At 36.0% G+C, this 72,089-nt stretch overlaps 2 protein-coding genes and 1 long non-coding RNA gene across 4 annotated transcripts; 1 reads left to right on the forward strand and 2 right to left on the reverse strand.

Annotated features, from left to right (window-relative positions):
• The first annotated feature begins 975 nt into the window (after positions 1-975).
• On the forward strand, positions 976-2,738 carry LOC141664059 (uncharacterized). Of its 2 annotated transcripts, none has more exons than XR_012551804.1 (5): positions 976-1,087; positions 1,192-1,380; positions 1,803-1,852; positions 1,973-2,044; positions 2,650-2,738. It is a non-coding gene; the product is annotated as an uncharacterized LOC141664059 (long non-coding RNA). The 2 variants fall into 2 exon arrangements; XR_012551805.1 differs by having other exon boundaries at positions 1,016-1,119.
• A 37,096-nt stretch (positions 2,739-39,834) lies between these two features.
• On the reverse strand, positions 39,835-43,271 carry LOC141663756 (glycosyl hydrolase 5 family protein-like). Its single transcript, XM_074469567.1, has 4 exons — positions 43,021-43,271; positions 41,669-42,367; positions 40,560-41,157; positions 39,835-40,374 (listed from the first exon to the last, which is right to left on the reverse strand). Exons 2-4 carry the CDS (start codon positions 42,206-42,208, stop codon positions 39,941-39,943), a joined length of 1,572 nt encoding a protein of 523 aa, XP_074325668.1. The 5' UTR covers positions 42,209-42,367; positions 43,021-43,271; the 3' UTR covers positions 39,835-39,940.
• A 6,887-nt stretch (positions 43,272-50,158) lies between these two features.
• LOC141664814 (uncharacterized) lies at positions 50,159-51,346 on the reverse strand. Its single transcript, XM_074470768.1, has 2 exons — positions 50,984-51,346; positions 50,159-50,908 (listed from the first exon to the last, which is right to left on the reverse strand). Exons 1-2 carry the CDS (start codon positions 51,344-51,346, stop codon positions 50,159-50,161), a joined length of 1,113 nt encoding a protein of 370 aa, XP_074326869.1.
• Between the last annotated feature and the right edge of the window lie 20,743 nt (positions 51,347-72,089).

Genomic DNA, 72,089 nt, shown 5'->3' on the forward strand with positions numbered 1-72,089 from the left:
TTTAAAATAATTTTTTCAAATTTATCAAATTTATCAAATTTAGTCATATGAAAAAAATATAAAAATAATAAAAATATTTTGACACTAATCATTATAAAAATAAATAAATAATTTGAAATTGAAACTAATTTTGATTTTATTCTTAATCATTTCCCCCCTTCACAAAATTTTGTTTCCCCCCTTTACTTCTAAATCTGATAAAATATCTCCCCCTTTTACTTTCAATCTCAGACCTCATCTTACTTATATCTTCATCTCTCCGATTAGGTCTCCAGCTTGAGTCTCCAGCTTTATTCTTGATTGATAATTTTTCATTCCGTCTTGGTTAATTCTTTCTCTCTCTCCCTCTCCCTCTTCTCTCTCTTCAATTGAAACAAAGTGGTTTAGGGATGCCTCTTACTTGATTATTCGCCGGGTTTAGTTCCATTTTTTTGGATTCACAATCCAATGTATAGATGAGATGCTCCGTATTTTGTAGGGCTTGACAACTCAATCTGTTCGCTCTAACTCTAAACCATGTCTCAACATTTCCCCCAAATTTAATAAACAAAACCCTAGCTGCTTCTTCTACTCCCTTTTTCAATTCCTCTGCTCTCCGTAAATCATTTACATCTCTCTCTGTTTCTTCTCGCTCCTCTCGTAGCTTAATCGTCAAGGCTGTAAGTTTTTCTTATTTTTATATATTTATTACATTTGTGATTGTTGTAGTTTATAGTTGACCATACAAGTGTTGGTGTTAATTAATTGGGCAGATTTATGTTTAATTTTTTTTCTGATTTGTGTGTTGTTTAGAGTGAGCTTCCTCTGGTTGGAAATGTAGCTCCGGATTTCGGAGATGAAGCTGTTTTCAATCAGGAATTCGTCAATGTAAGTAACTAGATATAAGAGTTTTTGTACCATTTACAAATTTTCGGTGAAGTCAGGTCAGGTTTGTAGAGAAGGATTTTGTTTATGTGAAGTCAGGTCAGGTTTGACTAATTTTGGATTGAACTCTTGGTTGTTAGGTATGAGTGATTTTTGATTGAACTCTTGGTGGTGGCAGACATTATCACCCTTATTTATGTGTTTGTTTTGATGCACACAGACGGTACAGCTCTATATATTTAATCCCTTCTTCAGGTTTGTTTTGTACCATTTTGTTATCTTCTAATTTAATACTCACCTCACTGGCTTATATTGGTTTTTTTGCAGAAGTACACACAGCTCTATCAGCAGCATTATACTCGGATAAGAATGCTCCCCTTCTTGTCAGAACCAATTTAATATTGCAACTCTTCCTTATCTTCATTATACAGAGAACTCTGTCATATTAGAGAAAAAGCATTAGCCTCCAAGTCAAATTAGCTCTCTGCAACAATATTTTACCACACTTTCTTAAAGGTTTCATGTTCTTTCTTGTTTTTTTTACTTCTATCTCCTAATTGTTTATCTTCTCTGCCCTCATTTTTTCATTCACCCTGTTGCAATTATGTTAGTCACACATGTTTTCCTGCTTATTACATAAATGACAACAAACAACTTAGGTAGTACAAATGCTCCAACCCAGTTGTAAATTATTGCAACTTATATGTTATTTTGAAAAAAGATGTTAGCTGGTAATATACATTTGGGGCTGAAAATAAATGCAGTATTAAAAAATATTATATCATTTCCATGGATGAAACAAATACATATGCTGGTGGTAGCTGTTTATTCCGAAATTGAAATATGAAATTTGTCTAACTTTACATTTCTTTCCTAAGTTTCACAATAGTCTAACTTTATTGTTTATGTAATATATCATTTTTCAATTTTAATTTTAGGTGATAAGGACATGGGGTGTTTAAAACAAAATGCATAAGATGTTCGTGAAGTAAGTTCATTTTCTGGCATTAAACAGGAATTTTTCAAATTTCTTTTTATTGTTTGTCCTATAGTTGGTACTAAATGCTCAGATTCGTGCGATAGCTAACTTCTTTTTGCTCATTTGCAGGCTCGTGACTATTTATCTAAGTTGGGTGATCTGAGCCAGACTCAAATATTTGCAAGAATTGAGAACATAAAAGTGAGTTAAAAATATTGATGCCAGTTCTATACAATTATCTAGTATATTGATTATTGATTTTTTTCCTCCTGTAGTTTTGCTAAATAGGGATCTCTACATTATTTTCTTTCTGATTTAGGGTTTGACTCATTTTGATGAAATCCTGCAAGAGGCATATAGTGTTATCCTTTCCCGTGGAAATCTCAGTATAGACCTTCCATCTGAGAAGGTCACTTCTCAGAGTAATAATTTATATGATACTAAAATTAAATTTAGATTAGCTTCATTCAGGGTGAAGACACATGTACCGATAATTGCCCACATCACACACACAGTATACAAGCCAATGGAGGTAATCCTTTATCAAAACTTCTTATTGTTGGACTTATAGAAGCTGAGGGTGATAGATGGGTTAAACAGAGGAAAATCCTCAGTCTTGCCTTTCATATGGAGAAGTTAAAGGTCATTCCTCATACTAATTGTCATGTTCATCTTCATATTACATAGATGTACTTAGTTTTAGCCTTGTTGGTATAAGACCATAAAGATTATTTAGTATTGTAAGTCTGTAAAAACTATGCATGTACCGAAATTGTCGGGTATTAATTTTTTATGTTTGGAAACAGAATCTGTTGCCAGCCTTTTACATGGAGTTCTTTTGAGATCATGCACATATGAGAAGATATGGTTTCTGTACAGGAGCAATGTGAGCTGGAGCTGGATGTATGACCTAATTTACAAACTTTAACAAGTGATTGCAAGCTGCACCATCAGTGTGCATACCTGGCATGAGGTCATTTACTCATGTTATCCTGCCTTGATCAAAATTGATAAAGAATTCTCTTAATCTTTGGAGAAAGCAAGGGAAGATTTTTTATACTAAATAGTTTTGTATCCCGATTAATATTGGTATAATTTTTTAGTTATAGTTGTAACTTTTGTTGATGACTTTTGTATATTTAATATTAGTTTCAATTGTAAAATAACTATTGTATTACGACAAATACAATTTTATTTATAAATTATTGGTTTCTTTTATTTTTTATAATGTGCTTAATCTTGTAAACAATTAGGTAAAAGTCACTCAAAAATGATTAAAACCGTTGTATGTCTCATTGCACAAAAAGATTTTTGCAAATAAACAGTTGTATGTGATAATATGGGATAATTGTTTTTGAGTAAACATATGGTTGAATAATTAACTGGACAATACTTTAAGAAGGAAACCATTGTTTGAGGAAGACTATAACAAATCTTTGATAAATATAGAAACTGTTATCTAACAAACTTGCTAGTAAATGGTTGTCTGTAACAAAGTAGAATAAAGGTTTTATTTATAAAATTGTTGTTGTTAAGTTTTCAAAAAACTGTTTATATTATATTAACCGTTGTCCCTTCTATTTTTTAAGTAGTGCAAACTATTGTTGAACAATTATCCAGACAATATTTCAATAGAGAAACCGTTGTTTGAAGAGGACTGTGACAAGGGTTTAAAAAATTAAAAACTGTTGTTTGACAAGCCTGCTAGAAAACCATTGTGTATATTATACTAGAATAAAGGTTTTATTCATAAAACTGTTGTTGTTAAGTTTTTAGACAATGGTCATGTTAAACCACCCGTTGTCTCTTTTGTATTATAACATGTGTTATAAAACTGTTATGAAGTCTTCTTCTAACAAGTGTATAAACAACTGTTGTCTGGTATTCGATCACACGAGTGTTGGATAGACAACGGAAACTCTACGTGTCACACAACGGCAAAAAACAGTTGTATGATTGCAAATATGTTGTAGTGATTGCTGCTGGTAGTTGTTGTGCACAGATACTATGGATGAGGAATCAACTATTTGACTATGGACTAACTGTTGGCAAAATTCCTATATTTTGTGACAACACAAGTGCCATTGCCATTACTGAAAATCCAGTGCATCACTCAAGAACCAAGCACATTGACATCAAGTACCACTTCATTAGGGAACATGTGATGAAAGGTACAGTGGAACTTCATTTTATTCCAAATGAAATGCAGATTGCAGACATATTTACCAAGCCACTTGATGAATCAACATTCACAAGATTAGTAAGTGAGCTAGGTATGCTTAATTATTCATAAATTTATGTCCTCTTTATAATCTGCCTTGAAGCCTGAAATGAATTTGCTGCAAGAACAAAGTTGGCTTCAAGTAAAAATTATTCTATCAGTGGATATTCCCTATCCGTTGAAAGCCAAAATTGTTCTATCAACGGATGTTCATTATCCGTTGAAAAACAAATATATTTCTGGTAATTTTATCCCTCAACGGATAAAATAGTGTTGATCATCAACGGATAACTATTTACCTTATCCGTTGAAGTGTCACATCAGTTACTTTAAGTGAGTCACAACCGTTGATTCTTTTACTTAACCGATTGATACATATATACACTGTTGTATGTATTTGTATTAAAGGCAGTTTTCAGAATTTCTATAGTTTTCTTTATTCTCAAACGACTGTAATTTATTTAAAAGTATCATTTAATCATTTTATTTACGTTTTAATTCAAGAAAGTATAAAAGCCCATTGAATTCTTATTTTCACTTTACGCTTTCTTGCAATTTTTATTCTCTTTCTCTCCCAAAACTCTCAAGTTTTTCTTTGCAACCTCTACTCACAACAATGGCACCAGTAGTCAAAATTATGTCTCAGTCTGGATTTGTTTATGAAAAGAACAATTTCGTAGATGATGGACTTCATCAAAAACTGCAAACTAAGCTATGCAATGCTGGAAGCCCCAACCATCTACTGTGAGGTAATTGAGGAGATTTGGACAACTGCAGAGTTCAACTCCACATATATGATTATTCCCTTCTCTCTCAAAGGTAAGGATTATTGCATTAACTGTGATGATATACAGTCTGGCTTTAAGTTGCCTGAGAATAATGCCATGACACCACATACTGACAAAGATGTATCTGCTATGTTAGATTCCATAGGCTATGCTTTTGATTCTTCTAGTTTAGGTAGTATTAGAAGGAAGGGCCTTAGGAAATAATGGAGTTTTCTTGGAGATGCCTTTATCAAGGTTTTCTCTGGGAAGATTAGCAATTTTGATGCCATAACTTCATCTCTTGTTAATATGCTCTATATGCTAGTTTCTGATAGGTACTTTAATTTTAGCAACTATGTCATGCTAGAATTAGGTTCCAGGTTAGGTAACAAAGCTAATAGACCCCATACCATCTACTATGCTAGATTCTTTATGTTATTGGCTAACCATGTTGCTGAAGGGTTGGTTATATCTAATGAGAACAATAAACTCAAATGTTGGGCTCAAAAGAAAAGGGTCCTTGCAGACCTTGTGAGAATCAACCTCAACAGCCAGGTGCCATTGGTATATTTGCCAATAATGAATGCACCACAGGTAAGTGAGGTAAACACTTCTATAACTCCTACTGTTTCCAACCCCATTGTTTCTTTGCCTTCTAGTGTGGCAATGAAATCTTTGTCTTTGTCCCAACAGGTTCCTACCAAAGCCACCAAAACTAAAATTTCAAAACACAAGTCAAAGAAAACCACCTCTGTTGTTTCTCAAAAGACAACAGTTGTAACAACTACCATAAACCCTGAAGGGAGTGAACAGGGTGTGAGTGGTGAGGGGAGGGGTGAACATCAAGAAACCCCCCAGGATAAGGTGGGAGAGGTGAGTGGTGCCCCAGCCAGCCAAGCCACAGTCTCTGAAAAGACTGTGGTGGTCCAAAAGGAGTCAAACACATCCCTAGTTGCATCCTCCCAAAAGGATGCATCTATTGAAAATAGTCCCCAGCCAGGGACACAGAACAAAAGAGGGAGGGACACTGAAGCCACACATTCACCAATCAAATCCTTTTCAAGGAAAAAGAAGGGTAAAACCCTAGTTTCCACACAGGGGCACACACAGCACAGATACATCCACCTGTATCTTTGCCTTCTCAAATTCAGCTTGATGTGACTCCAGCAAATGTGGAGTCACAACCCCATTCTCTCATAATAGAAACACATCAATCATCAAACTCTCCATCACCCTCTCTGGATGTGGATATGATATTCACATCAATTCCTGATTCTCCCTCCTTAAAACTAAGGGAGGAGCCCCACTCAAATCCTGATGATCATCATCTATTAGATGATTTGTTGGATCATCAACCAATTCTTTCAGATATAGTTGAAGAATCTGTGTCACCTCACTTAAAATCAATTCACACAGATTCAACAATTATGTCACTTTCAATATCTACATCTTTTCCTTGTTCAACGGATATCTCTCATCCATTGACAAGTGGTTGTTCTTCGACGGATAAGCTTAATAGCAGTTATCCGTTGATACCATCAGTTTCCACTTCAACGGATACTCTCTATCCATTGATGGTCTCTACACATATAACAAAAACAATTCCAACTGTAGAAGACATGGATACTGTTCAATCACTTTTAGGTTTGAGGGAAGGGAGTGATAATTTGAGTGAGAGGCTGGGTTGCTCCCAGGCAAAAGGAGAGGTTGAGAGTCAACATATGCATGCTATTTCTTCCAGCATGGCAAAAGTAAGTGAGGGGAGTGCCACCTTAGAAGGTGAGGGTGGGGGTGTGAGGGTGTGTGTGAGCCAGGGGAGCCCCTGATGCAAGAAAATAGAGAAAATGAGAGAAAGGCAGGTACAGGAGCTATAAGGGTGGATCCAGCCATTGCTAGTGAGTCAATGATTGTGGATGATGCAGAAAAGGAAAGACAATTTCAGTAACATTAAAAAGCTGTAATTGATAACATTTCCTTGGATGCTGACACTTTTACTCACCCTGTTTCAGCCTATCAATTGTTGGCTGCTCAGGGCAATGTGGAGGCAGAACAGAGTTTAAACATTGTACACACTTCAGAATCTCTTCTCTGAGACAAAGCTGCTGTTAATAGGATGCCTTCTCAAGCTGGTGAGCCATCTGAAGAATTTGGAGCAAATTCTAATGATGATGACTCTAATTCTCTGGATAAGAGCATGAACTTAGGGGGAGCAGCAGGCCCAAAATCTGTTCCAAATCTACCTGACTGGGCATGGGCAAAGGAATCTATACCAGGACAGTTTGGTGTAGCTTTGGTCAAGCAAGTAATAACTATACAGAAGGCCCTTCAGGAGACTACAGATGCTGGTACAAAGGCAATTTTTCAAGCTCATCTAGACTCTCTGCATCTCTTGCAGTTGCAGCATATCAGACAGAATCTAAGTATGGATGAACTCAAGAAGGATATTGCTGATCTGAAATTCTACAATGCTGAGAAGTTGGATTCTGTCATGCCTTATGGTACTATGCAAGATTTGTTAGTGAGATTGAGGAGAGAATCTGATGCTGACAAGAGGCTAGCCAGGTTGGAAAACAGAGTTCAGATCATTGAAGACTCTATGGTCACCATTCTTCAGAATCAACAAACTCAGACAAATCTACTAATGCAGCTGGCAAAAGCACAAGGCTTGACCCCTACCCTTGATGATAATAAAAAGGGGGAGAATAAAAGGAAAGGGGAAGGAGAGCCATCAACAACAGTTCAAATATCTAAAGTGCTAATTCCTGCCATCACCACTTCTCCAACTATTCAAATCAAAGGAAAGCTTGATGGAATTGATCTAATCCAGATAGTAGCAGCTGAATTGCAAGTCAAAGAGCAAAGGAGGAAAATTGATGAAAAGGTGCAACAAATTTTTGGTTCTACAGCTTCTAAATCATAATCTGTGAAGCATAACACAAAGGTGGAATCAATCATTATGGAGTTCAAGCCAGTAAGGAGGAATAAGGTTGGAGAAACTTCTTCCAAGAATATGAAACCTATGGTTCTCAAGCCCAACAACAAATCCAATAAGGACTCTACAAAGAATCCTATAAGCTTTGCTCAGATGAAAGAAGTGGATTTTTCTCTTCCAAAGCCTGATGAAGATAAGGTTTTGGGTGGAAGTATCATAAAGCACAAAGAGACCAAGGATGTGGTTGAAAGGATGAACATGGCTATTATCTTTAGAGAGGGAAAGAGCATCTGTGTGATGCAAGGACATCCCAAATTCTCAATAGCCAAGAGGGAAGAAGCCAGAAGGTTGAAGGAAGAATCCAAAAAGCTAAAGGCTGACAAAAGAGCACAAGCTAAGCTTGAAAAACAGCTAAAGTCAAGTCAAGCTGAAGAAAAGAAAGAAATTGAAGACAAGAGTGAAGATGTAGGTATGGGGGACATGTTTAGTGATGATGTGGGGGAAAGAAGTAAGGAAAGAGAGGAATGGCAGAAAGTGAACAGAAAGAAGGCCAATGCAAAAAGAAAGATGGTAGATGAGACTGAAGAAAACCAATCAAAATTTAAACCACTACTATCTATTCCTGAACCCATTGTGCCTGACCCATTCATAAACATCCATGGTGAAACAATCACTCCTAAGGAGGAACCAATTGATTGGGACACCATCAAATTTCCCACCTTCTTAACCACCTCTCCACCTTCAAAGAAACAGAAAAGGAAAATTAAATCAACACCTCCTCTAACCTCAATCAAATTAACTCAGAAGCCTAAGCCTAAGCCACAAGCCTCTAAGGATGATTTTGTTCACATTTGTGACATAAAGGAATTTTCAGACATTGAACTCTATCTGGATGAGCTGGAGGAAGTAAGGGGAATAGATGCCTACAGACAGCTACCAGAAAGACTAGTGTTCAAATATAAAGGAAGTGGGAAAAGAACTTGGCCTCTCTACAGGATTCTGAATGAAGGCTACTCTACCTTGGTTAGAGTCTACTCAGTCATAAAAAGGGATTCTGACTTTACCAGGACTGCCAAGACTGAGATTCTCAACAAGATTGCCAACATAAGGAAGACTTGGTGGGAGCCCAATGCCTTCCCTAGAACATTACTCATTCAAGAAAGAGGAATTACAGTTCACAAATCACCTCATTGGTTGATGGAGTTTAGAGACAACAAAGGAGTCAGAAGATTTTTCAGACTTGAAGATCAGCTCAAGATTGCCAGTAATGAAACTCTCAAGGATATGCAATCTAAGTTGGACATCAATGAAGAAGATGAAGCTGAGTTCTACAGACAACTTCAACTTCAAATGGAGGAGAATGACAGGAGGCTAGGAAAGAAAATAAGGGATCAAAGGAAAAGAAATTAATCTGCTCAGGCTAAAGGAGCACCCTTGGAAACAATGTAATTCTTCAATTCCATCTCAGCATACACATTTTTGCAGCACTTTTGAATTTCTGCTTTAGTACAGTTAATATGTTCGTCAAGTGTTTTGTTATCATCAAGCTAAACCCAAATTTATGCCTACAGTTCTAGTAGACATAAATAGGGGGAGATTGTTAGGAATATGTGTATTAGTTTGATGATAAGTTAAACAAAACACTTAAGTAGAAATCTAGTGTTTGTAGCCTCAACGGATAAGACCATCTTGGCTATCCGTTGAAGGAGTAGCTTTACTTAGAAATAAGTTTAGTATTGTAGCACATTTCATTCTCTGGATTCAAGTTGTAATTCTTAGATGTTGTGGGAAATTATCAGTCATGTTGACTACTAGTGGATAAGCAAATAGGAGGGCTAATTGTAAATGTTTCATGCCTTGTAATTTTGTATAAGTGAAGAAGTATCAACTGATATTGAAGACCTTCAACGGATAAGAAACAAAGCTTCAACGGATGTCTCTAAAGCTTCAACGGATAATATCCATTAACGGATATGTGCTTCAACGGATAAGACTTCAACTGCTAATGCATCAACGGATAAAGCTTCAACGGATAAAGCCTCAACAGATAAGGCATCAACGGATGAAAGCTTCAACGGATGCTTAGTTCAATAGCAGTTGATAGTGACAATTCATAAGCTGACAGAGGCATATGGGTTGACAGAGACAAACTGGAATGTGGCAGCCTCTAGGAGGAATCAAGAAAATGCAGCATTTTCATTATGGTACAAACAAGGGAGTATTCAAAGATTAACAGCTAAACCTAAATTGCATTGGATAGAGAAATGAAAAAGAAACATGTGAAGAGCCTTTTAATTGTATTTTACAGTTTTGTCTTCACTTGTAAACTTGGTGATATATAAACCAAGTAGCAGCTAGTAATCAGAGATGTTTAGAAAAATCCAGAGAGAAAATCATCTAGTTTGTACTAGGAAGCAGCTGTGATTTAATTCTTTGAATCACAGATTTTCTGAAATAGCACATCTCTGGTGGAACAACAAATCCACCAGAAAAGTTTTTAAGTTCTTTGTGTTCCTTACACTTGTGTTTTAATATATATCTATTTGTATTAGCTTCAAGCAATTCACACACATTTGCTCACTAAAACACTTAGCCTTAGAAACTGCTCAAAACTTGAAAAAGTTTTGAGATTTACATTCAACCCCCCTTCTGTAAATCTCATTGTTAGTTCACTGGGAATAATAATTTCAGAACAGAAAGATGTTTGATCACTCACAGGAAAGATGAGAAGCTTGCTTTATAGGGAGTAAGGAAAGGTAATCTGTACGTAGCTGACTTAAAGTCTACCTGTGATGGAGTTAGCATATGTTTCTACAGCAAAGCTTCATCAGAACTAAGTTGGTTATGGCACAAGAAGCTCTCACACTTGAACTTCAAGATAATGAACTCTCTGATCAAGAAAGAACTAGTGAGAGGACTACCACAGATGGAATTCTGTCAAGAAGGACTCTGTGAAGCATGTGAAAAAGGGAAATCAAAGAAAGCATCACACAGAAGCAAGAAAATGACAAGTATAACTGAACCTCTTCAGTTGATTCACATGGATTTATATGGTCCAGTGAACGTATTGTCTCTATCAAGGAAAAGATATGCTTTAGTGATGGTCGATGACTTCTCCAAGTACACATGGGTGTTGTTTTTACAATCCAAGGATGAAGCACCTCAGCTGATAGTGGATCATATAAAGAAGATTGAGTTAGAAGCGAAATTACCTATTAGAAAGATCATGTTAGATATATTTGTGATGTCATGTCTAATCTTTTGTGTTTAGTTTCGGAACTTAATATTAGGACTTACTGGAAATCAGAACTTATATCAGAACTTAAGGCCGTCAGGATTTATATTAGGACTTAAGTGCGGGTACTTCAGATAAGGAATACAGCTGATTTACAGGAGAGGATCTGGACTAAAATAAAAGAAGATATGCATGAAATGTTGGATAGCTAGAAGACTTGTAGAAGATAATATCTGATGATATATTTTAGGAGATATAATTATATTCCATATCAATTTGAAGATATCTTGTAACTGTGTACTATATAAATACAGCTTAGGGTTTACACTATAAGTGTTATCATTCACGAGAACATTATTCATTGTAACCTGGCAGCTCTTAGTGATATTGTTCATCACTGAGAGAGTAGTTTAACCTACTTTGTAACAGAGCTTATTATATTGAATAAACTTGATTACTATTTCATACTTGTGTTCTAAATCGATTTGATTGTATAAACACTATATTCAACCCCCTTCTATAGTGTTGTGTGACCTTAGAAGTGATATCAGAGCCTCTCTGTTGATATACAAACAGTGAGATCCAGTTTACAATCATGTCTGATGAAACACAAACTCCAACTAAGCCCACCAAAACTCAAGATACTCAAAATAATCAAAACCACAGTCGATATGAGAGTATTAGGGTTCCCATACCGATAGCATCTAAGTATCCTATATGGAAGGTAAAGATGGCTATATTTCTGGAAGCCACAGATCCTGAAATACCTTGATAGAATTAATGATGGACCATATAAGCCTACCAAGCTCTCTGTTGCAGTTGCTGATCAACCAGCAAAGATGATACCAAAGGAGAAAGGTGATTACACACCTGAAGACATCTCATCTATTGCCAATGATGCAAGGGTAAGGCATTTGCTTCATAGTGCAATTGACAATGTCATGTCAAACATGGTAATTGGATGCAAGACTGCAAAGGAAATATGGGATGCTTTGGAGACAAGATGCCAGGGAACTAAAGCCATTAAAAAGAACAGGAAGACTATACTCACACAAGAGTATGAGCACTTTGACTCAAAAGCTGATGAGTCATTAACTGATTTATATGACAGGTTTGCCAAACTCTTTAATGATCTGTCACTGGTGGACAAGGAATATGATCTTGAATATTCAAATCTAAAATTCCTTTTAGCTCTTCCTGAAAATTGGGATTTGAAGTCTACTACCATAAGAGACAACTATGACCTTGGTGAAACTACTCTTCATGAAATTTATGGTATGCTCAAGACTCATGAACTTGAGATGAATCAAAGGAGCAAAAGGCATGGAAGAAAGTCAAAGACAGTTGCTCTTAAAGCTGAGGAGGAATCTCCTAAAGTGGTTGTCTTAAAGAGGGGCAAAGGAAAGGCTCTCATCATACAGTCCGATTCAAAGTCATCATATTTTGATGATGATGATTCAGAATTTGAAAATTTATCTAAAGTGGATGTTGATGCAGAGATGATGCAACTGTGTGCTCTTATGGTGAAGGGTATCACAAAGATAGCCTACAAGAAATTCAGAAAGGGCAAGAAGTTTTCCAGGAAAGGTGGAAGTTCTGAAAAGAAAGGGTTCAAAAAGTCTGAAGGCAAAGGAGGAAAGTCTGACAGAGGAGACAACTCAAATGTTAAATGCTACAATTGTGGTGAAAGAGGCCACATCTCTCCTGACTGCAAGAAAGGAAAAGGTGATAAAGGCCAGGCACTTATCATAAAGAAGAAAAACTGGGCAGACACTTCAGATTCTGAAGAAGAGGTGAACTATGCTTTGATGGCAAATGCTGATAGCAGTTCTGAAACTGCTGAATTGAAGGTACCTCATTCAACTCTTAATTTTCATACTGATGATATTTCTGAGCTAAGATTATATCTGAAAACCATGTTCATTAGTTTTAGAGATCAGACTTTAGAAAATGAAAGATTAAAATCTGAAAGTCTTGCTCTAAGAAACAGAAATGACTACTTAGAAAAAGAGTTAGTTATATTTCATCAAACTCAGAAAGAAAGAGATGAGGCTTTTTATGTTAAAGATGAACTGCTAAAATTAAATAAATCTCTTAAATCTGAACTGGAAAAGGAAAAGGAGATAATCAAAACTTGGACTAACTCTGGAAGGACAACTCAGAAAATCTTAGAAAATGGAAATTGGAAAGAAGGACTAGGTTATCTAGATGATAAAGAAGAAAAGGAAACTATGTCATCTAAACCAAACTTTACCAAGAAAGCTGAAAAGCCAAAGGTAAATCCTGTCAAGTTTGTGTCAAATTCTGATAAGTCAAAATCTGAAAAGATGATAGACTCTAAAACAGAAGTCAAAGAAAAGTCAACTTCTGACAAATTGAAACAGGATAAACCAGCTGTAGTAAATGTTGGCTTAATGACAAAGAAGCAGCTTAAGCATAAGTTGAAAGAGATTAAAAATGTGAACAAGGTAAAGGAAGCTAGGAAAAATAGGAATGGAAAGGAAGGTGTGAATAAAAGCAATAATTATATGCATATTCCTAATGCTCCTAGAAAGAAATGCTATAATTATGGAAACTCTAACCATCTTGCTTCTTTTTACAGGAAAAATAAAGATATAAACTTTTTACCTCCTAGATCAGAAATTAAGGGTCAGTCTGTTAGGTTTAAACCACAAAATCCTTGTTTTCATTGTGATAGTTTATGGTATTCTATTTATACTTGTAAGGAATATCATAGTTTGTACTATGATTATTATCAAATAAAACCTTCTTTAAAGAAAGTTAGTGTAGTTCCTTCTAGTGTAAGTTCTGATGCAAAGTCTGATAAAAAGCATGTTAGCATAAACTCTGAAACTAAATCCGCTGCAAATGCTAACAAACTTAAAAAGGTCAAAGGATCCAAACAAATTTGGGTCCTTAAAACTAACCAAAAACTAACCAATAGTGGTCTTTGTGATTGCAGGGCAACAGGAAAAATATCTTGGTTCTGGACAATGGATGTTCAGGACATATGACTGGAAATAAAGCCCTGCTATCAGACTTTGTGGAGAAAACTGGCCCAAGAGTTTCTTATGGAGATGGCAACATGGGAAAGACTCTGGGATATGGCAATATTAATCTTGGGAATGTCATAATTAAATCAGTAGCTCTTGTCCCAGGACTTAAACACAATCTGCTAAGTGTGAGTCAAATCTGTGACAAAGGTTATCATGTAGATTTCTTTGAAGAACACTGTGAAGTTGTAAGTAATTCTACATGCAAAGTGGTTCTGAAAGGTTACAGACATGGTAACATATATAAAGCCAGACTTTCAACAAATTATGATGGTTATGCAATATGTCTGTTAAGCAGAGCATTAATTGAAGGAAGCTGGAATTGGCACAAGAGACTCTCTCATTTAAATTTCAACAACATAAATGAGCTAGTAAAGAAAGATCTTGTGAGAGGACTGCCAAAATCAGTATTTGCTCCTGATGGTCTTTGTGACTCATGTCAAAAGTAAAAACAAAGAAAATCTTCATTCAAGAGCAAAACTGAATCCTCAATTCTTGAGCCTTATCACTTACTGCATGTTGATCTATTTGGTACATTCAATGTCATGTCCATTGTAAAGAAGAAATGTGCTATGGTTATAGTGGATGAATTCACAAGATACACTTGGGTGTATTTCTTGCACAAGAAGAATGAAACTGCATCTACTCTAACTGATCATGTCTGACGGCTGGATAAGTTAGTCAAAGAATCTGTTAAAATAATAAGAAGTGATAATGGCACTGAGTTCAAGAATTCAATTATGGAAGAGTTCTGCAAAGAGCATGGAATAAAGCAGGAATTTTCTGCACCTGGAACTCCACAGCAGAATGGAGTTGTAGAAAGAAAGAACATGACTCTTATTGAAGCTGCACGAACTATGATTGATGAAGCAAAGCTACCAACCTATTTTTGGGATGAATCTGTGCAGACTGCTTGTTTTACACAGAATGCTACACTCATAAACAAGCATGGAAAAACACCATATGAGATGGTGAAGAAAAAGAAGCCAAATCTGAAATACTTTGATGTATTTGGATGCAAGTGTTTTATTCTTAAGACTCATCCTGAACAGTTGTCAAAATTTGATCTAAAAGTTGATGAAGGAATTTTTGTTGGATATCCACTTTCCACAAAAGCCTTCAGAGTCTATAATTTAAGAACAAGGGTTGTCATGGAATCTATCAATGTATCTTTTGATGATAAAATGATTATTGAACTTGAAGATTTCAATGATCATGATCAGCTGAGATTTGAAAATGAAGATGTAAATTCTGATTTTGTAAATTCTGATAACCTAAATCCCGATCCTGTAAGTTCTGACGGGTTAAGCTATGATGTCATTGAAACTGTGGTAACTGCTCCACAGGGAAATGCACATGTTTAGGGGGAGCAAGCTAATGATCCTACCACATCTCAAGACTCTCAAGAAGCATCAGAACCAGTCACTGGCTCTTCAAGTTCTGATTTATCAAGTTCTGATGAGCCAAATTCTGATAATTCTGTAAACTTTGATTCTTCAATTCCTGAAGGATCCAACTCAAATTATGGAATTTCAGAGAGCATAACTTCAGGGGGAGCATCAGAAAATGCTGATGGAGACATCATGGATTATGGGGGAGGATCCAGTTCTAGAGATCAACTTCCATCTGCAAGGAAGTGGACTAAATCACATACACCTGACTTAATAATTGGAGATCCTGAAGCAGGTGTCAGAACTAGAACAACAACATCAAATGAATGTCTCTATCATTCCTTTCTATCTCAGACTAAACCAAAGAAAATGGAAGAAGCTCTTCCAGATGCTGATTGGGTACAAGCAATGCAGGAAGAGTTAAAAGAATTTGAAAGAAATAAAGTCTGGACCCTAGTGCCAAGACCAAAGAACAGATCAATTATTGGCACAAAATGGGTGTTCAGAAACAAAACTGACAGTGATGGCATTATTACAAAAAACAAAGCAAAGCTGGTTGTTAAAGGTTACTTTCAACAAGAGGGTATTGACTATGATGAAACATTTGCTCCAGTTGCTAGATTGGAAGCCATAAGAATCTTTTTGGCTTATACTGCTCACAAGAAGTTCAAAGTCTTTCAAATGGATGTGAAAAGTGCTTTTTTCAATGGAGAATTGGAGGAAGAGGTATATGTTGAACAACCTCCAGGCTTTGTAGATCCAAAATTTCCAAATCATGTCTACAGGCTTGAAAAAACACTTTATGGCCTAAAGCAAGCCCCTAAAGCATGGTATGAGACTCCGACACAATTTCTTCTGGAAAGTGGATTTCACAGAGGCACAATTGACAAGACTTTATTCTATCTCAATCATGGAAAAGACTTACTTTTGGTACAGATACATGTTGATGATATCATCTTTGGCTCTACAAATACAAAACTTAGTGAAAGATTTTCCAAGTTAATGCAGTGAAGATATCAAATGAGTATGATGGGAGAGTTGAGCTATTTTCTGGGACTTCAAGTCAAGCAAACTGAATAAGGTACTTTCATAAATCAATCCACGTACACAAGAAATTTACTCAAGAAATTTGGAATGCAAGAGAGTTCTACTGTATTAACTCCCATGGCCACTGCAACCAAGTTAGATAAAGATACTGGAGCATCAGTAGATATTACTAACTACAGAGGTATGATTGGCTCTTTACTCTATTTAACTGCAAGTAGACCTGATATCATGTATGCTACCTGTCTTTGTGCAAGATTTCAGGTTGATCCAAGAGAACCTCATCTAATAGCTGTGAAAAAAAATTTTAATTACCTCAAGGGTACAACTGATCTAGGATTGTGATATCCTAGGGAATCAGATTTTAATCTAATAGTTTACTCAAACACAGATTTTGTAGGATACAAAATAAACAGGAAAAGCACTAGTGGAAGCTGCCAATTTCTTGGAGGCAGATTGGTTTCTTGGTTTAGCAAGAAACATAAATCAATTTCCACATCAACTACAGAAGCAGAATATATTGCTGCAGGAAGCTGTTGTGCACAGATTCTTTGGATAAAGAATCAGTTACTGGACTATGGGTTAGAATTTTTTAAAATACCCATTTACTGTGATAATCAAAGTGCCATTACTATAACAGGAAATCTAGTTCAACACTCAATGACATAGCACATCAGCATTAGGTACCATTTCATAAGGGAACATGTGATGGAAGGTACAGTGGAATTGCATTTTGTCCCATTAGATCAACAACTAGCAGATATCATCACAAAACCACTATGTGAAGCTACTTTTACAAGACTGGTAAATGAACTTGGAATGGTTTCAGGTTCTTTCTCAAAATCTGTTTAGTTTTTGTTCTCATACATCAGACTTTATGATCAATGTTTATAGGTTGTCTTATCTCTATGTAATATATGCTTAAAATGTATCATATTAAATACTGATTGTTATCTGATGTGATTCTATATATTCTTATAGTGTTTTGAATGTTCTGTGACTATTCAATCCAATGAGGATTACTTTGCTAGATGCTGACTTAGTAGTCTTTAACAAACTATGTATCCCATGTTTGAATAGTTGTTTATGTGGAAATCCATAACAGAAGTAAACTCTTCTTTTGATCTTAGTCAAATTTACTTCTTGTATCTTATTACTAAGTCACAAACTAGATTATTGTTTCTTATATGTCAAATTCCGATGTCAATAAATCTTAAGGATGAACTACATGCTTGATAAGCCTCACTTATCTGTAGAAAATAAAAGAAAAGAAAAAAATTAAAATCAGGTACTCCTTTGAGATCTAGAGTAAATATGTGAAAGAGAAGACCCATATGCATTGCTGGTATTAAGTTATATGCATTAGAAAAGCAAATAAATTTTTCTTGGTGACTTTTCACATTCTCTGATTATTGGAGAAATATTCTGATAACAGCATAAATTCTGATAGCAGTTGTGACTCATTTACACTGAGAAGTCACTGAAAAAGAATGTCAAAAGATGCATAAAATGAGCACAAACAGTTGAGGTGGACTCTTGCATAAATTTATCCTATAGTAGACTTCAAAATTAAAGACAGATTTTAAGCATTTTTCTTAGTTATGCCTTATTTCTTATATATCTGAAGTTTATCAGACTTTAATCTTTATCTGATCATTTGCAAATGCACACACTCTCACTCCATATGAATGATGAAAATTACTGTGGTGATTAAGTTGTTTCTGACAAACAGTTAAGTATTATTTGCATAAATTCTGAGGACAAGTTCTGATTATGTTCTGATGATTAAATTCTGAAGAAAGCAGTCAGTATTTGTGTAAAGAAACACAGAAACAGACATTCACTTTTTGAGTACAGAAGCCATGTTCTGATGACCATTAAATTCTGATAATAGTCAAGTTCTGAAGCAAATCCTGATAGAAACTCTGATGCTTACGTGGCATTATTTAATTACTTGACTTATTTTTGGTATTTACTGTAGCGGTCATTTTTATCAAAAAATGATTAAGTGAGATAAAAATAGTGATAATTATTTGGTTAATGGGTTGCGTCTTTGTTTTGGTAACAGCATGTGAGCAATAATTACTGCACGTTTACCGTGCCCACTCATTACTGTTTTGACTGTTTCCATGTTGTCAGGTGTAAAAAGTCTGTTCTGCTTCACAAAAAATAGCTGTTGTCACGTGGAGTGTATAAATAAGAGAGTTAAAAGATTTTAAAATATTTTACCTACTATTCTTATTTTCTAATCTCTCTTATTCTCTCTCACTCTCTAATATTCTCTGAAGCTATTTCTTACAGGCATTTTATCAAATACCTTTCGTACACACAACTTTTCACTTAATTTCTTACAGAAATGGCACCCAATGACATCATCTTTAATGGAGCCAAGTTCGTCCCCAATAACTACATGGCTATTCTCAGCAAGGATGATGTTCCATCAGATCTTCACTTCATCCAAGACTTTCTTACTCTCAGTGAGATTGGGTATGCTTTGACCCAACCACAATTACTCTCAGGAACACAGATACTGGAGTTTTGGAGGAGTGGAGTTTATGATGATGGTGTTGAAGCTGGGTCCCCAAGTATTATTTTCACAACAGGGGAAGATGAGCATATGGTTACTTTGTCTACTGTTCGACAAGCTCTACATCTGCCAGAAAATTGTAATTTCAATGCTCAGATTGAAGATCCACTACTACAGAGTATGATGGCCAATCTTGGCTATGAGAAAAGTTTGTTCAAGCTGGGACAACTGAAGAGACCCTACATAAGAAGGGAGTGGATTTTTTTCTTTGACTGCATCACCAGAGCTTTTGCCAATAAATGCTCAAATTTTGATGCCATTCCAATTTTGAGTCAGCAAATAGGGTATGCACTTCTTAATCAAACTCACTTTGATTATGCTACTGCTATTTTGGGTTTTATTGGGGATAGGATGAAGGAGGACCCAAATAATGATTATTTTGCTAGGTTTTGTCAGCTTATATACAGTTTTTGTTGTCCTGATAAGCCTCAAACCTTTAGTGAGACTATTGAACCCTTTAAACTTCACAAAAGGGCTTTCACAGACTTATTATCTGCTGATAATAAGAAGAATGTACTAAGACCCCTCCAAATTCCTCTATCTGTAAAACAGTTCTTAGTAAATTCTGATCCTCATACATACACACCCATATATCCTGATGTTGCACCTACACAACCTACCACTTCTCAACCTCCACCAACCCAGCCTGCCAATACTCAACCACGTCCTACCATCAGAACCTATTTTCAACCAGCACAATCATCAGAACCTCACCTCTCAAATCAAAACAAACCTCTGGTACTTCTCAAAAGGTGCCAGTTGTAAAATCTGACACATCCTCAAGGCCCAAAACTAAAAGGACCAAATCTGTTCCTCAATCTCCACCAAGGAGAAAGAGAAGGATGATTCCGAGAGATGAATCGGATAAGGATGAACAGGTCCAGGTTCCAGCATCAGAACCTGTGACAATAGAAGCTGAAAAGGAAATTTTTCAGAAAGAGGTAACTCCTCAGAAACAGACTGAAGCTGAGGGTTCTGGAATTTTAAAAAGGAAAAGAACTTCAAGTTCTGATGCTGCTCAAGCAACTCCTCCATCATCCAGAAGATCAAAGAAGAAGAGAGCAGATGTGAAAATTACACAAACTCAATATGAAGAAGCTGAGAAAGGGGATCAGGAATCTCTGATCTCATCAGAACCAATAGTGATAGAAGCTTTGCCACCTCCACCTCAAGCTGAAGACATTGTTCAAGATATAATGATCACACCTCCTGTCTCTCCAATCAAAGATACTGTTATAGTTGAAGATTCAGGATTAAGTCCTGAAATTGATATTCACAGGCTGAACATACCAATTGTCTTGTATCTGGAAGCACCGGAAAATGAGACAACTCCACTTGTTTCTCCACTAAATGCTAAAGTTCCTACCACACCAATTCTGAATGTGGAAATAGATGAAGTTGTACCAGAATCAGCTTCAGTGACACACACTTTAGTACTGTCAGAAGATGATGAGATTCACTCAAGTTCTGGAGATAGTGCTCCAGTAAATGCTCCAATTCTTGGAAAGGAGGCATTGTTAAAATTTGTTGAAGAAGATGCTCCTGTTTCTTGGGAAGAAACTCACAAAGGAGTTGAGTGGACCAAGAAGTGGAATGAGCCTGACTTTATTCCAAGCTCAAAAGTTCTGACAGATCATATTGCAAAAGCTGATGAGTTGTTGACAAATTCTGACTTCAAAGCTCAACTTAAAGTCACTTTTCTCAGTACTAAAAGTCTTCAAGGTCAACACTCCATTACTCATGCCAAGGTTGATAAACTTCGGGAAAATGCTGATAAGCTGGACCTGATGCTCTAGCTAGAAAATAATAGATTTATCAGACCAATTCATGAGAAAGTGGAAGCTATTGAAAAATTTCAAGAAAAGCAGCAGGCCCAACTGGATGAGGTCTTGCAAAATCAAGCTGCTCAACAAATTCAATTAACTGAGATCCAATCTTCAGTGGAACTCCTTCTTTCCCTACTCCTATCAGATGATGCCAAAAAGGGGGAGAAGGTAGTTAAGTCCAAATGCTCAACTAGCCAAACTCTGAAGAAAAAGGATGATACTGAAGATGACCAGGGAAACCCTAGTAAGGGCAAAGGTCAAGGGCAAAGCAGCAACGTTTCTTCACATAGACCAATTTCTGATTCTAGCAAATCTTATACACAGAAGAATATAAGTTCTGAAGTTGTGAATGCTCAAACTCTGATAGCAAGTTCTAATGCTCAAAATATGATATCAAGTTCTGATGTTCTCATTCAGTCTGGAAGTCAATACTCTCAGAAGTTTTTACAAACTCTGAAGCTTAAGGGAAGGGAGACTACTGTCTACTATAAAGATCCCAAGATTCAGACACTTGATGAAGAAATTGCTAGAAGATTATTTCTCAAGGATAATCCTGGAATGGATTTAGAGACTCTAAAGGATGAGGAAGCTGGATTTGCAGCTGAGAAGACAAATCATAAATCTAAAGCTTCTAATGCAAAGAAACCTCCAAGGCCTAAGGTAAAAGGCATTGTGATCAAGGAAAGGTCAACTTCTGAGGCTTCAAAGCCCAAGACATGATCACAAGTTGAAATTGATCCCAAGGCAAAAGGGAAAGGAAAGATTGATGAACCAACAAAGAAACAGGAGATGAAGATTCCTCAAATCCTGATGAAACCTGTGTGCAAAATGGTTCAGATTTTTGATGATACAACTGCAGAAGATGAAACTGTTGAAACTCTGAAAAGAAAGAAGATAACATAAGAATCTAAGACAACCTCTGACATAGCTCAAGTTGTTCAGAGTGAAGAACAACAAGCTACAGAAGAATCTGCAAATCCTGAACAAGTCATCAAGATATCAACCTCTGACAGAGCTCAAGTTTATTTGGGCAAGATGACAGTTACTGATAAGAAGAAACTCCTATGGAAAAATGTTAAACCATCAGATCCTAAGAAAAGTCAACTGCTATCTGATTTCATGACTGTTGGATTGAAAGCCAAAGAAGCAAGAGACAGAGCTGGATTAGGTTCTGAAGAAGCCAAAATCAAAACAGGAGTTGAAGTAATTACCAGAGATCCATTCTTATTAACTGACAAACCTCTTGAGAAAGTTACACAGAAACACCTTGACAAGGTTATATATGTTCAAGTGGTACTGGATGCTCATAATAAGAGTAATGTCAAAGAAAAGCTGATTCTATTTCTTGAAGATGGAAGAACATACAGAATGTCAGAATCAGATGTGCTGAACAAATCTATGAAAGAACTTCAATTCTTTCATTATCTTTTGAAGATAAAGTCTGAGATTACCAGAAGATGGTCAAATTTCATAATAAAGACCATAAGGGATAAAGCCAGAACCTATGGATCAAGGGTTGTAGAATTTATTCCAATATTATGTTGAAGATGATGGAAGTGAAATTCCAATGAAGAAGAATTCTGTTAAACTTGAAGTTATTCTGAAAGAGAAATGTTTGTGCTATAATGAAGACTCATCTCATCCAAGGGTAATCAGACTTGGTGATGGATTGGAAAGAAATCACATCTCAACACTTAGGACTGTAATCTACCAGATTGGAAGTCAAGATGAAGAACTGCAACAAGTCAAAGCTAAATTAGCTCAAGTCCCGAGGAATGCAGAAGAGAAGCTGATATCAAACTTTGTCAAGAATCATTTTGGATTCAGATTGATTCCGTAAAATTGGTAAAAGCTGCAAGGACTGTAAGTTGTAGTTAGTTGTTTAAATAAACTCTCATTGAATTTGTACTTAAATGTTTTTGACATCATCAAATCTATTAACTTGCATATTTTTCATAATTTACAAGTTGGGGGAGATTGTTAGATATATTTGTGATGTCATGTCTAATCTGTTGTGTTTAGTTTCAGAACTTAATATCAGGACTTACTGGAAATCAGAACTTACTGAATTAAAAACTTATATCAAAAGTTAAGGCCGTCAGGATTTATATCAGGACTTAATTGCAGGTACTTCAGATAAGGAATGCAGTTAATTTATAGGAGAGGATCTGGACTAAAACAAAAGAAGATATGCATGAAGAGTTGGACAGCTAGAAGACTTGTAGAAGATAATATCTGATTGATATATTTTAGGAGACATAATTATATTCTATATCAATTAGAAGATATCTTATAACTGTGTACTATATAAACATAGCTTAGGGTTTACACTATAAGTGTTATCATTCACGAGAACATTATTCATTATAACCTAGCAGCTCTTAGTGATATTGTTCATCACTGAGAGAGTACTTTAACCTACTTTGTAATAGAGCTTATTATATTGAATAAACTTGATTACTGTTACATACTTGTGTTCTAAATTGATTTGATTGTATAAATAATATATTCAACCCCCTTCTATAGTGTTGTGTGACCTAACAGATCAGATAATGGGACATAATTCAAGAATGCATTTCTAAATGAATTTTGTACAGAGAAAGGTATTTCGAGACAGTATTCAGCTCCAAGGACTCCGCAACAAAATGGGGTAGTAGAAAGAAAGAATCGTACCTTGGTTGAAGCAGCAAGGACTATGCTAAATGAATCAAGACTTCCTACCTACTTCTGGGCTGAAGCTGTCAACACAGCATGTTACACTCAAAATCGTACCTTGATTAATAAAGATCATGACAAGACTCCTTATGAGATAATGGCTGACAAGAAACCAACACTGAAATACTTTCATGTGTTTGGTGCTAAATGTTTTGTGCTGAAGGAAGGAAATGAACATCTAGGAAAGTTTGATGCTAAAGCAGAAGAAGGTATATTTCTTGGCTCTTCTATGGAATCTAAAGCTTACAGGGTTTATATAATTGTTGATCAGAAGGTGATTGAAAGCCTTAATGTAACATTCGACGACACCAAATTGGCAAGCCTGCAGAGAGAAAAGGACTCTGAATCTATGGAATTTGAAAATCTATCAGATGATCCTTTGGATATAATAGAACCTGAGATTGCTAGAATTATGCATGTAGTACATGGCAATGCTGATTCAGGATCAAGTGGTGATAATGGTGGAAACAATGATCATGATAATCATTCAAGAACCCCATCAAGAACCACTACAAAAAGATCAGAATCATCCAGTCATGGTGACAGCAACTCATGGGGAGCAGGAAGAGGATCTACAGTTCACACTCAATATCAGACTGAACAAGGGGAAACATCAAGATCATATCTGCCTCGTCAAAGAGTTTGGAACAAAGACCATCCCTTTGAATTGATCATTGGTGATCCTGACACAGTAGTAAAAACTAGACATGCCACTCAGAATGAATGTCACTTTTCAGGGTTTCTTTCAGGAATGGAACCTAAGAAAGTGGATGAGGCACTGAAAGATCCAGATTGGGTTATTTCTATGCAAGAAGAACTCAATCAGTTTGAGAGGCAGAAGGTATGGAAGCTGGTACCCCGACCCAAGAACAAGTTAGTGATAGGCACTAAATGGGTATTCAAGAACAAGCTAGATGAAGATGTCATTGTAAAGAGAAATAAATCCAGACTGGTAGCTAAAGGTTACTCTCAAGAAGAGGGTATACATTATGATGAAACCTATGCACCAGTGGCTAGACTTAAGGCAATCAGGATGTTTTTGGCATTCGCAGTACATTCAGAATTCAAAGTTTATCAAATGGACGTGAAGTGTGCATTCATGAATGGGGAGCTAGAAGAAGAAGTGTATGTGGAACAACCACCAGGTTTTGAAGATCAAAATCTGGCTGATTTTATATACTTTCTATTCAAAGCTCTCTATGGTCTTAAGCAAGCTCCAAGGACATGGTATGACACTCTCTCTGAGTTTTTACTTGAAAATGGTTTTACTAGAGGTGTCATAGATAAAACTCTGTTTCATAAAATGCATAAATATGATATGATATTAGTTCAAGTATATGTTGATGATATTATATTTGGTTCTACTAATGATGATCTTTGCAAGAGATTCTTTAAGCTAATGTAGAGTAAGTACGAGATGAGTATGATGGGAGAGTTGAACTACTTTCTTGGTTTACAAGTGAGTCAAAGGAAAGATGGAATATTCATTTGTCAATCCAAGTATATCAGAGAACTTCTCAAGAAGTATAATCTGGAAGATTCAACTCCAGAAAAGACTCTTATGCCAACAGCCTCCAAGCTTGATCAGGACAAAACTAGTAAGAAAGTTGGCATCACAAGCTACAGAGGTATGATAGGCTCATTACTTTATCTCACAGCAAGTAGACCAGATATTATGTTTGCAACATGCTTATGTGATAGATTTCAAGATGAACGAAAAGAATCTCATCTTATAGCTGCTAAAAGAATTTTTAGGTACCTTAAGGGCACTCCAAATCTTGGAATTTGGTACCCTAAAGGTACAGGTTTTGACCTAATTGGCTATACAGATTCAGATTTTGCAGATTGTAAGATTGACCGGTAAAGTACATCAAGAAGCTGTCAGTTTCTTGGAAGAAGATTGGTATCCTGGCATAGCAAGAAGCAGCACTCAGTATCCACATCAACTGCAGAAGCTGAATACATAGCTGCTGGGAGCTGTTGTGCTCAAATCTTGTGGATGAGGAACCTACTTCGGGATTATGGTCTGCTGGTATCTAAGATCCCAATATTCTGTGACAATTCAAGTGCAATAGCAATCTCAAACAATCCAGTCCAGTACTCGAGAACAAAGCATATTGATATCAGGTATCACTTTATCAGAGAGCATGTCACAAATGGCACTGCGGAGTTACACTTTGTACCCACAGAGGATCAAATTGCAGACATCTTCACCAAACCACTTAATGAAAACACTTTCTCTAATTGGGTTAGTGAACTTGGGATGTTAAATATTTTTAATTAATTTTAGAAGTCAATAGCTGCAATTTATCCTGTTTAAATTCACCTGTTGGTTAATTTCAGTATCTTAAGGGCATTTGAATTTACATGCCATTAATTATTTCTCGTAATTCAAATATTTATATGCTTGCATACAAGTTATATATATATATATATATATGTTTGAGCACATTCATAATGATAAAGCTATTTAATTTAATTTTAGTGGACTTTAAGTAATTAATATTTAAAGGGGTTCATTTAAATTAATATTAAAAATATTGCAGCATAATAATTTTTCACAAACTATTATAGTGTTATCAATTAAATGATAATATTTGTAAAAATAGTGAAATATAATTGTGATTTGTTATTTGTTTTAAACATTCTTTTCATTATATATATTTAAAAAAAGGGGGAAAGGAAAGAATATTTAAAACAGATTTCAAGATGGGTCGCAAGAGAGAAAAACTTAGAAAACTTTCTAAGTAAAATCCCTCTGTGTCGCCACAGAGAGTTTATACTTAGAATATTTCTAAGTATAATCTCCTGTGTCGCCACAAACTGTGTCGCCACAGAGAGTTTATACTTAAAATATTTTTAAGTATAATCTCCTGTGTCGCCACAGAGTACTTAAATTTTGTCTGTGTACTGCCTCTGTGTCGCCACAGAAGTAATTCCAGCAACAAACACTTCTCCGTTGTCGCCACAGAGAGTTGTCGCCACACAGCACTTGGTGCGTTTTTGTTATTTGTGCTACGAGTATATATACATACACTTCACTCTTTTTTCATTCATATACACACAGCAGCACAAATCACAGGAGAATAGGAATTTTGCTTTGATCAAATCAGTAACAGAACTCTGCCAAAATTTTATTTTTTTATAAATTCTGAAAGCCCATTGCATAAGGATCATTTTAAGACCAGTTTCAACAAATTCCACCGGTTATTTGTTGAAATCGATTTGCACTTGATTTTGTGTGTTTAAGGTTTTGTTTGGCTAGTTAACTAATTGATTTAATTATTAACCTAATTTCTATTTAAGGCCTTGTTTGGTTAATCTTTTAAAAGATATGTCTTAAGAGTGGTCAATTTATTTTATCTCATAATACGAAGGGCACATTTATTTGTTTTAAATCCAAATTTATTCTCATTTCATTTAAATGGCGAATAATATTCAGATTCCAAAAACAAATTTTATTTATATTATTGAACGAGATCCAGGTAAATTGGTACATTTCGAGACATGGATATGTTTTATAAATGAACATTCCATTGTGCGCTTCGCATTATCTACTAATGTGAAATTGAATGTTGAGCTTCTCAGGCATGTGCATACAACAACTACAAATTCTTCTGATGATGAACAATTGGCCTTTTCCTTTGTAATTGGTGATGATTCAATCAGAATCACAGAGGACGATTTAAATGAACATCTTCAGCTACCTCGCAATAATTTTTATGACACTCCAGAAGACTGGGAATTTCTCAATTTCTTCAAAGCAATAGGGAGCACATTGACAGAAAATGATGACATTCCAAGGCACTTCAACAAAATCATCTTCCAAAGGAATGTAATATGTTCTTCAATATATTATCTCACCGCTTGGCTCCCAAGACTGCTGGATTCCACAGACTGACTATTTTCAATCAAGTTGTTGGGGTTGCTGTCGCAAATAATCTTTGCATCAACTTTGGGCGGTTATTCATGAAGCACATTTTGGAGAACCAATCTCAACATCAAAACTTTATCTTATACGCAAGGTTTCTTCAGATTGTTCTTAATAGAAAACTGTCAGAAGCACAAAAGGCATCAACTCACAGTGACAACTTTGAAGATCCTCCTGTCTTGTCTCAACTGTTAGTGACTAAATTGCACAAGAAAGGGAACTATTCAAATACAAATGTTGCTTTCCTAACAGTCCACATGATAGATGTCTTTGCCACTATCAATGTTCAATATGAAGAAGAAGAAGAAGAAGTTGAAGATGAACCTCAAGCTGAAAATGAACCACAGGAAAATATTGATCATGAACCTGAAGAAAATGTGAATGCAGAAGTAGATCAACCTGATCCTGAGCATGGTGATCAAGCAGAGGCTGAAGTTGAAAAAGAACAAGAAGCTGAACCTGAAGATTCTCCACAACCTCAACCTGAAGCTGCTAGTCCACCTCCTCAAGCTGCTGAGTCCACTCACTCTAATACATCTGTCTACAGACCAGCTTTCTCAAGTATGGGTACTTCTGCTATGAGTAATAATTTTGAAGCATGCTCTAATTTCATTAGTATAGATCAATTACATCTTGACCCACATCACACACAGCTACTTATTGAAGAAGTAGATAGGCAAAGGGAGTGAATTTGGCATACCACAAGTTCATAACCGCCCTCTAGAGTCCAATCAAACACCTTCAACTCTCCTAGCTCAAACCTTAGAGTATAAGGACCCCATGCATATAAAGGGAGAAACTGTACTAGATGCAGCAAATAAGGAAGGTACTTTGAGAGAACCCACAGCTCTGTCTCCTTTGAAGCAAAGAAGTGAATTTCCTGAGACAACTATAAACCTCCAGGTATCTTCTCAAAAGGATTCTCTGGCTAAAAAGGCAACTAAACAGTTACTAGATCTATCTTCTCAACAAGGTAGATATATTGAAATTCGCCTGTCGGCCACGACATCCTGTAATGAGTCAAATACACTATCCAATATCCAAGCTCTTGAAGCATTAAATAAGTCGATTAGAAGAGTTCTATTTGGTGAGGAAGTATTGACGGAAATAGGGCATACAACCATTTTACGGTTGGAATATCCTGTTAAGGGTCCTTCAATGGATCAACTGCCTTCACAGGTGTTAGGAGAGAGTGTTGTAATCGCTGCCAAACCTAGCACAACACTTACCTCCCCAGGACTAATAAACCTGGATGCATCTACGGATAGTGGATCCGATATAGGCGCGGATCGGCAACCCATTGGCGATGAACTAGATTTAACTAGTGAGCCTAAGGGGAATGTATCTTCACAGATATAAGAGGAAATTGGGGATCCGATGCCAAATATGACGGCCCCATTGCTCCTCCCAGAGATTCTAACTCTGGATGAGTCATCTCCTAATGACATGCAACTTGTCTCAGACAAAGATCGGGAATTGCGAACTCCCATTGCACCACTGCTGACCTCCTTAAGGATGGCTCCAGTGTCTTCTGCAGGTACACTTGGAACTCGGAGCTTTGAGCAGAGTGAACACGTGAGAACGAGTGACACACATGACCCTAAACCGAGTGATAGAGTGTTGAGCGATACACTATGAGAAGCCTGTGAGACACCCACCATCCAAACTACACCTATAGATCTTTCAAACTATGTCACTAAATCCTATCTTGAAGAGCAGCTGGCATTCAAAGACAGCTATCTCAAAGAAGATCTGGCTCTTAAAGATCAACATTTTCAGACAGAACTATCTCTCAGGGATCATCAGATCGTCAGTCTTTCCGATCAACTTGAACATCAACAAGCAGCATTCGCTAGTTTACAGGAATTTGTTGAGCGATCTCTCTCTCATACAGGAAAAGGAAAAACAATTGCCGACATTGAGCCAAAGATCTCAGTTAGCAAGCAAGCGTCGCTCCCGGTCTCATCTGAAGCAGCTCTTTCCAATACTGGGCCAATGACCTCAGTCAGTAAGCAACTGCCTGTTTCTCTTGAGATCCATGTTTCAACCATACATGCTCAATCAACACCAGCTATGAAGGATAACCCAACTGAGGGGGAGAAAAAGGTTGTAGAACAAGAAAAAGTAGATGATTTTGTTAACCTACTTCAAGATGCCTTTCAGACTGCTGGTACTTATGATGAATTTGGAGATGAGATGGAGGAAGTGTTAGTCCCTTAACAATATAACAAGAATTACAGAAGGGGGGTTGAATGAAATTCTTGAAACTTTTTCTTGATTAAAAATATTCTAACTCGAATATATATATATATATATATATATATAAGTGTGAATTGATTAGCACAATGCGGAATAGTTACTTAAATGAATCAAAACACAATTAATTAAAAACAAGAGTCTTTAAAAACTTTCTGGTGGATTTGAATGATTCCACCAGAGATATATATAATATATCGAGAGAACTCTGTGTGCAAAATGCTCGCAGTTGCTTACAAATATTGAACAACTAAGAATGCAGATAAATGCTAAGAATTCTGCTTACAAATGTTTCTCTGCGTGTATCTCATATTATTCCTTAGTTGCTACTTCTTGGTTTATATATCACCAAGATTACAAAGTAATCAGACAGGATAATAAAACAAAAACTATCTAGTCTATTACAATGCTACTTCATTACTCTATTCCAGCATCTTTGAATATCTTCATAATAGCATTGAAATGACAATGCTTCTTTATTCTCGAAAACCCAGTTGAATAGGCTACCACATTCCATTTGCATCCACTCGACGCATGTGACTGTGTTGTCACTGTCAACGGATATTTGAATTCTTTATCCGTCGGGTTATTGATCATCCGTCGAGTTATTGATCATCCGTCGGGTTGTTGATCATCCGTCGAATTCATTGTAGTTTATCCGTCGGGTAGCAATCAGGCACTTGACTTCATTTCACTTATGCAGAATTACAAGACATCATCTATGTAAAATTAATCAACCTATTCTACATATCTAACTAAAGTCAACATGACTTAAGTACTACTACATATTCTAAATAATGTGTATGCAGAAATGTGCTTATGACTTATTGTTACATGAGCTACTCACTCGATGGATAATAAGTCATCATCCGTCGGGACTATATTGAGTCATCCGTCGGGACTTTAAACCTTATCTGTCGAGTGCTACATAATTTCACTATGTAAAATCTACCAAGGTGTTTTGTTCATGAAATCATCAAGTACACAACATATACACAACAGGAAGAACTAGAAGAGAGAATTGATGAAAGGATGCTCCTAAAGGAAAGATTTTCTAAAAAGAGTGCAACATCTCAGGGGAGCAGTTAGGACATCTGAGCCAAATCATCACAACTCATAGAAATCTGTTGTCTCAGATATATACTCCAAAACCCTTATTCTCTGAAGATGAACTAGAAGAAGGTGAAATAGATGAGAGTGATGTTCCGATGGGGTGTGAGCCAAGATTCGAGGAAGTGGCTTCGGAAGAAAGGAAGATCATATCTGAGGATGAAGAATTTGAAGATGAAGATGCTTTCTCAGACGACTGTTTGTTCTATGGACTTCTAGAGAAAATAAATCGCTCTTATATAGAGATTCAAGAAGAAATGGAAAGATCAAAAGCAAGAATTCAAAGAGCTATTCAAAGAAGGAGGAACAGAGAAGAGAGAGAAGCATATCTTCGAGCTAACAGGAAAGGAAGTAAATGGGAAGATATAAAGAAGAAGATGGACAAACCAGAAATATATCACTATTCAGACCCTGGTAACTCTAATCTGCTGAAAATTGTGGAACATTACAGAAAGGAGTATGAGAATATCCATGAGTTCTATGACCAGTTCAGCAAAATAATCATTGGAACTACTGTGAACATTCTGAAGAATGGATGGAAGATCACTATCAATCACAGAGATGGTCTACGGATGAAAGTGTCTACTAGTGTGCTGAAAAAGTTGAACATTGTTGAACTGTTTGTCCTAGCCTCAAAAATCCCATGGTTGAAATCGAATGAGAATGACTATTTCAGAGACAAACTCTGGAGAATGATGATGAATGTATCTCCTCAAGCCTTTTTGTATCCATTCGTGATCAAAGTAGTTGTAGATGACAGATTGCAAAACATCACTATGTCTGACCAACATCTGAGATCCATTCGATATCTACAACTCACTTTTCTTGAAAGTCAACTCAGGAGTAAAAGAGCAAAACTGGAGGCACCAGGAGTCAAAAGATCAGAAGCAGACCTTAAAGCTGCTGAAGTTCTATATGCTTACAGACTCAATGACAAAATGATCAGAGATACAGAGAAGGACATGAGGAAAGTTGGAAGAGCTTATCATGAGATAGTGCTAATCAATGGAGAACCATAAATGAATCTTCTAAAAGATAGTAAACCTATCATCATCCTAACAGTGAAGGGGAACTAGTCTTTCAGATTAATCAAGCAAAGATCAAGATCAATGATTTCTGAACAAGCTTATCAGAAGCAATTTATCAAGCCTTAATGGATGTCAAGCTCTCCACATGTAAGGAGGATAAACTTGCATTGATCCCAATCATAAGGATACTTGATGAGGTATTGGAAGAAGAGTCAATCAATGACACGAAGAGAGTACGGGGACATCCTAAAAGGATAACAGTCTTCGTAATGTCAAGAAAATCATCTCTATTATTTGATCTTGTTCCTAAATGCACCAAAGTCAAATATCTTGAGATAATACTTCATGAACTGAATAATCCACCTCCAGTCAATGCTCTTGAGATAGAAGCTCGTGATTGTGTATAAGCCAGATTGAATGAGCTGAAAGAGTCTCCTCCAAAACCTTCAATTCTTAAGAAGAAAGCCTTTAAGAGCAAATCCGACCAGCCTCAAGAAGGAGAAGGAAGCAAGAAGCAGAAGAGGACAAAGACAAAGAAGACATAGAGTATATGTTCAGGCTAGAGGAACACTTCTTTGTAATTTGTATCTTAAGAAATCTGGAAATGAATATGTAATCCAGAATGTATTTAATATCTTTATATGTTTTAAAGTTCGTACTTTTTCTTATTATCAGTTGAGTTATCCTTAGGGATTTGCTTGTCGAACTCTAACAATCAAATAGGGGGAGATTGTAAAGTATAATGTAATGTAACATGTAATCGAGGATTTATAACTCAACATGAAAATAGAAACAGATAAACAATATTAAACTGTGAAGCACAGGAACCATACAGATGAAGACAGGATAAACACAATGAACCAAATGATGTGATTGATTCATTAAGTCCTCCAACAGATCATGGGAAGAAGTTCATTGTCATGTTCAAGCAGCCATGAAGAATAAGACATCAAGGGACTTTAAACATCAGTTGTATGTATTGATTTCAAGTGTTACAGATGAAGGGTTCAGTGAAAGAAGCAATGGATAAACATCAGTCTGTATCAACTCAAAAACACAAGACAAATTGAATTAGGATCCTCACAATGCTAGTTGTTTGTGAACCAGACCAGTGCACCAAACATCAGTATTCAAGAAAGTATTTTGATTCAATTACAGAAGAAAAATGATTGATACATTGAAGAATGGTTTGACAAAGAGCTAAAATACTCTAAGTCATGACAGCTCTCTCTATACTAGTCGCCACAGGAGTACTTGTCGCCACAGAAGTGTTAACAGAGAAATGCTCAAGGCAACTGTCGCCATAGAGCTTGTCGCCACAGAGCTGTCACCAAAGAGAAATGCTCAAGGCAAATTTGTCGTCATAGAGTTGTCGACACAGAGAAGGCACGGGGAAGCTGTCGCCACAGAGAAGGCACAGGGGAATGCTGTCGCCGCAGAGCTGTCGCCATAAATGTGTTATTCACTGATTTGAAATGCAGCAAATTTAATGAAATTAATGGACAAGAATTGGCCACCTGTCCATTGAATTTTGAAAGACTACAAAATAAATTGAATGAATTCTCATTCAGTTAGTTATCTTCTTCAGCAAACACAGAAAGCTTACGAGAGCTCCATTAAAGCTTCACATTTATTACTCTTGTAAACCTACCGTTATGATGCTGAATTTATTGTAGCTAATCAATATTTTGATTAGATTGTAGCAACCTCAAGGTTTATATTAATAAAACAATATATTCCTCGAATTGTTTTGTGTTATTTTGATTCCGTACTTTTAACGAAGAACTTGAAACGAATCGAAAAAGATTGTAGGTATCGTATTCAACCCCCCCTTCTACGATACTTTGGGACTAACACTTGTGCCACACACGGGCCCGAGACTAAAAATATCGAATTAATATTTGTAGAGAATTAATCATAATACGTGCAAAACACGAAATAAAATTAATATATTAATATCAATATTAAATTGGTACTTGCAAAATATAGTTATGTGGTTAAAAATAATCGAATCAGTTATGAAATTTTCTATTATAATTCTACTTTTGCATTGTTTTACTTGATATAGAAATCTAACATATTACTTTATTTTTGTCGAACAAATTGTATCTTTATCTTATAAACCAAATCTGTTCTTTAATAATTTAATATTACTTAATATAATTTGATAATTATCTTATAATTAACCTTTTTAATATAATTTATTTAATATTATTTAATTATCGATAACAATTAATTTACAAACTAAAAGTAAATAGATATAGATGTTATTAAACTTAATTTAATATTACTTAATATAATCTATCTGTTATTTACTCCAACAAATTTAAACGCTAAGGTTAAATTTGTTCTTCCTGACCCCATTAGACACAACTCTGTACTTTATTATTAAAAAAAAGAATTTTTCTTTACCTACTATAACTGCCAAATATACAGCAGGATCGTCGACAGTTTGTATATCAACAGCTCGTAAATACATCATCTATATTTAAATCTCAAGTGATTGTCCGCTTCGCAAGTTATCGGGACAAAAGAATGGAATGGATTTTAAAATTTTCCACTATAATTGTAGTTTACTTGATATAAAAATATAATATATTAATTTTATTTTTTTCAAACAAATTGTATCTCTAATTTATGAATCAAATTTGTCCTTTAGTAATTTAATATTAATTAATATAATTTGATAATTATCTTATAATTAATTTTTTCAATATAATTTATTTAATATTACATAATTATCGATAAAAATTAATTTACAAACTAAAAGTAAATAGATGTTATTAAACTTAATTTAATATTACTTAATATAATCTAAATACAGCCCATAAATTTGTTACTTTTAAAATATGTTTTTTTTATTTAAAGTAAATAAACATTGTGATGGACAGTAACAAATACAATCCTTAAATCAATAGTTTTTAGTTTTAAAGTTAATAAATGTTATTAAAGTCATTTACTATTACTTAATTATTTTTAAAATAATACCATTGAAAATAAAGTTTACGGAGAATATAAGTGAATTCGTGTTAATAGTTTATTTTGTAGTTAGTAGTTTTTCAAACTAAAAGTAAATATATGTTATTTTACTTAATTTAACGTAATTTAATAAATTAACTTAGGCCCTGCCTCCCTCATCTCTCCCCTCTCCTAGGGTTTGTTCATTTTCAAGTAAATCGAGGGTTTCCACCTGTTTTCTCCGGTGGAAAACCCCATTCCCTTCATTTTCTTTTATTCTCGTTGATCTATCTTCAATAAAACCCAATTTTTTTTGGGTATTTGTGTATCTCTCCTCTTGGAGTGTGTGTTTGTCTCTCCTTTTGGAGTGTTTGTTATGTTTTTACTTAGTCATGCTTGGGTTAATCTGGTATTGGATCTGTTGAGGACGAAGTTGCTGATATTTTTGGTGATCTGCAAAACCTGTATCGAATCTGGGATGGTGGTGATTATTGCAAGAACTCGCCTTTCACAACCAAAGATTGTTCATCTTTTATGCCTTTACACTTTCGGCATGTCTATAGCTGGTATCCGGCATGTAGATAACTGGGGTGCCTTCGGCATGTCTATAACTGGTGTCCGACATGTAGATAGCTGGGACGCCGCTTCCCCAATCTCATTTTATGCGATTGTTGTTTCTGAACATTGGGCTAACCATAGTTTTTACGTGATATGGTCAATTGCGATGTTGCTATTTTCAGAGATGTTGGTGCAATTTAGATCGCCTGGGATGTTTTTGATTTCGTTTTTAGCTTCAAGAATTTTTAAATTATACGTGTTAAACGATCAGGAAACAAATCATCTAATTGATTTTAGTATGTTATTTGTTTTATCACCTGGTTGTATCGACAGTTGGGGGTTTATTCCGGCTGTATTATATTCAATTTAATGAAAACTTTCTGCATTTGTCAAAAAAATGTAATTTAATAAATTTTTTATATAATTTATAAATAAATAAAGTTTACAGAGAATATAAGTCAATTCGTATTAGTAATTTACTTAGTAGTTTATAGTTTTTCTATAATTAAAAATAAATATAAGTTATTTTACTTAATTTAACGTAATTTAATAAATTTTTAATATAATTTACAAATTTTTTAAAAAATATTTTTATTTTATAAGATAAATAGACAATTGGATTAATACTAAATCAAAATAAAATAAAATTTACAAAGAAATAGAAGTCGATTTGTGTTAAAAACAAAGTTAATTAGCCTTTTCAATATAGTTTATTTAATATTACTTAACTATCGATAAAAATTAATTTACAAATTAAAAGTAAATATATGTTATTAAACTTAATTTAATATTACTTAATATAATCTAAATACAGCCCATAATTTTGTTACTCTTAAAATATGTTTTTTAATTTAAAGTAAATAAATATTGTGATGGATAGTAACAAATACAATCGTTAAATCAATAGTTTTTAATTTAAAGGTTAATAAATGTTACTAAAGTCATTTGCTATTATTTAAATATTTTTAAAATAATACTATAGATAATAAAGTTTACAGAGAATAGAATTCAATTCGTGTTAATAGTTTAATTTGTAGTTAGTAGTTTTTAAAAATAAAAGTAAATATATGTTAATTTACTTAATATAACGTAACTTAATAAATTTCTAATATAATTTATAAATAAATAAAATTTACGGAGAATTTAAGTCAATTCGTGTTAGGATTTGCTTAGTAGTTTGTAGTTTTTCTAAAAATAAAAATAAATATAAGTTATTTTACTTAATTTAACGTAACTTAATAAATTTTTAATATAATATACAAATCGTTTAAAAAATATTATAATTTTTGAAATAAATAGACGATTGGATGAATATTAAATAAAAATATAAATAAAATTTATAAATAATAGAATTCAATTTGCGTTAAAAACAAAGTTAATTAAACTTTTCAATATAGTGTATTTAATATTACCTAATTATCGATAAAAATTAAGTTACAAATTAAAAGTAAATAGATGTTATTAAAGTTAATTTAATATTAATTAATATAATCTAAATACAGCCCATAAATTTATTACTATTAAAATATATTTTTTAATTTAAAGTAAATAAACATTGTGATAGACAGTTACAAGTACAATCTCTAAATCAATAGTTTTTAGTTTAAAAGTTAATAAATTTTACTAAAGTCATTTTTATTAATTAATTATTTTTAAAATAATACTATAGAAAATAAAATTTAAACATAATAGAAGTCAATTCGTGTTAATAGTTTACGAATGTTAGCAGTTTTTCAAAATAAAAGTAAATTTATGTTATTTTACTTAATTTAATGTAATTTAATAAATTTTTAATATAATTTATAAATAAATAAAGTTTACAGAGAATATAAATCAAGTCAATTCGTGTTAGTAATTTATTTAGTACTTTATAGTTTTTCTAAAATTAAAAAAAATATAAGTTATTTTACTTAATTTAACGTAACTTAATAAATTTTTAATATAATTTACAAATTGTTTAAAAAATATTTTTATTTTATAAAGTAAATAGACGATTGGACCAATACTAAATAAAAATAAAATAAAATTTACGAAGACTAAAAGTCTATTTGTGTTAAAAACAAAGTTAATTAGCCTTTTCAATATAGTTTATTTAATATTACTTAATTGTCGATAAAAATAAATTTACAAATTAAAAGTAAATAGATGTTATTAAACTTAATTTAATATTACTTAATATAATTTAAATATAGCCCATAAATTTATTACTATTAAAATATATTTTTTAATTTAAAATAAATAAACATTGTGATGGACAATAACAAATACAATCGTTAAATCAATAATTTTTAGTTTAAAAGTTAATAAATGTTACTAAAGTCATTTGCTATTACTTAATTATTTTTAAAATAATATTATAGAAAATTAAATTTACAGAGAATAGAAATTAATTCGTGTTAATAGTTACTTTGTAGTTAGTAATTTTTCAAAATAAAAGTAAATATATGTTATTTTACCTAATTAAACGTTATTTAATAAATTTTTAATATAATTTATAAATAAATAAAGTTTACAGAGAATATAAGTCAATTCGTATTAGTAATTTGCTTAGTAGTTTGTAGTTTTATTAAAATTGAAATAAATATAAGTTATTACTTAATTTAACGTAACTTAATAAATTTACAAATTAAAAGTAAATAGATGTTATTAAATTTAATTTAATATTCTTAATATAATTTAAATACAACCCATAAATTTGTTACTGTTAAAATATATTTTGTAACAAATACAATCGCTAAATCAATAGTTTTTAGTTTAAAAGTTAATAAATATTACTAAAGTCATTTTCTATTACTTAATTATTTTTAAAATAATACTATAGAAAATAAAGTTTAAAGAAAATAGAAGTCAATTGGTGTTAATAGTTTAATTTTATTTAGTAGTTTGTTTAAATAAAAGTAAATTTCTGTTATTTTACTTAATTTAACGTAACTTAATAAATTTTTAATATAATTTATAAATAAAGTTTAGAGAGAATATAAGTCAATTCGTCTTTGTAATTTACTTAGTAGTTTGTAGTTTTTCTAAAATTAAAAATAAATATAAGTTATTTTACTTAATTTAACGTAACTTAATAAATTTTTAATATAATTTATAAATCGTGTAAAAAATATTTTTATTTTACAAATTAATAGGCGACTACTAACTAATTTCTTTTTACAAAGAACAGAAGTCGATTTGTGTTAAAAACAAAGTTAATTAGCCTTTTCAATATAGTTTATTTAATATTACTTAAATATCAATAAAAATTAATTTACAAATTAAAAGTAAATAGATGTTATTAAACTTAATTCAATATTATTTAATATAATCCAAATACAGCCCATAAATTTGTTACTGTTAAAATATATTTTTTAATTTAAAATAAATAAACATTGTGATAGATAGTAACAAATGCAATCGTTAAATCAATAGTTTTTAGTTTAAAAGTTAATAAATGTTACTAAAGTCATTTTCTGTTACTTAATTATTTTTAAAATAATACTATAGAAAATAAAATTTACTGAGAATATAAGTTAATTCGTGTTAATAGTTACTTTGTAGTTGGTAGTTTTTCAAAATAAAAGTAAATATATGTTATTTTACTTAATTTAACGTAACTTAATAAATTTTTAATATAATTTATAAATAAATAAAGTTTACAGAGAATATAAGCAAATTCGTGTTACTAATTTACTTAGTAGTTTGTAGTTTTTCTAAATTAAAAATAAATATAAGTTATTTTACTTAATTTAAGGTAACTTAATAAATATTTAATATAATTTACAAATCGTTTAAAAATATTTTTATTTTATTAAGTAAATAGACGATTGGATAAATACTAACTAAAAATAAAATAAAATTTAAATTCGTTTTGTGATAAACAAAGCTACGAGCTCATTAGCTCCCTTGCCGCATTTAATACACATAAGTCATGGGTCCTAGATCTTAAAAGAAGGATCTTCAAGAGCTCGATAAATCAAGGAAATAATGAAGACTAAAAAAACGATTTAAGGTGGCATTGCCCATGGAGAAACGCCCCCAAAGCCAAGTCAACTTATGTCAGTTAAGTATCAAATTTGGTACTTTGGTATTTTAATAATTTTAGCACCAAATTATAGGTGGTTTATTTTATTATTTTATTAATAAAGAGTATAAATTGTGTTTCTTTTCTTCTTTTTTTTAATTTTCCTTTCCTGAAAAAGTAAAATGTTTAAATTTTAATTTAAGAAAAATTATATGACCAAAATTTCTAATCATCTTGAAATGGGTGTCTAAAATCTCTGAAAAACAATAACAATTGGAATTGGAATGAGGTAAGCTTCTTTAAAATACTATCCTATCAAACCATTTGTCTAACAGATTGCAACACCAAAGAAGGCCTTTTCGTAATGCCAATGAAGTGCAAAGTTTATAATGGAAAATAAAATACGCCTCTGGATATAGGAATTACCTCTATTAATTTATTTCGTAGCAAAATGACTATACAAACATGAAACATAGGCATTATATATTTGTTTGAACAAGCTTGAACCATTGTCGTTGGGGATTTTCATTGCACCAAGATATATCTTGCATATTATCTCCTAAACATAAGCACTTCGTTGTCACTATTGTCGAGTTTAAAGTGTCCCAGTCCAAGCACAGGTCTCTTCCTTTATCATCTTTGGCAGCTAAATGCATTCTTGATTTCGAAACAAGCTTCCACACACTCTTCAGGCTCGAACAATCATTTGTAACCTTTACCGGGTGATCCTCTCCCTCAACAGTCAAACAAGTGGAGGTCCCGAGTAACTTAATTGGACCATAATCTCCACTGTAACCCCATCGATTCAACTTGTAGCAATCTGATGTGGTAATGTTATGCTTGCCTACATGAACACACCTCCCAGTTTGTGGATGATACATTAAGTAATATGTTTTGTGATCCGATGTTGGCTCTGCACGTAAAAGAATGTACATCAGTTTAGTATTTCAGCATTTGCACCTTAGCAACATATACTACTGCTGATTAAAATGATAATCTGTTCGTAATGTCACAAGTTTTGCCATTGTTTCTAAAAAAAAATTACGTCAATGTGATCAATAATGAAAATAAAAATAATGTATCCACATGGCCATATACCTTGAATCATTTGTTGACCAAGTTGTAGGTTCTGCAACACTGAGGAATTTCTTAGGTTGTCCCAGGAGAAATCATACATGCCATACGGCTCCTCCCATTCAATTTGACCTTCTCTAAGCATGTAGCTCCCTTGCAAACCCCACAAGGCCCATTCAAGATCCTTCTCCACGAGAAATGCCATCAAGCAAGTAAAGTATCGGTTCTCTGCCTCGTTTACTCCCCGTTGATCCTTACCAAATTCACTTAAAAATAATGGAGTTGGGCTCTTGCCAGTCAACAAATACCCAGTTTGGTTCACGAACCATTGGGTAATATCTGCACAGAACTCATTTGTCTGGAAAATCCATTTTTCTGATGGATTGCCGAATTCATACCAGTGAGCCTCATACACTAACTTTTTGTTCACATTCATTCCCAAGTTCAGTTTTCGTTTCTTCAAGAAGCTGAGATCAGATTCAAATGATAAGCCTGAGACAATTACTAGAACATCTAGATTTTCTAAGTGGACCGCATTTGCACCCGCCTCCATAAATCGGTGCCAGTCATACTCATTTTGACGTGGACCACGTAACTCATTCCTGATGCTCACAGCGACTACCTGTTTATCATTGTAAAATTATAAAGTCACCTAATCTGATACTTTTGCAGTAATTCATCTGCACCTTATTCTTAAAAAAATCAAGTCCCGACACATAAATAAAATGAAACGCACCATCATTGCTTTGCTTGGTAAATTTTCATGGTGAACAAATTCAAAGAGAAACAACTGAAAAGGTACATAATCTCTACTCTTAAATTTTAAACATAGGCAACAAAATGTGTCTTTTACTTTTCCTCGTTCATTTTCTGGTTTCTTTAGCTTGTAAAAGGAAACACAGACACTAACACGCAGGGAACACAAAGTATTAGAAAGAGGTCTACATACTCATCTCTGAGTCCAATAAATGATTAACTACAAGCAACTTGCATTCAAATTCAGTCCTATGCTAAATGGTAAGAATACAACCACCACTCAAAAATCACATTAGCCTTTAAAATCCATTAAACATCAAGGCCAGCATATAATTACAGACTACTAACTACCATATAGTTTAATAAGACTTGCATACCGTGGGGTTTCCTCTGTACCGTTTAGAAACGATGGATAAGCCTTGTAGCCATTCTTTTGGATCAAAATACTCGTCTTTAAAGAATCCATTTCCGTCATTCCAATCACAGCACCATATCGGAAGGCTGACATGATTATCAAGCACAACCATGATATTTTTCTCTCCTAGCGCGTCAACCACAGCCTTCTGTGCATCAACAAGTGTAAGGTTCATTAACTGAGGGTTGCTTATATTCATACCATATTTGGCTGCTACTAAACCCCATCTGTTAAGTGACTCTGTAACGGTAAGTTTGTTGTACGAATCATGAGTGAACATTTGCGTAGCCCAAGTGAGACGGACGCAATTAAAACCCATCTGAAAAATACTTTCTGTAATGTTTTTCAAAGGTTTCTTGTTCAGACCCTCTGGTATCATGGGATACATGTGACCAGGCCAATTTACACAGGCTAATTTCACACGTTTTCCTGTTTTTGCATTGACGATCCATCTTGAACTTGTTGAAAGATATGATATATGGGTGTCGCTTAGTAAAATCATAAGGATAAGTACGATAAGAAATGCTATTATGGCAGCTACGACTCCCCCAACTAATCTAGCTGGGGCTAACCTTCATAAGATCTTCAAAATGAAATTCTTTGCTTTCACAATCGACAATTTAATCTTCATCATACTAACAAACATGTTGAACTCTAAAACCTATGTACAGTAAATCAAAGAAAAGTTATTGTGTCAGTAAAAAAATGCAATGTAGTTAAATTGTTGGCAATGTGGTTCTGTGCTCAATAGCATTTGTGTTTAGAATATATAATGGAATAGCTTTGTGAGATTATCGCACTTTTGTTAACACCAAAACAGCCTCGATACTACTCCAAGTAAGATTCCGGTACATATTATAAACTCTAAGTAGGAGTTTAGGACATATACCATCTACATTTGGTTCGAAATGAGTTCTTAATATCTAGTGTGTACTGTATTTCTGTGTTAAATACAGCTTTAGAGTTCTGATCACTCTCTCTTGACTAGCATCCATAAGAATCTTAGTAAACTCACATATCACCAAACTAGAAATTACTTCAATCACAATGAACAAGAATGCTTGCTTTAAAAAAACACATATCAAGATCATCCACATATTGTTCCGATATTAAACAAATTTTCTAGACTTAACCTTAGCATAATTAGCAACCATAAACTCTTACAAAAAAAAAAAATAAGAAAAATATTAAGAACACAGATATGCATATATCAATTCAATATGAAGTAAAATAAAAGTAACATCCACATGAACAAATGTACTTCTCAACTAACTAAGCATACATACAAGAACATATTAATATACACATACATACCTTTTGAAAATGGAAATTGATTTGATCAAAGTGCGTTTCTCTATATGAATATGCCTTGTTGTTTGTTATATGAACCTAGCATTTGGGTTCGTATATATGAAAGGTTCCACTAGTTTAACCACTCCATTAAATTATGATCTCCAAGGCCTGCTTCTGTACAAACAATAAACATACAAATGTGTGCGGGGGAAGAGTCTTTATTGAAAGAAAGTGAGTCACAATCTAATTATTTCTACCTTTTCATCTGCCGCGTGACACGTACTAGCTGACACGTATCTTTTAGAGGAAAATTAACAAACGTTCTAGTACGTTCGCTTTTTTCAATATTTTCACATTTAACAGCCGACCCAATATATTCTCCTATCTCTCTTGCACAAGAATGAAGAAACGGGAAAAATAAACAATTATAGAGGAGAAATTTATTGTTGAGGTAGAACTGGTAGAACTGTTATTTTGATTTTTCACTCATCTTTTATTCTTTTTACTAGTGCTGGTCATGGGCACATGCTAAGAAAGTATGATGGATGAGTTGTGTTAACGGAGGAATCTGGTAATAACAAAGTTTGAGGTTTTTCGCCGTGATTAAGATCTATGACGGTGGTTCTTCGCCGGAGAATCAAGCGGTGTGTGGTGGTTTGTGGTTATTTTAAGCTGAGATTGATCAGAGTAAATGATGGCTCTCTTATCAGCTCTCAACTTCTTACCTTGTCAATATGCATACGTACCCTTTATATAGGGATCAAACTTGACGTAATTCTTGTGGAACAAGAAATCTAATGGGCTTAGACTTCTTATTCCTAGGCCCGGTAGAAGCCCATCCAAAGTCCGTCTTCCGCTAGCTTCAGGAATGTCCAACTATGAGGCCCAACCGCGAAGGCCCAAGGCTCATCCGTAATCGCAGGACTTCATGGATAGTGCATCTCCCTGTGCAAGAATAACATTCCGCTACAACTATCTCCCTTGATTTACGGACGCAGGTATAGTCACGGTTCACCCCAAGTGTCGGACGCATCCTTATCCCCCGAATGAGGATAACCCACCAGATAACATGACAGGTGATCCCAAGCTCTTGGGTGCAAAGTGCAGGATGACTCCAAAGTTCTCCAACGAGGACACTCGTTGAATACAATAACAGATCTTCCAAAGCACACACCAACATTAACCCCGCATCCCCAACGAGGACACCCGTTGAATACAGGAGGAGGCCTTCAATCATCAGGCAAACCCCTGGAGGCCTTCAAGCTTTTCATGGACACCCCCCTCCTTGACCGTCTCAAGGAGGGAATTCTTCAAAGAGTACCTGCAACAAATACATTAGTAAAAATAATCTCCACCGCTCCTCTCCATGCAAGCCTTGTCCTAAAGTCACCATTGAGAGTGATTGACCAAACACAGGACGCGTCCTAAGACTCTGGGCGCGTCCTCACCTTTACAAAGCCAACATTGTTTCTTCAACAACTGTTTCTTACAGCATGCCACAACGACAAGATATGTCTTGATAGAGACGGGCGCGTCCTCCAGCTTCCATTGCCAAAAGACCACATTTGCCAAGTAATTTCACCAATGTTGACGCGTCCACAATGATTGGGAGCGTCCTTTCCCAAGCATGCACACCCAAGCTTCTCCATCACTAGACCATAAAACATCTCCTCAAATATAGGCGCGTCCTCTATGCCTGGACGCGTCCTTACCTTTTACAATGCAATACCGGTTTGGACTGTACTTAACCCGCATTTGGCCCGAGTCAATCCAATGTCAAATTTTGGGTATAACAACTACCCCCAAATTCCATTTGCAGTTGAAAACAAAATTGGAATTTTTATTCGAAAAAACCAAGCAATGAAATTTGGCTTGCGAACAGAGGACGCGTCATTGATAGATGACGCGTCTTCTGACCCACTATATAGTCGTTGCGCTACATCTGTCGCACACGTCAGCACACACTCTTCTCTATAAATACCCTAAAACAAAACTCACATCGTCATTTTACCCTTTTCTCTCTATGGAAAACCACCATTGTCGTCGCTGCAAGAAGCTAAGTTCAAGAATCCGACGATTCCACCGTCCATTACTCGATTTTTCTAGCTTAATCCAACCCCCGTCCTACGAGGTACGTAAATCATCTTTTATTTCTTTATTTGGTTGAGTAATCCAACCGTAATAAGCAAAAGATTGTTCGTATGCTTCATGTCTATCTCATATGTTCTTCATTCTCTTTTGTATGTATATATGTATGTGTCTGTAAAACCACCATATTTAGCTTCTTTAATTCTCTAATTACATGTTTCTAGGTTCTTAGAGAATTTCCCCCAAATCAATTATAGTCGATTAAAATTCCACTGCGTTGCAACCATATTGGACGCGTCTTCCCGTCTGGGCGCATCCCCCAAACCCTTGTTTAAGACATGTGTCTAAGTTATTTGAACTAAAGGTCATATAGAGACAATACTTTACTATGACACGTCATCGTGGTGCGTCTCCTGCGATAGATTCCTAGGACGCGTCCTCGTACGTTTCCAGTATCTTCCTTTCTTCTCTCTTTTTCTTTTTTTTTATGTAGACGCGTCCTCAAGTGTTTCTTCTTTCTTTTGCAGCTGTAGGACGCGTCTTCTTCATCACCTTTCCATCCATTCAAAGTTCTCAACAAACGCCTCAGGATTTACTCCCCTCACTTGATCTCTTTCAAACCCGATTTTCCTGAATTTCATAGGACGAGTTCCTTTCTTAAAGCAGAAAGACGCGTCTTCGAATCTCTCAAATCAAAGACTTCTATAATGTCTGATTCTAGTTCCGATTCTATGGATCACGTTTCCATAAGCTCTAGAATGAAAAAGAAAGGATTCAAACGAAAAAGAACTCCAATTCTAAATGCTAGAGCTGCTATCGAAGATTGGACAGATGATGAAATTGTACCCACCACCATCCAACAGCCTTTACACATGATTACTTCAGATGAAGACGCGTCCCCTACTCAAGACACGTCATCTTTTCAGGACGCAGCTTCTTCACAGGACGTGGCTCCTTCTCAGGACGCGTCTCCTCTCAGCGTAAGTGAGATTGAAAAGAGGATTCCTGATCCTGAAAAGTATCATGTGTCTCCTCAAAAATACGATCCACCTCTTGAACACTGGGAACCCTCAGATGTTGAAGTGGATTGTGACTGGACAAAGCTTGGTGCTCTAACTGAGGCAGAGAAAAATGCCTGAAGGAAAAAAGAAAGTAAACTAGCTTGTGTTGCCCTTGACTCCACTGCAACTAACTTGGAAATTCAGTAGCACATGAAATACTACAACATGGAGGGCATCTGGGCGCGCTCTCTTCATACAATGAGGCCACACATTTTTAACATTGGGAATCAAAGGATCCCTAGAATGGTGCTCACACCAAAACTGATTTCCCTAGGCGTGGGCGCGCCCTTGCACCCATACATCAAAAAGATTTTGAAGTGGTATGATGTCGCCCCAGTTCGATTGTCTCCAAACTCGTACAAGCTAGCATGGGCTCTGTACATGATGTACCACAATCTTGGACTGGGCGCGCCCTCCATGAAGGAATTCAGCTTCTTTTACAGCATCAGAAAATCAATCCCTGGCTACCACTTCTTTGTAGTCAACAAGTGGCTGAACAACAAGGGATTCAATAAAGGCAAGATCATCCACGGGAGGGATTGGAAGGAACCTTTCTTCTACGTCTATGACGTCAAGAGAACCCGAGTTCGCTTCAACTTAGAACCAAGTAAGTGATTTCCAAAATATGTCCTCATAGTCCTTTATTCTGGACGCGTCCTCTTTGTTCCAAATTTCCCTTTTTTTAACAAGTCCTCATTTTTTTATCTTTAGACAAGAGAGTTCAAAAGGAATTAACAGGAAAAAGAAAGAAGAGAGCAGATAAAGTACTCCAGTATGCAGAGAAACACTTCAACCTTAAAGACATGATCATAGAAGACAACCTCAAACTGGTGGGCGCGTTATCTGCCCGGGTCGGCTCTGTCTGCAAGTTCCATGAATTTCATAATGGCAAACCTGTTCTCACGGCCTCAGAAAAAGCCAGGGGCCTTACTGCCGCAGAAGTAGTCGAGATTGACATTAGTAAGCAATTTCACTTAGAACAAGGTAAGGATATATGAGAGATGACGCGTCATACTTTTTGGAAGCGTCCAAAGCTACAGAATTAGCTTCTCATTTTTAAAAGTACCAATTCACCGACATTCGTAGGACGCGACATCTTTCTTTGACGCGTCACGCGTATGTTTGTCTTTCCTTTTACATGCAAAACTTAATCTGATTTACGGGTGTTTGCTGCATATATGTCTTCATTTTGGGCGCGCCTTAATTTTAGGGCGCGTTTTCCCCTAATAGTTGTGACTGACAATGTTAGCATGTCACTCATGTTTTCCTCACAATCCTCATTATAGTCAATGGGACGCGTCATATCTTTAGGACACGTCATAGTCATACATATATATGCATTTTTCATATCTTTGCATTCATTTTTCTTGACACATCTTCATGCATTTACATGTCATTACATGCATTCTATTTGACAATCTTTAAATTATGTTCGTGGCGCGTCCTACTATCACGCGTCTACCTTATTTAACTAATGTTTTTTCATGTTCATGTCGCAGATATGGCTTCTCTCCCAAAAGGATTTGCTATTGAAGCTTCCAAGAAGCTGAGATCCAAGAAACAGGCCCCTGCAAAGCCTGATCCAAAGGTTAAGACCCCCACTCCTGTTGTGACTCCTTCCCCTCCACCAAAAATAATTGACACCACTGTGTTGGACATCTCTGAGAAGGAGGACGCGCCCACAAAGCGCCAAAAGATACTTCCAGATGATCAATCTTTTGTTCTCCGATATCTGGGCGCGTCCTCAGCTGGCCACTTTACTGAAGATGAAGTCTGAGGCTGGACGTTTAGGACCGAGGAACAAATAGAAGAGGCCATGGTGAGGGCTGCAGCTGAGCTTCATTTGCACGCCAGACAAAGTGCCAACATGGCTGCTAGACTCAGGGCGCGTCTTGCTACCACTGACACTGCAAAGTGCCAGGCTGAAGACAAGATCAAATCCTTAGAGAAGTACATCAATCTGCTCGCCCAAGAAAAAGACGCCGAGATCAAGCGCCTGCAGGAGGACAAGACGCGTCTTGAGGCAGAGAAAGCTGTGTTGGAAGGTAATGTCTCCTCTATGGAGAAAACTATGGCGAGTGTTATCACACTAAATTCCACCATGCAGCTGGAGCTCGACACTCTAAATGATGACAGACTGCATGGGTGGAAAGAGGAGAAAAAGCTAGTCTATCAAAATGGTTTCGCAGCTGGGTTCGAAGAATGGTGCTCTGGGTTTATTGCAAATGACCCAGAGTATTCTTTTTCTAAGTTCGATGCAGACACCCAGACATGGGTAAATGACTTCAGAGTCAGGGTCGCAGATTCCATTAAGAGCAAAAGGATTTTTCTGGGCTTGGAGGAAGAGGACGCGTCCCTTGCTCCTTCTCCGCTTCAGACTCAACCTCCTCCTACAGATAACCAAGACAAGCCTCAGGACGCGCCTCCTGCATAGGACGCGTCTTCTGTTTATTCATGGAGTTTTTACCTTAACTATTTTAAGGGTGCGGGCCCCTTGAAGCCTTATAAATTATAATGATTACTTTTGAACTCCTTTTGCTTGCACTTTTTATGATATTTCTCTTTTATGACTTTTATGCATATCATTTTATTTTCTTAACTTTTCCTTGTCATAGATAAGGGCACGCCCTACTATTAGGACGCGTCGCCTTTGGAATCTTGTTGTGTTTTTACCATTATCTATTAAGTAAATGTCCTTGAAGGGCGCGTCCTCTTTAACTGGACGCGTCCTTAAATCATCCCGATAGGATATTTTTAATAATTATTATATCATGCTACACTTTTACTTTTTAGAAAAAGGCATAAAGCATGAGGGGCGCATCCTACTATCTTGACGCGTCTACCCTTTATTTTAAAGATATATTTAATCACTCAGTCTGGACGCGTCCTTAGTAAGGACGTGTCCTCCCATTTAGTTGGGTTTTGTCAAAATTAAAGAAACTTAAAACTGAAAGAGCATCAACCAAGATAACTTGGGCGCATCCTTGGAAATAGTACGCGTCTTAGTTCCATTTTAACTTGAGTTTTGTTGTTCCTTTTGACAACCATTGCTTCAATTAACATCTGTATAGAACTATAGCTAGGATGCGTCATGCAACTAGGCAAATTAACAAGCAAATAACTTTTAAAATTTTCTCAAAGTTTTTATTAATAATGCGCTCTGGTGTTAGAAGTGCACCAGTCCCACGGCTACTATACTCTGTGGGGGAATTTATTCAAAAAAATGATCCTTCAACTAGTTCTAAGGTACGTAGTACATGCACTACCCTCCTAGGCTAGTAGAAATTTATTTAATTCTAGTCTATAATCTGGGCATAGCCCTAAATATATAATAAAAGAGGTATGTAAGGGGCCAAAGCCGCGCCTTACTGATAATACTTTCGGAGATGTTCCGCATTCCACGCTCGCGGAACCAGCTTCCCTTCCATATCCTCAAGTTGATAAGTTCCTTTCCACGAGATGGCCTTTATATTGTATGGTCCTTCCCAATTAGCTCCAAACACTCCATATTGGGGGTTCTTCATCTTGGGCATCACCTTCCTAAGCACCAAATCTCCCACCTTCAGCAACTGCCCTTTAACTTATTGTTATAATACCTTGCAGCACGTTGCTAATACACTGCAAGCTTGTTTCTTCCAAGAGATCCAAATAAAGCCTTTGATTAACCTCTGCACCCTCCTCCGTGTAACGATCTCTGCGAAGCGATCCGAACCAACCTCCACGGGGATCATAGCTTCATAGCCGTAAGTAAGCATAAACGGAGTTTCTCCCGTAGTAGATTGTGGAGTAGTGTTGTAGGACCATATCACTTTTGGGAGTTCTTCAGGCCAATTTCCTTTGCGTTCTTACAGCTTGGCTTTGAGGGTATGCTTTATTATTTTATTCACAGCTTTTGTCTGCCCATTGCTTTGAGGATGATAGACCGCTGCAAACTCCTTCTTAATTTTTAAATCCTCACACAGTTGTTGCAACTCCTTGCTGTCAAATTGCTTTCCGTTGTCAGATACAAGCTAGTAAGGGATTCCAAACCTGCACACAATGGAGTTGAAGACAAAATCTCTGATTTTCTTTGCAGTTATAGTAGCCAATGGCATAGCCTCTACGCACTTAATAAAATAATCAACCGCGACTACCGCATACTTGACATCCCCTTTAGCCTTGGGGAGCTCGCCAATAAGATCTATTCCCCACATGACAAATGGCCACGGGCTTACCATGGATGTTAAGAGCGTCACTGGCATAGATGAGTAGTTTGCAAAGCGTTGGCAGCGATCGCATGCTCTGACAAAATTCTCCGTATCTTCTTTCATCGTAGGCCAATAATATCCTTGGTGCAAAACTTTCATTGCTAACGAGTTACCCCCCGAGTGATTACCAAAAATTCCTTCATGCACCTCCCTCAAGATATAATTTCCTTCTTCTTCATCAACATATCTAAGCAGTGGTTGATTAAAGCCTCTCTTATACAAAACTTCATCGTACACTACATACCTCGCAGCCTGGTAGCGGAGTCGACGAGCCTTGAACTTATCCTCGGGGAGTGTTCCCTTGTGAATGTAGGCAAGGAGGGGCGTCATCCATGTTTCCTTGTGAGCCTCATCTACTTGCATCGCCTCTATCTCTGGGATGCTAGGAATTTCCTGAATCTCTAAAGGTATGGATCCCAGTAACACAGCTTCCTGCTGCGACCCCATTTTGGCCAGGGCATCCGCATTGCTATTCTTCTCCCGCGGTACACATTCCAGCCTAACTTCTCTGAACTTTTTAATCAGACGTTGAGTGCATCTCAAATACAATTATGTCCGCGGTCCTCGGGCTTGAAACCCCCCATTCACCTGATTTACCACCAGCTCCGAGCCACTCCTTGCAATTAGGTTCCGCACTCCCATTTCCAAAGCGATCTTTAGGCCAATAATCAATGCTTCATACTCCGCATCATTATTTGTTGCATAAAATTTGAAATAAATTGCGTTCATCATGTGATGGCCTTCTGGAGACATGAGTACTATGCCTGCACCTGCTCCTCCATTGTTAACTGCCCCATCTACAAGTAAAATCCACCAGGAATGTGGGAACTCTTCTAAAGATTCTTCATTACGAGGGGGCTGTAACACCACCAAAGCCTTATCATCAACCGCAGAGTCGAATTCCAACAAAAAATCGGCTAAGGCTTGTCCTTTAATTGCTGTACGGGGCATGTATTCCAAGTCAAATTATCCCAATTCTACGGCCCATTTCAACATCCTCCCCGATGATTCTGGCTTGTGAAGGACTTGCTGTAGTGGATACGCCTTGCGACTTTAATTCTATGATCCTGGAAGTACGGCCGTAACTTCCTTGACGCAAGGATCAAGGCATAAACCAGTTTCTCCATGCTTGAGTAGCGAGTCTCAGCGTCGTGTAATCGCTTGCTCACATAATACACTGGTGACTGTTGCCCATCTTCCTCCCTTACCAGAACTGCGCTGATTGAATATTCTGACACCGCGAGGTACAGTATTAGAGATTCTCTATCTAACGGTTTTGATAACATGGGAGGGTTTCCCAGTTGTTCCTTGATCCTTCTGAAAGACTCTTCACATTCTGGTGTACATACGAAGTCTTTCCCTGCCAACTTAATCGCCTTAAAGAATTCCTTGCATCTGTCAGAAGATTTGGAAACAAATCGATTTAGCATAGCAATCCTCCCAGTTAAACTTTGCACCTGTTTCATATTGGCGGGTGATTTCATATCCATCAATGCCTTAATCTTTGCGGGATTGGCCTCAATTCCACGATGGTTGACGATGAACCCGAGAAACTTACCCGACTTTACGCCGAATACACACTTTTGTGGGTTCAACTTCATGCGAAACCTCCTTAGAATATTAAAAATTTCCATCAAGTGTTCGATATGGTCATTCGCCTCCTTGGATTTTATCAACATATCATCCACATACACCTCCATGGTTCTCCCAATCTGGTTTTTGAACATCATATTCACCAACCGCTGATAGGTTGCTCCAGCGTTAATCAATCCAAACGGCATTCCTATGTAGCAGTATAGCCCCCTGTCGGTGATGAAGGATGTATGCTCTTGATCGGGACCATACATGGGGATCTGATTGTAACCCGAATATGCATCCATGAAACTTAGCAAGGCATGTCGGCCGTCGCGTCAACCAACTGATCAATTTGTGGGAGCGGGAAACTATCCTTTGGACATGCCTTATTGATATCTGTGAAATCCACACACGTCATCCACTTCCCGTTCGGCTTTTTTACGAGCACTGGATTTGTAAGCCATTCGGGGCAGTAAGATTCTTTGATTAGTCCCACTTCCAACAATTCAGGAAGATATTCAACCGGTGACACATTACTCCTGGGTCGATTCCCACCATGTCTGAATGACTCCATGCGAAGACATCGAGATTTGCAATCAAGAAGCGGGTAAGATTTTCCCTCATTTCATCACTTAACTGGGATCCCACTTTCAAAACCTTGCTCGGGTCATCTTTATCGGCCGGAACAGATATTGTGTCTTCGGTCGGCCCCGTCTTTTCGGCGGGGATAGGGATCCTGGGATCCAAATCAAAATCAAAGTCACGGGGGTCCTCCACGCCCATTTTTTTATCCGAGGGCGCGCCCCCATGAGTGGGTGCATCTACCTCAGGATAAGGCATGATTTTGTGCAACGCAGGTGTGGAGGGCGCGTTCATATTTTGGGGAGCATCAACCTCAATTCCATTTTCGCTCTTCAAGGGCGCGTCCTCTTTTTGAGGAGCATCCACCTTGAAGTTATTTTTGAGACATTGCAAAATCTCACTTCTTCCTTCCAACTTTTCCCCGTTAACCTCCTTCTGCATGATTTCTTCTATATTGTTTATCAAAACATCTTCCACACTACGGATCCTCGAAACATTCCCTAACATCAAAACAGGGGTCCCGGCGGGTTTCTTCCTCATCTGGGCCTTCTACGAAATAGTGGGCATGAACCTCTCCACTTGGTTTTGTATGAATATCCTCCGCACCCTCAAATGGAAGACCCTTTCCCTCGTATCTTCTCCTGCGGAATTCCTTAACAGCCTTGTGATCGCAGTCGCGTGATTCATATTGCGACCCCCTCAGACTGCCTACTCCGTTAGGGGTTGGGAACTTTATCATCAAGTGATGTATCGAGGTTATCACTCTGAACGCCCGTAACCAAGGTCTGCCCACCAACACGTTGTGCGCAGAATCGTGATCCGGCACTTTAAAATCTATCATTTGAGTGACATACAAAGCTCCTTCCCCAAGTGTAACGGGAAGCCTAACCGAACCCATAACTCTTACTGCTTCTCCAGTAAAGCCATAAACATGTGCATCTTCAAAATACATGTCGCTATAAGGGAAACCCAATTTTTTGTACGTGCTGTAATACAGGATGTTCGCAGAGCTCCCGTTGTCCAAGAAGACCCGATGCACGTTCATTGCCCCGATAAGCATAGTTATTACCAGTACATCATTATGGGGATGATGTACCCATCTTGACTCTCTCTCCTTGAACGTAATATCAGCCGACTCCCCTTTAAAAATTTTTGGAGGTCTATCTTCCAAACTATGAATGTTGGTGAGTGGTGGGTGTCATGCTTCTCTTGCATTTCTTTCCAACGCCCGATTACTGTCACCGACAAAGAGGTGTCCTCCAAAAATTGCCCTGATACTACCAGCTCTTTGGAACTTAACCTCCGCTGTCTTTTCAGCTTCTTCTTCTCGCGGGGGTTGCCTTTTATCTTTCCCATTGTCATCATTCCCCCTGTGTCATTTCACCATGTCAATCCACTCTCTCAGGTATCCCGCCTTGATCAACTCTTCAATTTCATCTTTCAGGTGACGATATTCATGGGTGTCATGGTCGGTAGACTCATGATAATCACAATACTTCTTCTTATCTCTACTCTGCCATGAAGTCAGACGGTCTGGTTTCTTGAAGATTCCTCTATCCTTATTCACCTCAAAGATATGATCAATGGACGCTGCTAATGGAGTGTAGTTGTTTACTCTTCTTTTATAATTCGATGGCGGGCTCCATTCTCTCCGCGTGTTCACGGTGTTCACCCTATAAGGGCTTCTGGCATTCCGCCGATAATCCGGGCTCACAGACCTATCTCTTCTCTTGGCTCGCCCCTTGGAGTTGTGGGTGTTATCATTCTTTTTTGTCTCTGTAAGCGACTGCTCAATCGCTTTGAATGATTCCGCCTGCGCGAGTACATCGGCCAATGACACCGGGTCCTTCCCTTGCAGGTGCTTCCAGAAATCTGTTCCCACACGCAGACCAGCTATAAGAAGTATTTTCAGTGTTTCATCAGTTGCGCCCCTTACCAAAGTAGACTCTTCATTGAACCTTTTAAAGTATGAGGTCAAGTTTTCCCCTCTTTCTGTTTCACGTTGGCCAGCGTAGTAACTGGCTGTGTATACTTCACTGTAGCTTGAAACTGAGTTAGAAACAAGGTTTTCATATGTTCCCAGGATATGATCACACCTGCACCAAGTTTCTGGAACCACTGCTGAGCGCCTTCTCTAAAGGTGGCCGCCAGGAGACGGCATCGAGCCAAATCAGGTACTTGATATACATCCAGCTCAATGTTAAAACGCCCTATAAATTCCACAGGGTCAGAGTTCCCATGAAAATGCAAGTCATTGGTTATGTTCCTGTATCCTGCTGGCAATTGCGCCTCCCTCACAACAGCAGCAAAAGGAGAAGGAGCTTGCGCAGTCGCCGTTACTCTTCCTCCTTCAAGATGGTTGAGCAACCTCTTAAGATCATTCACATTAAACGTCCCTACTCCAGGAATGGTTTGAACATTAGGATGTTGATGTTGCTCTGTGACTTGTTGCGGTTCCCCTTTATTACCCCCGGGTGTAGCGGTAGATCTCGCCACCCCTCGCCCTGAGGCTGCGGCTGCGGTATGTTACCATCTTGATTTTGAACATTATCCCGCACGCGGGGTTTCTCCGGGCCGCGTCGTGGTACTTCCTCATTATTCTGCAACCTTTCTTGAATTCGCACACCATCCCGGTCATGAGGACGCGTCCTGGAACCATTGCCCGTAGCACTGTGGGAAGCTACAGGAACAACGACAGGAGCTTCTTCAGTGGAGAGCACGCCATCCCTCCTACCATTATAGGGTGCCCTTCCATGTTGGTATCACAACCTTCCTCGCCCATTCCTTTGATAACCTCGGTAATAATTCCCGAACCTTCCTCGCGGAGGGGCACGCTCGTGTTCGCAGTGCCGCACCCTATCATCCCTTTGGTATGTAGGGGGCACAAGCGCTGTGTCACGGGGCCTAGCTTCTCCAGCATTTCCTTCCTTTTGTCATTCTACCAGCAGCATTCTCAGATCGTCATCCTCCAATCTTATGCCGAGCCTTCTTTTTAAGGTTGAAAAGTCTCTTCCTTCCTCACCTTGATTCTGAGTATTTTCCGCACGACGATGCTCGTCCATCATACACCCAAACCTATGGGAGTGTGGTATAACCTGATTGACAAGACGAGGCCTTTCTCTGCCATCCGTATCCTCATCAACAAGCTCCACGATAGGTTCTATATCATCAGAATATTCCAAGCGCCATGGAGTGATTCGCGGGTTTTCTCCGCTGGCCTGAGCATCTCCTTTAACTACGGGTGCCTTCCCCACGATATGGCCGCGACGAGGAAAATGACGACCTCTCCTTGTCCTGCGATGCTCCACCGTATTCATCTTTGAGTGAAAATTGTTAAGAGTATCCCTCATGCAGTAGAACTGCTCCAAGATATCAGCGTTGCTGATGAGAACTGGAGGTGTCCCTCCCACGTCCGGAGCTCTCGGTGGATCCGCCATGTTGCTGGGCACGTAGGGTTCGTGACGAGCGTAGCCTCCCTCACCTTCTCCTTCAGATCTGCTGTCACTTCCATCATAAGAACTTCCATCATGATTGTAAGACATCTTTTCCTCCCAAGATTATGATCTTAATCAGCACCCCTCCTTCTAGCGCCAATTTGTTGACGGAGGAATCTGGTGAAAACAAAGTTTGAGATTTCTCGCCGGGATTAAGATCTATGAAGGTGGTTCTTCGTCGGACAGTCAAGCGGTGTGTGGTGGTTTGTGGTTGTTTTAGGCTGAGATTGATCAGACTAAGTGGTGGCTCTCTTATCAGCTCTCAACTTCTTACCCTCTCAATGTGCCTACGTACCCTTTATATAGGGATCAAGCCTGACGTAGTTCTTGTGGAACAAAAAATATAATGGGCTTAGACTTCTTATTCCTAGGCCCGGTAGAAGCCCATCCAAGCGTAGGTGAGTGATAAGCGTAGGAGGCGTGCCCGAAGGGCAGCGGCAGCAGTGTGGTGGTCCATCTTTCGCTAGCTTTAAGAATATCCAGCTATGAGGCCCAACCGCGAAGGCCCAAGGCTCATCTGTAATCGCAGGACTTCACGGATAGTGCATCTCCCTACGCAAGGATAACACTCCGCTACAACTATCTCCCTTGATTTACGGACGCAGGTATAGGCACGGTTCACCCCAAGTGCCGGACGCATCCCTATCCCCCGAATGAGGATAACCCACCAGATAACAGGACAGGTAATCCCAAGCTCTTGGGTGCAAAGTGCAGGATGACTCCAAAGTTCTCCAACAAGGACACCGTTGAATACAAGAACAGAGTTCCCAAAGCACACACCAACGTTAACCCTGCATCCCCAACGAGGACACCCGTTGAATACAGGAGGAGGCCTTCAATCATCAGGCATACCCCTGGAGGCCTTCAAGCTTTTCACGGACATCCCCCTCCTTGACCGTCTCAAGGAGGGAATTCTTCAAAGAGTACCTGCAACAAATACATTAGTAAAAATAATCTCCACCGCTCCTCTCCATGCAAGCCTTGTCCTAAAGTCACCATTGAGAGTGATTGACGAAACACAGGACGCGTCCTAAGACTCTGGGCGCGTCCTCACCTTTATAAAGCCAACATTGTTTCTTCAACAATTGTTTCTTACAGCATACCACAACGACAAGACGTGTCCTGATAGAGACGGGCGCGTCCTCCAGCTTCCATTGCCAAAAGACCATATTTGCCAAGTAATTTCACCAATGTTGATGCGTCCACAACGATTGGGCGCTTCCTTTCCCAAGCATGCACACGCAAGCTTCGCCATCACCAGACCATAAAACATCTCCTCAAATGTAGGCGTGTCCTCTGTGCCTGGACGCGTCCTTACCTTTTACAATGCAATACCAGTTTTAACTGTACTTAACCCGCATTTGGCCCGAGTCAATCCAATGCCAAATTTTGGGTATAACAAGTTGTAAAAAATTTATTAGTGGAGAATTTTGTGCATGCAGGGGTCCATATAAGCTCTCCACCAATATTTTGACCTAATGAAACACTAGCTCTTAGCATGTGCACAGGGGCACATACTAGAAAAATCATTATTTTTACTATCTATGATATTTTTTTCCATTTTACTTTTCACGTTTTCTAAAATAAATAAAAAAAATTATATATATTTGGGGTCAGCCCCCAAGTCGCTGGCTGAGGTAAGAAATAAAATTTAAATTTTGATTTAAAAGGATTTGCAAAATTTATATATTTACCTATACTTCTTATCTTAATTTGCGTATAAAGTAAAGAGAACATAAAAAGAAAAAAAAAATCTTTAAGCAAAATAAATAAAGGGCATATTTGTAATTCCAATCAAACATACTCAAACTTCACTCAATAAACTGGCCACAATTTGATTCGAGTTCTACATTAAAAAAACTTAAATTAGATCCTAATTTCGCTCGTCCGGAATAAAAATTATTATTTTACTTTATTTTGTAGGTAAATAAATAAATCAGAATTTGAGGAGAAAAATGTGAAAAAGACAAGGAAGCGGAGAATACTTGAAACTAAAAAAATCGAATACTTATTGGAAAAGGAGAAGAAAAAAAAAGAAAATATAATCTAAGCAGGATTTGATATTTCAAGATCCAAGCCTTCATATTTTCCATATATATATGGGTCTCCCTATTTTTATTTTACACACCCCAAGACACCCAACACCTAGAACACCAATCTAGATCTTGAATTTTGTTAGTTATTTGTTTTGCTCAAATTTTTATCACGTGTAGCTAAATTTGTTGATGGAGTTAATTTAATTATTTTGATATCTTCTCGTACATATTATTTGATTATCATAATTTTTCTCGATGCTTAATTATTCTATTGACAAAGTGATTTTGATATATTATTGTTCTCAGATTTATTTTCCATAGCCTATACTTGTTCCATGAAATATTGATGAGTTATTGTTAGATAACAAGTTTCAGAGTATATGTTTGTCTCGTTAACTGATATATGTTATTTTTGTGAAGAAAGAGAATTGATTTTAGGGCGAATTGATATTAATTGTTATTGATTAATGGATACGGATTCCTAGGTTTTCCGTATTATTTATTATTTTCAGATTAGGTTAAACAAATCTCATCCCAAATATATTTGTTTAGTTCACATGATTTAAATTATTGGGGTTTTGAAAATTAATAGTCTTTGCGGATCGACCTGTAATTCCTACAACTAAACACTGTGCGCTTGTAGTTCTTATTATTTTACACATCAAGTTTTTGGCGCCGCAGTCGGGGCTATTGGTAATTTTCACTCATTGATATATAATTCTTCAGACTAGTTTCTAATTTTCTCTTTATTTTTTAGGGAATCGTGAAGCGGAGGAAAGTTGGACAAGAAGATCGCTAGAAGGTCTCGCCGTCTCTTTTGAAATTTGTTAAAGCATTTTTCGGTATTCCATATAACCTCTCTCTGTTTTTTCTCACTATTATATTAAAAAAATCCAAAAAAACCTAAATATTTGAAAAATCCAAAAATGGTAGTTATTTAATTGTTAAAAAACAATTTATTGCATCATTCATTCTTTCACATAGGATCACATTATCTAGATTTTCTTTTTGTATTTATTGATTTCCATCTTATACAATTGTGGTGGTGCCCTAGAGACAACACTATAATGTTTTAGTTTAAGACATTTGGATTATTAATGTTTATGTTCAATCGATTATTCCTTTTATAAGTTATCATGTCTTAATTTACCGCGATATAGATGTTAGATTAATAAATGTCATTGAAATATGATATAAATTATATATCTTTAGGTACATGACTTAGAAACGAGATTATGAGAATAGTATCAATATTCCTAAAGGGCCGTAGTCTAGTATTATTATTAAGTGACAATAATAATACATTAATACTGGTGTGTTATTTGATTGATGATCACATCTCATGGATATTAGGTATAGCGATACTAAAGTCAAAAACACAGCCAGATGTAAATGTACATGATGTTGGACGAACCCAATGTGAGATTCTACATGTCTATTTTGTCATAAGTAATTCTCATTGTGATAATGATGTTATGGTCCTTAAACTTGAAATCATTATATTTTTCATAAGAGAATTAATGTACTTTGATTACATTAAAAGTTATCTTTAACCGGGTAATGATAAAAGTGTGTTCGGGTATATAATGAATCGTATGAGAAATATGAATGATATAGAAATTATTCAACCCTCCTAATTTTAGGAGTGATATTATCGGCTTCTTTTGTGAGCTAGACTATGAAATATGGTCGCGCTCAAATGTTGATTTGATGTGATAGTATATTCATTGATCAAGAAAACCTGGATTAAATTATGATGAGGATGACACATTACATGCCTCTAGTTTAATCTATAATATGTGGTTTAAATGATTATATTACATTGTACATTATTCATGAAAGGTTTAATCGATCACCGATTCAATTATTATTACTTGGGTAACAATGATGTATTACTAAATGTCGCTCATTTTTTACGATTTTAAAGTAAATTTAAAGTTCGTTGCCAGAGTAATAATAACCTATAAGGTCACACACAAAAAATACTTGAAGGATTATTTAATTTAATTTGGATTTAAATTTAATTAAAATAATTCAAATTATTCATAATATTAATTAAGTACTCCATCTATCCCATACAATTGTATACAGTTTTTTTCAATACTCGACACGTACTTTAAGATGAATATAAAGTATAGCTCCATTCTTTATTTTTGAATTTTTTTTTCTTTTTGTGTTAAAATTCAAATATCAAATTTGTATTCAGAAGGGAAAAAAATTAAAAACTACGGAACTATACTTTAGAGGAGCATTAAAATATATGTCGAGCCCCCGTCCCCCAATGTATATAATTTAGGGGGACATATGGAGTATGAATCAATTAATTAGATAAATAACGATATTCGAATTTACTAATATTAATTATGAAATTCAGTTGTTAAATAATTAAGTGTGACTTAATTATTATATAAATAGGAATTTTGTATTAATAATAACTCATAATTAGTTAAGAGTTATAATTTATTTTTCTACTCTCTATATAATATCTCTTGTGACTGATTTTTAACATAAGGTTTTTACTAAAACCCTAGCCACCGAGAGAGAAGATAGAGAGAGCGAGTAAGAAGAGACGATTTTGTGCTAGTACGCATCTGATCCTTGCGTTCAAGCATTTGTGTGGATACTGATAGAGCGTAGATTGTGAGAGCGGGACGCGTGGTGATTGAACAAGCTTTGGATCTCCATTAGTCAACCAATTTGTAAAGATTCTTAAGGTAAATAATCTGATCTATAAATTAAATATCTGTTTTTCGCATGGATCCTGCGGTGGGTTTCAAAAATTTTGGTTTTTTTATATTTTTATTTATTGTTTCCGTCTTGTTTGATGCCTTGAAACCCTTCAAGAAGTACGTACAATTTAGAATAATACACGTAGCGTAGTGCATCCATAAGTGTTTATTTTCTCATTCTTTGTGTGTTGCATTATCTAATCAATCTTAATGGCGCCACCCAATTTCAAGATATGGTGAGGGATTTCATCACTATTTTCTTGGCCCACAAATTAATTCATTCATCTTGCATTCTTTTACCTTAATAAAATTAAGTAGACGTTGGCCCCTAGGACTTCATGCTAAATTGGGAAGGTACCTAAAAAAGGAAGTAAATTTGGAGTATATTAACTTTTGATGACAAGGCAAGTGTATCACTTACCTGGCCAATTTGGATTGGTGACTAGGCAAGCGGTACTCTAATTCAGCGCCCTGTTTACAAGGAAGTGCCCCCGCTTACCTGGCCAATCAGTTTTAATTAATCTAGATATATAGACTTTTTGGTGGTCCAAAAGTTAAGAGTTGTCTAGATTTTTTTTAGGATTAACCCCAGATCTAAATTTTTCTTTTTGATTTTCCAATTTTTTTGGGTATTTACTTATAGCTCTTGTATGCTACGTGTTTACTTGTCTTATATGCAAAGTAATTGATTTCGAGACCATTCATCTAGATTAATAATTCACTCTAACCTTTCATCTTCTAAAGTAGTAAGGCAGCTCGAGTTCTCTTCACCCACTAAAATTGAATCAAAAGAAGTAGAATTTCCACATGTAGTCATGTCTGTCTCACTCAAAGACCGTTGTTATCCCGCTCATTCCGCTGAACCCTCATGCATAGTCCTACCTCAAGTAACCGCAAACAATTTTGAGAATAAACATCACAATATTAGCATGTTACCTAGGTTTGCTGGGATAGAGGAAGATGATCCATATCTTTTCATTCGAAAATTTGAGGAAGTATGTGCTTTATAAAAACTCCTACAACTTAGTGAAGACTCCATTAGGCTCCGACTTATTAACTTTGCTTTTAAAAGAAGAGGCTAAACAATGGCTTTATAGTGTACCCATTAATTCTATTTCCACATGGGAGAGATTTGCGTCTATTTTTTTAAAAAAATATTTTCCAAACCATAAGGCAAACAGACTTAGGAATGAAATCAACCAATTTCAACAAAATCGAAATGAGTCTTTTTGAAAGTATTTTGATAGATTTACAAAGCTTTTGTTTAAGTGTCCTCAACATGGTATAAAAAATGGAGACTTTGTAAAATTCTTTATGACGCCTTAGACAGCCAAACCACTGCTTTGTTAGAGTCTATGTGTCCACGTAAATTTGTGGATAAAAATGAGGAAGAAGCTTGGAAATACTTTAAGGAGTTAGCTGAAATAATAATGTTGTGAGAGTCAACTAGGGAACCGAATCTGGAACCTAAAAGATCTAAGGGTTTACACGTAGTTGGTAATTCTATTTCAACCGAAGTTAAGTTAACTACACTCACTAAACGTCTAGAAGCCTTAAAAACCAACAATATGTCTTCTCAATTTTCTATATGTGCAAAATGTAGTTCTCATAATCATGTGATAGATAATTTCCCTGAAGTTGAACAAGTCAATGCCATGTTTCAACCTAGAATGAGAAATAATCCATATGCACCCACATACAATCCTGGTTGGAAGAATCACCCAAATTTTTCATGGAACCAAGGTCAATACAATCTGTTTAATTAAAATTCTAAATTTACTTTTCAAAATCCCAATCCTGGTCCATAAACAACTCAAAATTCCAACACATATCCTCCTCAAAATCTTGGTCATTATCCTAACTCGGTCCCCTTGAATTCTTCTGGTTTTAATGAATCTAATAAGAAATTGAATTCCATTGAAAAGAGTATGGAGGCATTACTCAAATCTCAACAATCTTTCATGCAAGTTATGACTCAAGATAGGCAGTTGGTAAATTCAACACACAGGCCAAATCTAAGCTAGAGGTCTGAGTTAGTCAACTGGCAAACACAATCAGTGAGAGAGAGAAAATTCATTTCCTTAGTCAACCCGAGACTAATCCTACATTTCATTCAAACCAAAAGTCTTATGAAAATGTGAACTCAGTCATCTCTCTAAGGTCTGGTAATCAATTTAATAATCATGCTGGTGTTAATACTCATAAAGAAGATAAGCTAACATCTAAACCAAATCCTCTACTCTTGAATTCCAGTCTTCCACGCTCTTCAAATCCTGAAACTTCTGAATCTAATGAGTCATCACCATCCAATGAACCACCTTCAAAACCCCACTCTGATGTTTCTAGTAAAAAGTCTTTAAGCCGAAAGCTATGTATCTGCAGAGACTCGTGTCAAACAAATAATTTGCTCAATTAGATAAGATTTTGGAAGTCTTTAAGCAAGTCAATGTCAACATTTCTCTTTTCGATGTAATTTAACAAGTGCCCTCTTATGCTAAGTGTCTAAAAGATTTATGTACTCATAAAATAACCACTCATGTTCCTAGAAAAGCTTTCCAAACCTCTCTTGTTAGTTCTATCTTGTCGAATTAAATCACTGTGAAGTATAAGGATCTTAGTTTTCCTATCATTTCTTGTGTCATAGGTAATACCATCATTGATAAAGCTTTACTCGATTTAGGAGCTAATGTGAATCTTCTTCCGTTATCTGTCTATGAAACTTTGGGTTTAGGTGAACTTAAAAATACTAGTATCACTCTTCAATGAGCTAACCGTTCTATTAAAACTCCTAAGGGTATAGTTGAAGATGTGTTGATTAAGATTGGTGATTTTGTCTTTCCCATTTATTTCGTTGTTCTAGAAACCAAACCAGTCAAAAATCTCAAAAATTAAATCCCTATCATTTTATGAAGGGCTTTTCTTGCCACCTCTAATGCTTTGATTAACTATAAAAATGGTTAGATGAAACTCGTATTTGGAAACATGTCGATAGATCTTAATGTCTTTAATGTAGAAAATCAACCTAATGAGCTTTTTGAACAACGTGTAGGAGTTAATTTGATAAATGAGGTTGTGTCTTGGTCGAATCTTGAGGATAGTGAAACTGAGTCTCTTCTTAGGAAAGATATTTCACGTGAGTATGATAGCAATAGAGAACTTCATGAGTTATATAAGAATTTCACTTGTGATGAGATGTTTGAGGAATTGAATGCCATTTGTTTTTAGCATGAAACCCAACTTGAGGATAGTTATTTTGATCCCAAGACCGTTGTTAAGACTTCTGTAGGTGACCCACCCACACTTGATCCTATTCTATTATTTTCCACTTTTAGTCAATCCTTGGTAGTTAATAATAAAACTCATCATGTTGTTATTTCTAGTAGCAAAGTTTATAACCAAGAATTTCAAGTCATTAATATGCTTAAACAACATAAAGAAGGGTCTAATTGGTCTAGGGATTATGTTAGTGCTATGAGTTTTATTTTGATGCATGATCTTATCTCTCTAGTGGATAATATTGTTCTTCTGGGTGAGTTTCACATGTGTGTTGATTGTGTTACGAAGATAATTTTTCCACAGTCTGGTATTGGGTAATAAATGTTTTTGTGTGTGTCTCTCATAATAAAGTGAATGTATGAGAGAGTAATTATATGTGTGTGAGTCTGTGTGTGTGTGTGTGTTATAGATAATTGTGTTTCTCCATCATGCCCTTATCAGGTTTCTCGTCCTTTTACTTTGTCATTTTTCTCTTATTTACATACATTGAGGACAATGCATGATTTAGGTATGGGGGAGGGGTTTAGTAGTACTTATAAAAAAAATTGAAAAAAATAAAAAAATCCAGATAAATTCAAAGATATTTTAGCTAAGTTTTCCATTCCACTCTTGTACTTTAATATTAGTTGTTGTTAGCAGTTTTTTAAAACTTATATATGTAATGTCTTGAGATGATTTGACCGTAATTGAGTAAGGTTGCCTTCATGAAACTTGTGTTGAACGAATTTTTGCTTAAGAGTCCAATACGACACATTTGCACAAGGTCTTTGTGGGAAAGATTATTTAGGGAAGTTTTCGATATTTGAGACAGAGCCCACATATTGAAACAATGTCGAATCAATTTTTTTGCTAAAAAAGGAAAAAAAAGAAGCAAAAAAATGCTTGAATAAACTACTTCAATACACAATATTCCTCACAAATTAATAAAAAGATTGAGATGATGGGCACAAATAGTATATTTGACTAGTCTTGTTTTGTGGCCTTTATTACTCGAGTAATTAAGTCAGTAGGGGTATTTTAAAACCTAGTGCCCTAAGACCAACTGGTTTGGGAGTCATTGGCGCAAAACTCGCTACATGGGTAACATCAAAAGCCTAAGAAAACGGATATTGCATGGTCAATTAAAAGAAAAAGAAAAAAAAACTACGAATTTTGGCTAGATACTTGTTTTGATAGAGATAGGGTATGTTCAATATGGGTTAAAAAAGTGGAAATGTACTTACTCAATTGATTCTTCAGAGATACACCTTGGAATTTTATGTAGAAGGTCAGAGTCGATTTAAGTAGATTGTTAATACCTACATCTCGACTATTATTAGAAAAGTCTTAAAGGCATGTATATTTCCAAAAAATAATGCGTTAACACTGATAAATGTTATTATTGATAGAGTTTGGACACTTACTAAAGTATTTCACAGATTTTATGGGCATATCTTTTGTATACTCTTAGAAGACAACACTCCTCTTGTAGAGATCGTCTATTAGTTTAATGGGTTGGTAAACCTAAAATTTCTCGTCACGCCTACGAAAAGGAGCATAGGACTTTTCTTAGTTAGCATTTTTCTTTTTTATTTTTCTCGAGGATGAACAAAAGATAGGTATGGGGGAATCTGACAGGTCCATATTATTTCATATTATTAATACCTATTCTATGTCCGTTTCTGTTGTGCAAGACATGCCTGTACAATAACAAGATTAAGTCAAACTGAAAACCCTAAGTAAGTTGTATTGTAATCTTAGTTTGTATTTTGTATTATAACATTTAAAGTCTGTAAAAATGTCAAAGAGCAGACTGGAGTCTTTTTCTGTAAATAGTATCAAGCCTAAGAATTCTATCTGGAAGAAGATCAAGAAGATCATGTCTCAGAAAAATTATGAAAAATCTTGGAATTGAATAAATCTGTTTTGAGAAAAATATTCTAAGTCAAGATCTCCCCTACAAGTCACAGATTTCGTGTTATAGAGAAGTCATTCGAGAACTCCAGAATGACTTATAGAGAAGCCAGGAAAGCTACTAGAGAACTCAGAGATATCGACAAGCCAAATTGAAGACATAAAGATTGGAGATATCGACAAGTCATTTCTTTCCTAGAGAACTCTGAGATATCGACAAGTCAAATTTCACTAAAGAACTCAGAGATATCGATAAGTCAAATTTCACTAGAGAACTCAGAGATATCGAAAAGCCAAATATCACTAGAGAACTCTGAGTTATCGACAAGTCAATTAGTCACTAGAGAACTCAGAGATATCGATAAGCCAAAGTGAAGACATGAAGATGAGGGACCTCGACCAGCTAAATTCTCTTATAGAGAACTCAGAGACCTCTACAAGTCAAAACAACTAGAGAGTAATGAGAGATCTCAATAAGCCTTTATACTTATCGAGATGTCAAGTTCTCTATATACCAAACTGGAGATCTCGAGGTAAAACTCAAAATACAAAGTGCAGATCAGTTCAATATCCAAGATTAACAATCAACAAACAATCCAATCAGTTGGATTGACAAGTCTACAAAAAACAACTTGAAGAGTACAAGATCAAAGGCCAAGATTAACTGACAGAGTAAAGTCACAAGTGTGCAAGATTAGCAAAGATACACTAAGCCAGAAATAGAAAGATTTGATTATCTAAAAATAGGGTTTAGTACATGTTGTTGCATGCTGTGTAATAACCGGTATTTATTGTTCTATAACGTAAACACTGGATGCTTTGTTAGCTGTAATAATTGAGATTAGAAAAATCTTGTATTCTCTCAAGGAAGAAGCTAAGGTCTTTATCAACAAAGAGCCTACAAATATTGAGCACATAAAGATGAGACTCCACACATCATAATTGAGCACATAAAGAAGATAGAGAAACAGGCTGAAGATTAAAACTATGTAAAGAGATTAAGAAGTGATAATGAAACTGAATTCAGAAATACAATATTGAGTGAATTCTATAAAAACAAAGGCATTGTTTAAGAGTTCTCTGCTGCTATAACACCTCAACAAAATGGAGTAGTTGAAAGAAAGAACTGAACATTAGTTGAAGCTGCAAGAACAATGCTGCAAGATGCCAAGTTACCAACAAGTTTTTGGGAAGAAGCTGTTAACACTGCATGTTATACTCAAAACAGATATCTCATTAACAAGCCTCATGGAAAATCACCTTACTCAATCATGTCTAGAAGAAATCCTAATGTAAAGCATCTTCATGTGTTTGAAAGCAAGTGTTACATTTTAAAAGACAACTCTGAATATGTGGGAAAATTTGACTCAAAGGTCTTTGAAGCAATTTTTCGTGGATATTCATTGGAAAGGACTGCCTACAAGGTCTATGTGATTGACCAAAGGAAAATCATGGAGAGCACATATGTGACTTTTGATGATGACAAGTGTCCAGGCTTGGAATGTATTGATGAAAATGAAGCTGAAGCCCTTGCATTTGAAAATCTCAACATTGACAGTGATTCTGATGAAGAGGATGAAGGCAATGCACAACAGATGATGAATGAAGAGATTACTGAACATGAAAATCATGAAATAGAAGCTCATCTCATACACCTGAATTTGATAGCACAAACTCAGGGGGAGAAAGAGAAGAAGAATCTACCAGTCATACAAATAATGAAGAAAATGATGAAGGCACTAGTCAACAAACTCATACCAGGAAATGGGATATGAGTCACAATCAAAATGCAATAATTAGTGATCCTAATGCTGGTGTAAGAACTTGAAGTGCAATTGCTAATGAGTGCCTACATGCATGTTTTCCGTCTCAAGTAGAGCCCAAGAAAATTGAAGAAGCTCTTGTGGATCCTGATTGGATATCTGCCATGCAAGAAGAGCTTAATCAGTTTGAAAGGAACAAAGTTTGGAAGTTAGTTCCTGCACCTAAGAACAGAAGTGTAATTGGAACAAAATGGGTGTTCAGGAACAAGATGGATGAGAATGGTATAGTTACCAGAAATAAGGCAAGGTAGGTTGCAAAAGGCTACTCACAAGAAAAAGGAATTGATTATGATGAAATTTTTCTCCAGTTGCAAGACTTGAAACAATAAGGATTTTTTTAGCATTTGCTGCACATTCAAACTTTAAAGTATATCAAATGGATGTCAAGAGTGCATTCCTAAATGGTGAGTTGGAAGAAGAAGTTCATGTTCAACAGCCACCTGGCTTTGAAGATCCAGAATTTCTAGATTTTGTGTACAAGTTACTCAAGGCTCTATATGGACTAAAGCAGGCACCAAGAGCTTGCCATGACACACTGACATATTTTCTACCTAAACATGGTTTCACTAGAGGAACAATAGACAAGACACTCTTCTACAAGCTGCATAGTAGTGATATGATCTTAGTTCATATTTATGTGGATGTTATCATCTTTGGTTCTACTAATGAGAGGCTCTGTCAAAGCTTCTCTAAGCTTATGCAGAGTGAATATGCAATGAGTATGATGGGGGAACTAAGTTACTTTCTTGGACTTCAAGTCAGTCAAAGAAGTGATGGAATTTTCATCAGCCAAACTAAGTATGTTAAAGATTTATTGAAAAAGTTTGGTATGGTTGATTGTTCACCTGCATCTACACCTATGTCTACAGCAATAAAGTTGGATGAAGATAAAAAGGGAAAAAGTGTAGATATTTCAAGCTATAGAGGAATGATTGGATCATTGCTTTATTTGACAGCAAGTAGACTAGACATCATGTTAGCTACATGTCTATGTGCAAGATTTCAAGCCAATCCAAAAGAATCACATTTGAAGGTTGTGAAGAGGATTTTCAGATACTTGAAGGGGACTCCAAACTTAGGATTATGGTATCCTAAGGGAACTGGTTTTGAAGCTGTTGGATACACAGATGCAGATTTTGCTTGATGTAGGGTTGATAGAAAGAGTACTGGTGGAAGCTGTCAGTTTCTTGGACAAAGACTTGTATCCTGGTATAGCAAGAAACAACAATATGTGTCAACTTCCACAGCTGAAGCTGAATACATAGCTGCTGGAAGTTGCTGTGCTCAAGTGCTTTGGATTAGAAATCAGTTAATGGACTATGGCCTAGTGTTACACAAAATTCCAATTATGTGTCACAATACTAGTGCTATATCTATTGTGGCTAATCCAGTTTATCACTCTAGAACAAAGCACATTGATGTAAGGTACCATTTTATTAGAGAACATGCTGCAAATGGTACCATTGAGCTCATTTTTATTCCAACAGAAAAATAATTAGCTGATATTTTTACTAAACCTTTGGATGAAGCAACTTTCACTAGACTTGTAGGTGAAATTAGAATGCTTAATTTCTCATCTTAAGGCAAGAACTCAGTTAATGTTTTACAGCAGATTAATTTCTGGTAAATCAACATTTATTTAATTTAATTTGAAATTAATTGAAATATGAATTAAAAATATTTCAGAAATCTCTGCATATTTATTTTTCAAAAATTCAAAATTTAGCTTGGAATTTTTCAAATTCTAAGTAAATTGCACAATTGTTAATTTACATCCTTAATATGTAAAATTAACACAAGGCAGAATCAAAGTGATCATACGTATATAGAGAACTAAGTTCTCGATAAGTCTAACTGACTTATCGACAAGTCATTTTAAGACTTCTCGAGTGAGTTCTCGATAAGTCAATTTACTGACTTCTCGATAAGCTTTATTATGACTTATCGATAAGTCATTGTAGAGTTCTCTACAAGTGTTAACTTACAGAGTTCTCTACAAGTATAATTTTAAACTTATGAATAACCGTTAGGGCGAAAACATGCGCTAATAACACACGCAAGTATACGCGTTCGCAAGTAATATAAAATACTTTCTAGTTCGTTCCCACAGAGACTCAGATTAATTATGTTCAATTAAACTCACTCACCAGTGTATGATTACTTCTCAATGTTAAGACAATAACACTTAGATTTGATTAACTAATTATTAACTACAATTAACTACGAGAATTAAACACTTAATTAACACTTGAATTAACAATATTATAACACTCATGAGATCACAACTACATTACTACTTCCTTCAATAGTCATTATTATTACCCTTAGCATGCAACAGTGATGATATTAATCGAATAACACGAAACTGATAAAAGCCAACTTTCATTGTACTAATACCATTCTACCAAGCATCCACAATTAAGATAGAAGTTGAATAGGCATCAATTATGTTGAGTCCCTATATGTCTACAGAAATTGACAACATAACGATTTAAGCACAAGTTATTCTTTATTGATTACATAGGGCGAATAAAATGGTTATAGTTACCCACTAATCATGCATACTCTTACATGAACCTGTGCTAGTATGGCAAGTTCTAAATCTCAAGATCCACCATCGCTTCACAAGAGATTAACACCCTATCTTATATGTTCGTGACGCACATAAGACGAATACGCACAACCAATACTAGATATCATACAATCATCACACACTAAGGTATTAAACAACTAACTAAAGAATTCCATAGTAAATCCGTTACAACCCCATGATCACGATTAGCCCATGATAGCACTCATCGTCATCATGGGTTCATATGAAAACATGATAATAACACACGAGAATAATAACTAAAACTACTTATATTAAACCAGAGTACGTCACAAGAGTAATTAGGTTCAAAGTAAAGAAAACTAGCATCCAACGTTATAACGAAATAAAGAATCACAAGAAAATATGCTTCCTCTTCGTTACGGTGTGCTAAAACGGTCTTCTTCCTTATCTCCTCCGCTCTTCGATTAATACTATGATCCAACCTTTTTGAAACGTCTCTGAAATCTACTTATATAGGAGTCCCATAAAGCCCAGATAACTCAGAAGTTGGAAGCCAAACAGAAATAGGAGTCTAAAATAATTAATCTGATTTTCCGTCCCTGCGCGGCCGCTCAGCATTCCTGAGCGGGTGCTCAGCTTCCTGAGCGGTCGCTCAGAAGAGCTGAGCGGGCGCTCAGCAGAGCTGAGCGGGCGCTCAGCCCTTTTCTGGAAACTGATCTATTTTTCTCCCGTTTCTTCGCTGCAATATGCTCTTATCTTCCCACTTGCAATGCTAAACACATGTCAAGGCTTATTATTGATGAAATCTCTCCCGAAATGCAACTAATACCCTGAAATGCACAAACACTAGAAAAACGCATCAAATACACAAAATACTTGATTTCAAGACACCAAATCAAGCTATTATAAGACGTTCTAAGTGGTATAAAATGCCACTTATCACACCCCCAAACTTAAATCGATGCTTGTCCTCAAGCGTCACAGACTCAAAAACAAAACAAAAACATGCATGAATGCAATCTATATGAAATGCAGTGATCCCCCTTACTACGACAAAACCAACCAACTTACGACATCTCAACAAATGCAATTAGGCAAATAAAGGTCAATCAAATTATACAAACTAACATACAGCCAGAAACGTGGTGTGTGCAGATGCTTAACAGATATGCTTCGAAACTAGATCAATTATCATAACTCAACTATCCTCAAGGCAATCGCATGATTATACAAAGAATAAAAATTCTAGGCACAAAGTGACTTATAACACTTCAAGATTTCTGGAGCTTATTGCGGAATCATGCTTTTATTTACAATAACAAATGCTTATTTGACCGTGCAATGAGTGAGGTCCACAAAAGACTTATACAATGACATCCATGTAGCGAGCGTTAGGTTAGCGGATCTCAGACTATAAAAGCCTTAGGTCACTAGGCACAAAGTCCCCTAAGAAATTAATAACTCGAATACCAAAGAGCCCACTCGTGATCAATTATGCATTAACTCTTTTTCTCTTTTTCTTCTTCTTTTTTTCTATATTTTTTTTCTTTTTTTTTCAAAATTTCTGAGCAAGTGCGTTTCGCTCCCTCTTGCTCAACCTTAGACTACTCGCATAAAAATACGAGCCGGCTACTAGCCATTTGACGTCTAGCCACAATTAGCAATGAATTCCATTTTTCACTCCATTTTTTCTTTCATGCCTTTTATCACTAAGAACCTATTATAAAATTCT

The sequence above is a fragment of the Apium graveolens genome, chromosome 6 (genome assembly GCF_009905375.1).
Source record: "Apium graveolens cultivar Ventura chromosome 6, ASM990537v1, whole genome shotgun sequence".
NCBI classification, from domain to species: Eukaryota; Viridiplantae; Streptophyta; class Magnoliopsida; order Apiales; family Apiaceae; genus Apium; species Apium graveolens.

Bases quoted from the DNA above. Each gene is read 5' to 3' on its own strand.
- LOC141663756 (XM_074469567.1), bottom strand. From the start codon at position 42,208: ATGATTTTACTAAGCGACACCCATATATCATATCTTTCAACAAGTTCA. The intron at 41,158-41,668 runs GTATGCAAGTCT...AATGATAAACAG, and splicing joins GGTACAGAGGAAACCCCACG to GTAGTCGCTGTGAGCATCAG. The intron at 40,375-40,559 runs GTATATGGCCAT...TTTTACGTGCAG, and splicing joins TGGTCAACAAATGATTCAAG to AGCCAACATCGGATCACAAA.
- LOC141664814 (XM_074470768.1), bottom strand. From the start codon at position 51,346: ATGCCCCGTACAGCAATTAAAGGACAAGCCTTAGCCGATTTTTTGTTG. The intron at 50,909-50,983 runs GTGAATGGGGGG...CTGATTAAAAAG, and splicing joins CGGAGCTGGTGGTAAATCAG to TTCAGAGAAGTTAGGCTGGA.